This window comes from Triturus cristatus, chromosome 6 (genome assembly GCF_964204655.1).
Source record: "Triturus cristatus chromosome 6, aTriCri1.1, whole genome shotgun sequence".
Taxonomy (NCBI): domain Eukaryota; kingdom Metazoa; phylum Chordata; class Amphibia; order Caudata; family Salamandridae; genus Triturus; species Triturus cristatus.
The window spans coordinates 1,920,235,670-1,920,307,758 of NC_140589.1; the positions used below are offsets into that span (position 1 = coordinate 1,920,235,670).

The 72,089-nt window shown below is 49.7% G+C and overlaps 1 protein-coding gene across 1 annotated transcript; it reads right to left on the reverse strand.

Annotated features, from left to right (window-relative positions):
• Positions 1 to 7,074: 7,074 nt before the first annotated feature.
• On the reverse strand, positions 7,075 to 39,840 carry LOC146822468 (uncharacterized). The gene is made up of 2 exons (XM_085613584.1): positions 39,631 to 39,840; positions 7,075 to 9,581 (listed from the first exon to the last, which is right to left on the reverse strand). The coding sequence occupies exon 2, from the start codon at positions 9,146 to 9,148 to the stop codon at positions 7,691 to 7,693; it is 1,458 nt and encodes a 485-aa protein (XP_085469710.1). The 5' UTR covers positions 9,149 to 9,581; positions 39,631 to 39,840; the 3' UTR covers positions 7,075 to 7,690.
• Between the last annotated feature and the right edge of the window lie 32,249 nt (positions 39,841 to 72,089).

Genomic DNA, 72,089 nt, shown 5'->3' on the forward strand with positions numbered 1-72,089 from the left:
ATCATTGCTGGAAGAAACTCTAGAGGGTTTAAATCTCATGCAATGGGTGACCGCCCCTACGCATATGGTGGGCCATATGCTTGACCTTATTTTTTCCAACAATCCTAACCTTAAAGTGGAGGCGCCGGTACGCCTGACCCAGACAGACCATTTTCTGGTATCATTCAGTTCCTGGTTTGAATCCAATTGGTCTAACTCCTGGTCGATTTCTGACAGGAGGAGAAACTGGAGGAAGGTCACCCCAGAAGTTATAGGATCGGCACTCCAAGATGCTCTCCCCCAGCTAATGGGTGACCCCGACAGTGATGTATCCAGCTTCAATCGCTGGGTCACCTCTGCCTTAGACAGTGTCGCCCCACTTAGGTTGGTGACGTCTTCAAGACCCTCAGCCCCCTGGTTCTCGATGGAATTACGAACAGAGAAAAGTTTCTGCAAACAATTAGAACGTTCCTGGAGAAAATACTATGATCCAGTGGTATATGCCTCTACAAAGAGGCATTGAAAAAATTCCATAGGCTTAAGCACAGTACTATGAGAGAATATTTCTCTAACCAAATCAAACAATCTGACAAAGAATTTTTTTAAATTGTCCAAAGTTTTATTAATTCCACTCCTCTGGACAGTACAGTAACGCCATCTTCTACCTTCTGTGCTGACCTGTCAGACTACTTTAAGGAAAAGATTCAAATTATCTACTTTGCCTTTCCTCTGTCAATGTCCTCCCATGTGCAAAGTCTAACCCCAGACCCTCCCGGCACCTGGTTTGAATTCCGCCAGTTGCCACCCGAGGTGTCACACAGGGAGTTGCACAGGTGTAAGTCTGGCTCTCCGGGAGAGATCTTTGCCCGGCTCAGTTCTTCAAACTACTGGCCCCTTGGCTCAATCCGCTTCTGAACCAGATCTGGAACTCCTCACTGACAACTGGCATTTACCCAGCTGCCTGGAAAAAAGCATTCTTGCTGCCTCTACTTAAGAAACCAGATGTGGGTCCAGCAGAACACAAGAATTTTAGGCCCATCTCCCTACTGCCAGCTCCAGTGAAAATCCTGGAGAAGGAAGTCCAGAAGCCACTGCCTGAATTCCTTGAACTGGACAACTGCTTTCATGATTCACAATCAGATTTTAGAACAGGGTACAGACCGGAGACCGCACTTCTTGAAGCCTCTGAAACTGCGTGCATCTGTGGGCAAGGGTACCTCAGCTATACTGGTGTTGCTGGACCTGTCTGCAGCTTTTGACACTGTGGCCCAGCCTATTCTATTGGAGAAACTGAGACAGGTGTGAGTGAGGGGTACTGCTCTGTCCTGGCTCCAGTCGTTCATGGAAAATCTCTCACAACAAGTATTCCTACGCCCTTACGTCTCCTCCCAGAAATCCCTTGTTTGCGGGGTACCCCAGTGTTCAGCACTGAGCCCGCTACTTTTCAATGTATACCTGGCCCCTCTAGCGACCCTGGTTGAGGCATGGGGTGTGAGAGTAGTATCGTACACTGATGACACTCAGCTGGTGTGCTCTTTCAAAGAACACTTGGAGCCTGCCTTTCTCAACTTTAGGCAATGCCTGAGAAACATCTCGGCCAGTATGATTTAGAATTGCTTAAAGCTTAATGCTGAGAAAACAGAGGTCTTATTCTTCACTCAGGCAGCACCACCACCATTTGTGGTGGCCCTTAGAGCTGAACCCACCACTTAACCCGGTGGATTAGGACAGAAATCTGGAGTTTAAATTTGACAACTTCCTCTCTTTCAGACCCATGTAAGCCGTGTCTCCTCTAGATGCTTGTGGAAGTTAAGAGCTTTGAGAAAATTCTTACACTTACTGCCAGAGGACTGCAGGAAGACTACAGTCCATGCACTGGTGACTTCCCAGCTGGACTATTCGAACAGTCTTTATCTAGGGTTGCCAACTTATCTGGTCCTCAGGCTGCAGGTAATTCAAAACGCCGTGGCCAGACTAATTAGGAACGTGCCGCTTCGCCATAACATTTCCCCGCATTTGTGGCGCCACCATTGGCTTCCTGTTAATAGGAGGATTGAGTTCAAGGCGCTCACTTTGCCCTACAGAGACCCACCAGAGATCAGGGCCTGGGTTAACTGAGGCAGAGATTGCAAATATACCAGGAAGACCGGGCCCTAAAACCAAACCACCTGTGACTGCTCAGGGTTTTTTGCTTCTTCAAGGCCAGGATAGGTGGCAGAGCGTTCACAGTGAAAACTGCGAAACTCTAGAACGAAATGCCCCTTCACCTCTGCAAGATGGAGTCAGAACAGGTCTTTAGGAAGGCACTAAAAACCTGGGTCTTTAACCTGCCTTAGATTGACCCACTTGTTACCCTCATCGCAAATCTGCAATCTAGTACCGGGACACCTCTGTTGAAGTAGCCGTGGGCTCTACAAACTACATTTATTATTATAATTCTGGAATTCCGAATGGCCCTTGTTAGAAATAGGGTTTTCTAGTTGGCAGAGGTAGGTACATTTGACCCAAATAGGGACCCTTGCTTCTAGTCAGGGTAAGTGGATATACACTTCAGATAACCCCTGGTCACCCCCTTGGTAGCTTGGCATGAGCATGCTGGGAGATTCTGCCCGCACCACGGCATTGCATTGGAAAAACTGTTGGAAAAAGAGCGATGTGTCAACCTCCAGAGGCCCAAGACAGTCACAGGCACCTCTTGGCAGGTCAGAGCTCCCAGCAAGGAAGTTCAGGGGAGCTGGGGATGAAGTCTTTGTGTTCCTAAGACTTCAAAACAGGAGGCACGCTCTACTCAAGCCCTTGGAGACTTTCCTCAAGCAGGGGACACAGCGCACAGCAAAGTCCTTCTTCTTTCCTTGGCAGAAAACAGCAGCGGCAAGCCAACCCCAGACACAAAGCAAGGGCAGTACTTCCCCCTCAGTTTCTCCAGCTCTTCTCCTTGGCAAAGGTTCCTCTTGATTTCAGAAGTAGTCGAAAGTTCAGGGGTTTTAGGTCTAATACTTATATCCCAAAATGTCTTTGTTCACTTTGTGCAAGTGTCTCCGAGCCCAGTCCAAACCAGTTCTGTCCTCTCTGGTGCAGCTGCCCAGCAGGAGGTGGAGACAGCATTGTGCAAGGCAGACAGGCCCTATTCAGGTGCAAGGGAAGTCTTCTCCCACCACTCTAAATGCAGACCGGGCCTACTCAGGTGCTAGTGAGAACTCCTCCCCCTACTCTGAATGCAGCCCAGGTCTATTCAGCCCAGCCCTGACTCATTCAGTAAAGGCAGCACACACATCAACCCCCCCCCCCTCCCGGTGGATGTCTCAGAGAATGCACCTCCCCAGCCCCTGTCACTCCAAAAAAGACAGTCACTACACAAACAGGCAGAGGCAAACAGAATGGTTAAACAAGAAAATGCCTACTTTATAAAAGTTCCATTTTCAAACACACAATTTAAAAACCATCTTTAGTAAAAAAAAAAAAAATGATGTGTTCTTAAATTCTGAGTTCAGAGAGCCTAAACTTTATTTTTTCATCTTATCCCTATGGGAAGATATGCTTGTAAAATGTTACAAAGCATCCCCCATTCTGTCCTATGGGGCAAGATAGCCTTTCACTAGTGAAAAACAAAATTGGCAGTATTTCACTATCAGGACATGTTACAGACATCAGTACATGTCCTACCTTTCCCATACACTACACCTTGCCCATGGGGGTACCTTGAGCCTACCATAAGAGTGTCCTATATGTAATAAAAGGGAAGGTTAGGGCCTGGCAAGTGTGTGCACTTGCCAAGGTGACAGGGCAGTTAGCAAACTGCGCACAGACACTGCAGTGGCAGGCATGAGATAATTTTAGGGCTACTCATGTCGGTGGCACAATCAGTGCTGCAGGCCCATTAGTAGTATTTTATTTGATTTACCAGCCCCGGCCCACCCAGTGCACTTTACTAGGGACTGACAAGTAAATCAAAATATACCAATCAGGGAGAACCAAACATAATAGCAATTTACACAGAGAGCATATGCACTTTTGCACTGATTACCAGTGGTAAAGTGCCCAGAATCCTAAACCAACAACAACAGGTCAGGAAAAAATAGGAGGAAGAAGCAACAAGTTTGGAGATAACCCTGCAAAAATGGCCAAGTCCAATAGCCCTGTTCGAATAAGCCTACAGGACCTGCAAGTGCCTGGATGACCTATTGGGCGATTGAAGCCTTGATCACTGTGGAATTAACAGTTAGCCTTTCATAAACAAGTAAAGCAAAGCAACCAGTTTTTTTATAGCCTCTATCCAAGTATCGATGTCTTCAGGATGGTGAAACACTGACCTATTACGGACTGAGGATTTATCTTCGTATTCTTCCCGCTGCGGTTCTTCGGTCACCAAGTGGGCCCATACAGTTCAGTAGTATTATGTTTTTTTATCAATGTTACTTGGTGGGAGCCCTGCTCCTCATGGGAACAGTCCCGCTCGAACTGCAAAGCCAGGTCCTCCCTGGACCAGAAACAAGCATCCTGGGATGGATTTTGGGGTATCACCCCTCATGAGTCAGCTTGAATCCAGTGCGCAGTGAGCTCGAGACCCACCTCTGGGCATACACTTGGCCCTTTATATGGGTCCTCCCCAAGGTGGGCTTTCCAATAGTTCATTGGCTGTGCGGTGCCCTTCTAATAAATGTCATGTCACTTTCTTTACATTCATATGGTTACTTCATTAAGAACACTGTCACATTCTCAAGGAACTCACCCAGAGTTTTGCAAAGCCATCCCTTACTTCATCACCCAACTTGCCATTGCCTCCGAACACTATATACTCTTAGCAGATCTCAACTCCCACATGGAAAACCATAGCGATGCCAGCACTGACAACCTAATAGAAAGCATGAGCAACATTAGCCTAATCTAACAAATCATCAACCCAAGACACATCGTAGGGCACATGCTTGACTCCACCTTCATCTCCAAAGTGCCACTATGTCACAGCACTCACCTGGACCAACCACTCCATTGACCAGTTCACCATCACAGGGCACAATGCTACAGAAATCAAAGCCAAACCATCCAGCACACCTCAGCGTAACTTGAAAACTGTCTCAGACGAGAACTGGAACGACGTTCTCTATGTCAACTGACCGGACACAGCTCCAGACCTTAAACAGGCCATCAAGAACTTTACAGACTGGATCACCGACTATGTCACTCCAGCTGACCTGAACAAGATCAGAGAATCCGCAAAGTGTGTCAACTTGTTTACCCCAGAAATTCAGACATCTCAACGAGACTGTTGTTGGCTAGAAAGAAGATGTTGTACCAGTAAGGATGGGATCTGTGTGAAATGATTGCTGACTACTTGTATTAAAAGATCGCCGTCATCTACAGGGCCTTTAAATCTCAGCTCTCCGCCAGTGACAGCCTCGACCTCCTCACATCCACTGACTAACTCCGACCTCAGGCCGCTTCCTGGGACCTCCGCATCACACAAGACACCACCTCTATAATGAAGTCGATGCGCTTAGGGGTACCCACTAATCCATGCCCCCACCTTATCTTTAACCTCAGGAGCAAGTCGATCAGCACAGACAAAACCACTGAACAGATCCATCGCCATGGCCTCCTTCCTGGAAGAGTGGTGACACGCAGAAGTGAAATCCCTCCTGAAAAAACCTTCAACAGACCTAGAGCAGCTGAAGAATTCCCGACTGATACCTCTGCTCTCGTTCCTGGCCAAAGTCTTTGAGAGGTCGATCAAGAGGCAGCTGACCAGACACCTGGAGCACAACAACCTCCTGGACTCCTCCCAGTTCCAGCACAGACACCACCCTGATAGCAGCGATAGATGACTTCAGAGCCCTCCTGGCCCTCAGTGAGACTGCCTCCCTCATCTTCCTTGCCCTCTCAGCTGCCTTCAGCATGGTCTCCCCCCAGATCCTGATTGATAAGCTCCATCACATTGGAATCCAAGGAAATGCCCTCAAATGGATTGCCTCCTACCTCACCAGAAAAACTCAGACAATCATACTCCTGCCCTATTCCTGAATCCTGAACCCAAGGACCTCATCTGCGGCACCCCACAATCCGTTAGCCCCCCCCCCTCTTCTACACTTACATGACATCCCTAGCGAACATTGTCAGTTCTGTTAGCCCCCTTTCTTCTACACTTACATGACACCCCTAAGCCAACATTGTCAGATCGCACAGGCCTAAGGTCATCTTCTACACTGACTAGACCCAACTCACTACCTCTAGAGACAAATTACATAGGAGCACGGCCCACATCACCAACTAGATGAAGCACAACTGCCTAAAACTGGAACACGGACAAGACAGAAGTCCTCATCTTCAGTAACCACGTATCTCCTTGAAGCAACGCATGGTGGTCAGCACAACCTGGCTTCTTCCCCTCGCCTACCGACCACGAAAGTGACTCCAGCATTGTCCTGGACAACAAGCTCTCCATGAAGAAGCAAATCAACATGATCTCCGCCATCTTCTTCCTCACAATGCACGTGCACAGCAAGATCTTTAAATGGCTCCCCCCCAGACATCTGCATTCCGCCTCCCTCTTCCTTGCTTAAACTCCAAGAGTCTAAAGCATCCAGCATGGAGGCCGCTCTTACTCCCACCTGGCTGCAAAAACCTGGAATGAACTCCCCCTGCACCTGAGATCTGCCTCATCACTGAATCTGGAAAGGACTCAAGACCTAGCTGTTCAACTTATCAGCCCCTCCGGACAACAACTCCTCACCCAGCACCTTCAGAACCTCACTGATGATTTGCCGCACTTAATACCCATTGATTGATTGAGTCTGTACACTCTCATAGATTTTTCTCAGTGGGGACTTTGTGATGCGGTTTAACTCTCCCTTGCCAATAAATGCCTTGCTAAATTCAATGCGCTCTTCAGGGTTGACTTTTGATGTCGAGTTAGCTCTCCATAGAGTTTCTCTCCTGATATATTACATTTTGTTTTGTAATCAATCCCTTGTCACATTCTATTCATTAATAGGGTTTCTCCCTAGTGTGGATTTGTTTATGCTGTAGTAGCTTATTCTTCCTGAGGAAGACTTTATTAAATTCTGTACATACATTGGATTTCTTGCCATGTAGATTTTCAGATGTCGCTTCAGTTTTCCATTTATTATGAATGCTTTGTGGTTTTCAGTACATACATATGTTTTCTCCCCTGTGGGAACTTCCTGATCTTGTATTACATTTTGCTTTGTAATAAATCCCTTCTCACATTCTGTAAATTCATGTGGTTTCTCCCCAGTGTGGACGCTAATATTGCTTTAACTCTCCATTTATAATAAATACCTTGTCACATGCAGTGCAGTTGAATGGTCACCTTCCATTTGGAATAAATGCTATGTCACATTTTGTACAATGATATGGTTTATTTCATTTGTGAACATTCTGATGTATTTTTAAACGTTGCTTTGTTATAACTGCTAAGTCACATTCAGTACAGCCATATCATTTCTCACCAGTGTGGAATTTCTGATGTAGTATTTATCTTTGCCTAGTAATAAAAGTCTTGTTGCATTATGTACATTCATAGGGTTTTCTCCTACATGGACTATCTGATGTGGCATAAGATGCGACTTTCTAATAAATGCCTTCTCACATTCAGTGTAGTTGAATGGTCTCTCTCCGGTGGGGATTTTCTAATGTTGCTTCAGCTCTCCATAGGTTTAAATGCCTTGTCACATTCAGTGCATTCATATGGTTTCTACCCAGTGTGAAATCTCTGATGTTGCTTTAGCGCACCCTTTCTCATAAATGCTTTGTCACATTCAGTACATTGATATGGTTTCTCCCCAGTGTGGATTTTCTGATGTTGTGTTAGCTCTCCCTTTGTTTTAAATGCTTTGCCACATTCAGTACATTGATATGGTTTCTCCCCAGCATGGATTTTCTGATGCTGTGTTAGCTCTCCCTTTGTTATAAATGCTTTGCCACATTCAGTACATTGATATGGTTTCTCCCCAGTGTGGATTTTCTGATGTCGCATTAGCGCTCCCTGTCTCATAAAAGCTTTGTCACATTCTGTACATTGATGTGGTTTCTCCCCAGTGTGGATTTTCTGATGTCGTGTTAGATATCCCTTTATTATAAATGCTTTGCCACATTCAGTACATTGATATGGTTTCTCCCCAGTGTGGATTTTCTGATGTTGCATTAGCGTTTCCTGTCTCATAAATGCTTGGTCACATTCTGTACATTGATGTGGTTTCTCCCCAGTGTGGATTCTCTGATGTCGTGTTAGCTCTCCCTTTGTTATAAATGCTTTGCCACATTCAGTACATTGATATGGTTTCTCCCCAGTGTGGATTTTCTGATGTCGTGTTAGCTCTCCCTTTGCTATAAATGCTTTGTCACATTCAGTACATTGATATGGTTTCTCCCCAGTGTGGAACTTTTGATGGTGCTTTAGGTTGCTACTTGTTATAAATGCTTTTTCACATTCTGTACATTGATGTGGTTTCTCCCCAGCGTGGATTTTCTGATGTTGGGTTAGCTCTCCCTTTGTTATAAATGCTTTGCCACATTCAGTACATTGATATGGTTTCTCCCCAGTGTGGATTTTCTGATGTCGTGTTAGCCATCGCTTTGTTATAAATGCTTTGTCACATTCTGTACATTGATATGGTTTCTCCCGGGAGTGACTATTTTGATGTAGCGTCAGTGCTCTATTTGTTTTAAATGCTTTGTCACATTCTGTACATTGATATGGTTTCTCCCCGGAGTGGCTATTTTGATGTTGCGTCAGTGCTCCATTTGTTTTAAATGCTTTGTCACATTCAGTACATTGATATGGTTTCTCCCCGGAGTGGCTATTTTGATGTTGCTTCAGTGCTCCATTTGTTTTAAATGCTTTGTCACATTCTGTACATGGATATGGTTTCTCCACGGAGTGGCTATTTTGATGTTGCTTCAATGTTCCATTTGTTTTAAATGCTTTGTCACATTCAGTACATTGATATGGTTTCTCCCCAGTGTGGACCTTTTGATGGTGCTTTAGGTTGCTGTTTGTTTTAAGTGCTTTGTCACATTCTGTACATTTAAATGGTTTCTCCCCAATTTGGACCTTTTGATGTCGCTTCAACTGTCGATTTGTTATAAATGCTTTGCCACATTCTGTGCATGTATATGGTTTCTCCTCTACGTGGACACTCTGATGCTGCATTAGGTCTTTAATTGCAATGAAAACTTTTCCACAGTCTGTCAATCAATATGGTTCTTCTCCAGTATTATTTTCTGATGTTGCACTTGCTCTTTCTCTCCCTAATAAATGTATTGTCACTTTCTAGATATTCATACGGTTTCTCTTCTCTGTGTTCTTTCTGATCCAGGTTAGCTCTTCCTTCGTAATGAGAAGAACCTTCTCAGACTTGCTTCAGTATGTCAGTGTGTTATTTCGTCAATGTATATCAGGTGATCCCTAAGAGCCAAGTACAGACCACATTGGGCAGTTTGGGTTTTCTGCTGTAGAAAAAGACTTTTGCGAGGCATTAGCCTTCAAGGAAAGAAATTTCGAGGTGTACTATTTTTACATCACTTCCTACACAAGTGATGTTTAATGCCTTCATCTTTTTTGTTCATTACTGCATTTATTTCACCTGTTGGAAGAAAAAAAAAACACTGGGTAAGCTTAAATGGTGGGTCCATCACGAAAATCTATTGGCATTTAATTGACCACATAGACAAGTGCGCTGAATAAATTCTAGATTACACTTTCAATATAAAGATGCAATAGGCAGAGCAAGGGCATACGATCCTTCCTTGACGCCCTGCTATCGCGGAGTGTGGACTCAAGGAGTTGCCAAGACTCTAGTTGAGTCTTTTGTGTAGCACCACAGTTCTTCTGACAGCGGTTCTGTGTAAAGCCATAAGTATCAGATTTGATAGGGCCAGAGACTCAGCACTTATGTCCAAATGTGCCTTTGATGTGAGCGAAACTTCAAAGAGTGGTTTGAAGTGGACCAGTATCTCTTCCAATCACAACACTCACTCCAGACTACCAAAGAGAAATATCATTCCTTTGTATGAGGTCAGTCTACTACCATGTGAAGGTTAAGTGTGGGCCTCTTCCTTCCATCTGCCCAGAAAGACCCATCGGGATGCAGATAAGTGCTAAATCACAACCAACCATTGCAGTGTCTGTAGCTCTATAGAAGGAATACACAAAGGGTCGCTCACCTAGCCCAGACATGTATTAGAGACAGGCTGTAAGGCACAACAAGCGGTACAAGCAGAGAAAGTTCCACTTTCTAAAAGTAGCTTTTCTAAAATAGTAATGTTAAATCAGACTTTATCAGTAAAGAAGATTTATCATTACCCTTGCAAAGATATGAAACATGAAAAGGCTACTCCTTTCCAATCAGAAATTACAGCTTAAAGGTATTCTAAGGAATTCCCAGTTCTAGCCAATGAGAGGAGTAGGCCTTACAGCAGTGAAAAAGTAATTTAGCTGTTTGTCACTACCAGAACATGTAAAACATAGAAGTATATGTTCTGCCTTTTACTCACATAGCGTCCTGCCCTTTGGGTTACCAAGGGCCTTCATTAGGGGCGACTTATATGTAATAAAAGGGGAGTTTTAGGCTTGGCAAGTAGCTTTAAATGCCAAGTCGATGTGGCAGTAAACTTCACACACAGTGCACTGCAGTGGCAGGCCTGAGAGATGGTTTCAGGCTGCATATGTGGGTTGCACGGTCAGTGCTGCAGCCCACTAGTAGCAAATAATTTGCAGGCCCTGGGCACATGTAGTGCACTTTACTAGGGACTTCTAAGCAAATTAAATATGCCAACCGAGTATGAGCCCATGTTACCATGTTTAGGGGAGAGAGCACAAACCATTCAGCACTAATTAGCAGTAGTAGCGGGAGCAGAGTCCTAAAGCCAGCCAAAACAAGCACAGAAAATGAAGGGAGGCAGCTAAAAAGTTGGGCAAAAACCACCCTAAGGCTGTCAGGTCTAACAAAGCCTTTTCCAGTGAATGGACCACACAACAAAGAGCACCACAATAACGGCGGGAAATATAATCAATTGTTGCAAGGGAGTCCTTTATACTATCAGAAAGCCCGTGATAAGACCCGGACAATAATCTGAGCATCTTTCACATAGTGTAACTCCAGAGATCAGAGGCTCTGGCCAGATCTACACAAGGAACAGGAGGTTTACAACCATAATAAACACACATTGGCAAAGTCAAGAAGTCTCACCTTTTAGACATATAGGCGTTCCCAATGCTTCACAACATCAAGAAAGAACAAGCATAGGTCTCAAATTTTTTAGAGTTGGAGCTATTAGTGTAAATATAAATATTTTTGACCTATGCGTTCAGTAGTGGATGAATGTGATGGCAATTGTGTGTTTTACAATTAATTTATATGCAAGGGCATCGATTGTGTTTCTGGTGTATGGGGATTACTGGGATACAGTTTAAAGCAATCCTGGATTTGTTTTAGCAAATGAATACTATGCAGTTATTAAGGACACATCGAGAATGCTTTATTACAAATAAGGGAAATGCAGAGTATGGACATATTGGACCCAAGAGAATAAGAGTCACCTGATTATTTTATTTGTGGATATTTAATAACGTTAAGCAGTATGATGCTGCAAATTTTTCCTGGTTTTTAACACCCTGTTGGGTGGCTGCTATGAATCTGGTGCGATTATACCTAGGGGACCACAACGAGCAGAATAAAGAGAAAATTCCAGGTTGTAACTAGTAGGTTTGTGAACAGACTAATAAAACATAGCAGGAGGTTGTAATGATAGGATGAGCATGGAGACAGACTGGGGAAGCACTGGCTGCATGGGGTGCAGAGACACGATGAGCAGGGCTACAGTGAGACAATGTGAACTGAAGCAGACACAGGAATTACAGGTTATGAAGGCAGCGATACATAAACCAAAGGGGGTGCATTTGGGGGGTAGACACACATTGGAGCACGGGGTATCAACCAGGCATAAGGTAAGAATAGGAGGATGAACACCTGTCAAGGTACAGAGACTGGGGGTGCATGCAATGGACACACAATGGAAGCTAAGATGACTGGTGAGAGCTAGCATATTGCAGAGAGGCAGGGATACAGTGAGCATATACAGCTGCGGAAAAACCGAAGTGATGTATCTCTGCGTGAACCCATTAGGAGGTAGAAAAGAAGTGTCCTGAATTTTTACTCTCATCGTCCTAAATTTACACCAATGGCAGTTGGTCACGATAGGGGTGCATAGAGCACCTTGATGGGCCTTGGAGAGGCGGCAAAGGCTAGTGCCTGAGAGGAGGGAAAGGCAAGCAAAGCAGAGTGCTTTAGGTGAAGGAGACAAAGAAAGTGCTCAGGGGAGAAGGGGCAGTGGGGATTGCTTCAAAGGAAGGACATTGTAAAAGAAAAACCCAGTGCTGGTGAATCGCATTCTCTATGACATGGAGTCATCATGTAAACCTACCTGGTCAGTAAAGCCTTTGAGGGTGGAGCCATGTCAGGTTTTCACAATATCCACCAGAATCTTATTTATATGCTGTAATGAAAATGGGAACCAGAATGGGTGTGTAGTCTGGCCCTCATCAAACTGCGTTGGGTGACCCTAATTTATAAACAATTAGAAAGCATTATCACTATGCTTCCACAAGAAGAGCAGGCATCTTTTTGATGCTAATATTCATATCCAAAATTAAACACACTTTTATTTTTTTTAAATGCTCTAGCTAGGAAGGCATGTGTTATTGATATGTATTGAATGACTAGACTATTGTCTTATTAATAATACCAGCATTTTGAGAAGGCAAGCTCCCTGCCAAGAGTGCTAGTTATTCCTTCCTCCTGAAGTGTCACACATGGCTCGCCACTAATAGAAAAGTACCCGACTCCTGGAACTGGAAGGGATTTGGCATATGACAACTCTACAGAGGGTTAAGTTTACAAATTTGAGTTTTTAACAAACCAGTGAGGAATAAGAGCCCACTTCAGAGAATGAAGCATACTACAGAGGTCAAAAGGTTCGAACGCCAGTGAGGCTGACTAAAACCCTCGTTTCAAAGGTCGTGCAAATTTGGTAGTGATACTACTGCACCAAAAGTAAAGTGATACTTCAGGGTGCAGTATTTATTGGATGTGATATTAGGATGTATGAATGGGATAACCTATAAATAGCACACGTTTACCACGATTCAGAATTAATCAGTCTCGGAGCGCAGGCAACGTGTCCATTCAAAGTCTAAAATAGGAATTCAACTGCTTGAGAATAACACTTATTTTACAAACCATAATTATATTCTATGCACATTATACTATATAGATATGTGAGTAAACTCAGCATCTGTTTTCTTTTAGCTAACCAAAATTCACATTAGCCAAATCCACAGAAGTCCGTGCCGTAAAATAAAGATTTCATGAGAATTGTTAGGCTTGTGGGAGATATTTTATTTTAATCTTTAGCACCAAAACGCAACTTTTTGGAAAGCACTGGGGTAGTTAAATGTAATTATTAAAAGGAGCATAAAAGCCCCACGATAGACTTATTTAGAGGGTGTGGGATGGAGGCAAATAGTTTGGACTGACGGTTTAAAGGGGGAGTTTAGGTATTTGTCGAGGAGTAGCAGTTTCAGTTTCTTCTTCAAGTGAAGGAATGATTGATTGTCCCGTAAATCTTAAGGTTGTAAGTTCCAAATACTTGGCGTGTTTCCGGAGAAACATTATGTGCAAGATTTCTCTATCTTAAATTTTGGTGGAATCAGGAGTAGACTGTTAGAGTTTTGGAAGGGTCTCTTTTGCTGATTTATGTGGGAGGTAGATTAGGTTTTCAGTGTCCAGCGCTTTGTGGGTTAGTGTAACAAGGGGAAGCCGACTGAGGAGAGTCCCATCAGGACACCAAAGGTGATCGACACCCTTTCCCCTCTTATCTTTCACCAGCAAACGGAGTGGAACCATTCGGGGGCACAGTTCCCCTTCACGGCTGAGGAAAACGGACGCCGTTCCTTTAAGTGGGAAGATCTATCGCAGAGCCCCGCCCCCAGCAGTGACGACGAGGAGGGTTGGACTGAAATACCAGGAAGGACGCTATCGAGGGTGTGTGCTTACACTGGAGGACGAGAGCGAGACGGAGGAGCGGAGGAAGCGGAAGCGGTACAGGAGGGAGGACCGAGAGAGGAAGGGAAGCGGACGGACGGAATCCCGAGGGGGAGCTGCCTACGAGCCACGAGACCAACGATATCGTGAGCCGTCCAGCCACGTTCCCGGATGAGCGTGGCTCTTGCAGGTACGCGAGCGTTTCACGGGCTGGGTGGGAAAGAGAGGGCGTCTATAGACGCATAAGGGAACGTCTGGGTATTTACTTTTGTTGCGCTGCTGATGTCCCGGTAACACCCCGCCCGAGCACCAAACCACACGGTTGTTGTTGTGTTGTGCACAAGAGTGGTCCCTCACACCCTTCCCTCACCATCTCACGTTAAAAATAGACAACTCATACCTGGATCCCTTTCTGTTTCTGTTCCCGGGCCCATCTGCACTACGCCGCCACCCGCGGACCGAGGCAAGCCGAACTGGACCGAAGACAAGGAAGAAGGAACACGGCGGGAAGAAGGGGCTCTCGAGAGACTACTTCAGAGACACCGTTACCCTATTACCGACCTACCCCCATATGTAAACGTGGACACCGAGCAATAAAAATACTTGAAACCCCAAGTCGCTCTCCAGTGTTACCTTCCAGCCCACAAGTGGTGAAGAATGCGGGCATACTAGACACCATCTGCATTCATACGATGGACTCGCTAATTCAACACCTGGTGAAGGGCCAGGATCAACTGGGTTGGGTGGTAGAACAGCAACTGACATCTGCTCAAGCCGATAGGGATACCTTCAAAAACACTGTGACCGCCCAATTGGAGGGACTGCATGAGATGTTAAGGACACAGGGGATCCCTACACCACAAGAACCACGATCCTCTACTCCGGGGCCTTCCGGAATCTCCCTCCAGAAATACACGGGAGGGGAAGTCCCTGATGCGTTTCTGCTCAATTTTGAGCGTGTGGCCCGGGCTTGTGGTTGGCCCATAGAGAAATGGCCGTTCTTTTTAGCCCCTTTGCTCACAGGGGAAGCCCAAGCGGTTTATCAGGTGGCCAATCCGGGCGGAACTACTCCCTATGTAGAGATCAAGACAGTGATCCTTGACCACCTCGGATTGGACGCCGAAGCATATAGGGTACGATTTCGTAAAGAACGAGGCACACCCGGAGAAAATCAGAAAACGCTGTTCTTCTGGCTGAAGATGGCCGTGGATAAATGGCTGACCCCGTCCAACAGTACTTAAGAAGAAATAATGTACAGGATATATTTAGAACAGTTTCTGGAGGCCTTACCCTACAACACCCAAAAATGGTTACGCCAACACCTCCGTCTCACCACCGAACAAGCCATGGATATGGCTGCCACCTATGCTCGTGCCCAGCCTAAACAACCGGCATGGGAACCAGAGAAGTCAAGCCGCCCCGTAGGGAACAGATACGACAGAAAAAGCCGGCTGGAACCCTCAAGGACGCCCTCCCCGAAACCAGTAGTGCCATCGTTCCGAGGTCCCCAGTGCTTCGAGTGCGGAGCCTGGGGGCACATCGCCCGACTGTGCCCCCAACGGAAAACTTCAGAAGAACCTATGGAGGTCGGTTACGTCCCCAAATCCATTCTTTACACAGCCGAGTTGGGGAGTGCATTCGATGTAAGTGTACGGGTGAATGGGAAAGACATAAAGGCCCTACTAGACTCAGGTTGCCGACAGTCCGTTATACAGGGGGATACGTAAGGCCTAACCAGATCCTCCCCGACACCACGGTGCACGTCAGATGTGTACACGGAGATGTCAAACCATATCCAGTTGCCATCATACCCCTGGGCCTGCCCGAAGGAGTACAGTGCTCCGTCAGGGTGGGAGTGTAGGATTCCCTACCAGAAGAAATTATACTGGGAACAGATAACCCCAAGTTTAGACCTGTTCACTAGTACTCTGCAACAACAGACGACATCAGGAAGCTTGGGACTAGCCCCAGGCTCCCCACTCCCTACCCTGACAACCCCCGAGCCCTGTGTAACATAACATAGGAACGCTACACAAGCGCCAGTAACATAACATGGGCACGCTACACAAGTGCCAGTAACATATCGTGGGCACACAAGCGCCAGTAACATATCATGGGCACGCTACACAAGCACCAGTAACAGGGGCACGCTACACAAGCGCCAGTAACCTAACATGGGCGCACTACACAAGCGCCAGTAACACTACACAAGCGCCAGTAACATAACATGGGAGCGCTACACAAGTTCCAGTAACATAACATGGGCACGCTACACAAGCGCTAGTAACGGACATGGGCACACTACACAAGCACCAGTAACATAACATGGGTACACTACACAAGCACCAGTAACATAACATGGGTACACTACACAAGCATCAGTAACATAACATGGGTACACTACGCAAGCGCTAGTAACGGGACATGGGCACACTACGCAAGCGCTAGTAACGGGACATGGGCACACTACGCAAGCGCCAGTAACGGGACAAGAGAACACTACACAAGCGCCAGTAACATAACATGGGCACGCTACACAAGTGCCTGTAACATAACATGGGCACGCCACACAAGCGCCAGTAACATAACATGGGCACACTACACAAGCGCCAGTAACATAAGTTACACTACACAAGCGCTAATAATATACCATGAGCATGCTACACAGGCGCCAGTAACATGGGCACACTACACAAGCGCCAGTAACATAACATGAACACGCTACACAAGCACCAGTAACATAACATGGGCACACTACACAAGCAACAGTAACATTACATAGGCACACTACACAAGCACCATTAACATGACATGGGCACACTACACAAGCACCAGTAACATGACATGGGTACACTACACAAGCACCAGTAACATAACATGGGCACACTACACCAGTAACATAACATGGGCACACTACACAAGCACCAGTAACATAACATGGGTACACTACACAAGCGCTAGTAACGGGACATGGGCACACTACACAAGCGCTAGTAACGGGACATGGGCACACTACACAAGCGCCAGTAACGGGACATGGGCACATTACACAAGCGCCAGTAACGGGACATGGGCACACTACACAAGCGCCAGTAACGGGACATGGGCACACTACACAAGCGCCAGTAACATAACATGGGTACACTACACAAGCGCTAGTAACGGGACAAGAGCACACTACACAAGTGCCAGTAACATAACATAGGCACGCCGCACAAGCGCCAGTAACGGGACATGGGCACACAAGCGCCAGTAACAACATGGGTACACTACACAAGCGCTAGTAACGGGACAAGAGCACACTACACAAGCGCCAGTAACGGGACAAGAGAACACTACACAAGCGCCAGTAACATAACATGGGCACACTACACAAGCGCTAGTAACGGGACAAGAGCACACTACACAAGCGCCAGTAACATAACATGGGCACGCTACACAAGCGCCAGTAACATAACATGGGCACGCTACACAAGCACCAGTAACATGGGCACGCTACACAAGCACCAGTAACCTAACATGGGCACGCTACACAAGCGCCAGTAACCTAACATGGGCGCACTACACAAGCGCCAGTAACCTAACATGGGCGCACTACACAAGCGCCAGTAACACTACACAAGCGCCAGTAACATAACATGGGAGCGCTACACAAGTTCCAGTAACATAACATGGGCACGCTACATAAGCGCTAGTAACGGACATGGGCACACTACACAAGCACCAGTAACATAACATGGGTACACTACACAAGCACCAGTAACATAACATGGGTACACTACGCAAGCGCTAGTAACGGGACATGGGCACACTACGCAAGCGCTAGTAACGGGACAAGAGAACACTACACAAGCGCCAGTAACATAACATGGGCACGCTACACAAGTGCCAGTAACATAACATGGACACGCTACACAAGTGCCAGTAACATAACATGGGCACGTCACACAAGCGCCAGTAACATAACATGGGCACACTACACAAGCGCCAGTAACATAACATGGGCGCGCTACACAAGCCGTAACATAACATGGGCACGCTACACAAGCACCAGTAACATGGGCACGCTACACAAGCACCAGTAACCTAACATGGGCACGCTACACAAGCGCCAGTAACCTAACATGGGCGCACTACACAAGCGCCAGTAACACTACACAAGCGCCAGTAACATAACATGGGAGCGCTACACAAGTTCCAGTAACATAACATGGGCACGCTACACAAGCGCTAGTAACGGACATGGGCACACTACACAAGCACCAGTAACATAACATGGGTACACTACACAAGCACCAGTAACATAACATGGGTACACTACACAAGCACCAGTAACATAACATGGGTACACTACACAAGCACCAGTAACATAACATGGGTACACTACGCAAGCGCTAGTAACGGGACATGGGCACACTACGCAAGCGCTAGTAACGGGACATGGGCACACTACGCAAGCGCCAGTAACGGGACAAGAGAACACTACACAAGCGCCAGTAACATAACATGGGCACGCTACACAAGTGCCAGTAACATAACATGGGCACGCCACACAAGCGCCAGTAACATAACATGGGCACACTACACAAGCGCCAGTAACATAACAGTTACACTACACAAGCGCTAATAATATACCATGAGCATGCTACACAGGCGCCAGTAACATGGGCACACTACACAAGCGCCAGTAACATAACATGAACACGCTACACAAGCACCAGTAACATAACATGGGCACACTACACAAGCACCAGTAACATCACATAGGCACACTACACAAGCACCATTAACATGACATGGGCGCGCTACACAAGCGCCAGTAACATAACATGGGCGCGCTACACAAGCGCCAGTAACATAACATGGACACGCTACACAAGTGCCAGTAACATAACATGGGCACGCCACACAAGCGCCAGTAACATAACATGGGCACACTACACAAGCGCCAGTAACATAACAGTTACACTACACAAGCGCTGATAATATACCATGAGCATGCTACACAGGCGCCAGTAACATGGGCACACTACACAAGCGCCAGTAACATAACATGAACACGCTACACAAGCACCAGTAACATAACATGGGCACACTACACAAGCACCAGTAACATCACATAGGCACACTACACAAGCACCATTAACATGACATGGGCACACTACACAAGCACCAGTAACATGACATGGGTACACTACACAAGCACCAGTAACATAACATGGGCACACTACACAAGCACCAGTAACATAACATGGGTACACTACACAAGCGCTAGTAACGGGACATGGGCACACTACACAAGCGCCAGTAACGGGACATGGGCACACTACACAAGCGCCAGTAACGGGACATGGGCACACTACACAAGCGCCAGTAACGGGACATGGGCACACTACACAAGCTCCAGTAACGGGACATGGGTACACTACACAAGCGCTAGTAACGGGACAAGAGCACACTACACAAGTGCCAGTAACATAACATAGGCACGCCGCACAAGCGCCAGTAACGGGACATGGGCACACAAGCGCCAGTAACATAACATGGGCACACTACACAAGCGCTAGTAACGGGACAAGAGCACACTACACAAGCACCAGTAGGAGGAGTGTGGCTCAATGGTTAGAGCGGCAGACCCTGAAGCAGAGTTCTGGCCCGGGACCAGGGTTCGATTCCTGCCTCGGAGGGGCTCGGGCTCAATTTCCTCGGACCTGTCTATTCTCGCCTCGGTGCCTATTCTAATCACGGGCCCCACGCTGCAACTCTGGGCAATAGCTTGCTTAGCCTCCACACCGGCCCCAACAGCGCTAAGGATGCCTGGCTTCACCCTGGGGGTGCCCAGGAGTGGACACTTCACAGGGAAAGCCAGGAGGGGTTCCACAGCGGTATGAGTATCAGCGCCAGGAAACCGTAAAGGCGACACCGCAAGGTGGCCGTCTGGTGACAGTGCGCTCTATAAGTACCTTGACATTTACATTTTACATTCACTACACAAGCACCAGTAACATAACATGGGCACACTACACAAGCACCAGTAACATAACATGGGCGCGCTACACAAGCGCCAGTAACATAACATGGGCACGCTACACAAGCGCCAGTAACATAACATGGGCACGCTACACAAGCGCCAGTAACATAACATGGGCGCGCTACACAAGCCGTAACATAACATGGGCACGCTACACAAGCGCCAGTAACATAACATGGGCACACTACACAAGCGCCAGTAACATAACATGGGCGCGCTACACAAGCGCCAGTAACATAACATGGGCACGCTACACAAGCGCCAATAACATAACATGGGCGCGCTACACAAGCCGTAACATAACATGGGCACGCTACACAAGCGCCAGTAACATGACATGGGCACACTACACAAGCGCCAGTAACATACCATGAGCACGCTACACAAGCGCCAGTAACATAACATGAGCACACTACACAAGCGCCAGCAACATAACATGGGCGCGCTACACAAGCCGTAACATAACATGGGCACGCCGCAGAAGCACCAGTAACATGGGCACACAAGCGCCAGTAACATAACATGGGCACGCCGCACAAGGGCCAGTAACATGAGACGGGCACGCTACACAAGCGCCATAACATAACATGGGCACAATACACAAGCACCAGTAACATGACATGAGCTTACTACACAAGCGCCATAACATAACATGGGTACGCCGCACAAGCACCAGTAACATAACATGGGCACGCCGCACCAGCACCAGTAACATAACATTGGCACGCCGCACAAGCACCAGTAACACAACATGGGCGCGCCGCACAAGCACCAGTAACATAACATGGGCGCGCCACACAAGCGCCAGTAACATAACATGGGCACGCTACACAAGCGCCAGTAACATAACATGGGCACGCTACACAAGCGCCAGTAACATCACATAGGCACACTACACAAGCACCAGTAACATGACATGGGCTTACTACACAAGCACCATAACATAACATGGGCACGCTACACAAGCGCCAGTAACATGACATGGGCACGCCGCACAAGCGCCAGTAACATGACATGAGCACGCTACACAAGCGCCAGTAACATAACATGGGCACGCCGCACAAGCACCAGTAACATAACATGGGCACGCCGCACAAACACCAGTAACATAACATGGGCACGCCGCACAAGCACCAGTAACATAACATGGGCACACTACACAAGCACCAGTAACATGACATGGGCTTACTACACAAGCACCATAACATAACATGGGCACACTACACAAGCACCAGTAACATAACATGGGTACACTACACAAGCACCAGTAACATAACATGGGTACACTACACAAGCGCTAGTAACGGGACATGGGCACACTACGCAAGCGCTAGTAACGGGACATGGGCACACTACACAAGCGCCAGTAATGGGACAAGAGAACACTACACAAGCGCCAGTAACATAACATAGGCACGCTACACAAGCGCCAGTAACATAACATGGGCACGCCACACAAGCGCCAGTAACATAACATAGGCACGCCACACAAGCGCCAGTAACATGACATGGGCACGCTACACAAGCGCCAGTAACATGACATGGGCACGCTACACAAGCGCCAGTAACATAACATGGGCACAGTACACAAGCGCCAGTAACACGACCTGGGCAGAGATGCACAATCTGCTTGAATCTCGCAATCTATGAAGTCTGGCAGCGAAGTTTGCAAAGATCAATCCACGAGGAAAGGAAGGGACCGGGTCGGTCAGGGGATGAGGTATCGGTTTATATTTTAGCTGCCATAGGAAATGTTGCTGAAAGAGCAATAGACCGCTAACGGGATAAACAGCAAACATGGCAATAAGGTAGAACTTTATTCAGAAAACTTGAAGGGGGGATAAAATATTCAGATGTTTATAACTTAAGCATAATTTCTTGAATTTGCATCACATGTGGCTGCAGTCAGCACGTGACCCCCTAGTGCCGGGATTTCAGGTTTTATGCAGATCCAACGTGTGTGTGTGTGTGGTGGGGGTGAGGGAAAGAGCCATAACTCACCTTTCAGCTGTGATATACGTGGGAACAAGCGGTAAAGGGGATTATTAGCCCTACACCAGATGCTCCCCAAGAAGATCAGCAGAACACTCATGTGCAGCGCTCACAGGACTGCCATGAAGTTTGATTTCTGATTGCCTGGACTCAGCTGCTGGTTTTATATTCAATGAATGTCTCTCTTCATTCAGGGGAGTCATTACAAGACAAAGGCAGAACTAGCCACACGTGTTTTGAGAACGTGTTTCCTGTATGCACCGAGCGGAATATGTTAGTTGCAGCCACTGATGAGCGGTGGGGAGGGTGGGGGGGGCATAATTTATGAGGAAAAGGGTCAAAGGGCGCAGGGATACCGCTCATCTCTCAACAATGGTCACAGGACACTCCATGTCCATCCGATTTAAAATGAGTTAAACCAGGATTTAAGAGGTTACAGTTGTTCAAGGTAAACCACAGGCACAATGAAGGTGCCCTGGGCTGGGGGGTGTTAGGGCATGGGAAGGTGCAGTTTGAACCAGTAAGCACTGTCTGCTGCCCTTGGGGGCAGTAAACTGGGTCCTGTACTGTGGTAATATGGGATGTGCCCTCTGTACTCCTGTAATGTGTGACTACATCAATGAGCGCAGCTGCTCCAAATAACGGTATAGAAAGACCCATTTTCTCTGCTATAGAAAATATATAGTACATGTTCACATACATACTTTGAGCTTGGATGATTTTATTGCACAGCAAAGTGGTATTTAAAAATAAACACTTCACAGGAACTCATGGGGCTTTCATCGCAATGACCGTTCCGCATAATTCTGGTGAGATTTCCTGTTTACTCAACACTCCGTTAATCAAAACCTTAAAACTCTAGTCTCAATCAGCACCACTTGCGGGAAACAGATTGAAGAATTTCTCTCTTCTAAATAAGGGGTGGGAACTTAACGAAGGAAACTTGGTCTAAAATTATTCGTTCTAGCAATAACATTTAGTATTTATTCTTTATTATAGATAAACAAGACAGACAGTCTATGATTTCACTTACAAATTTCAATGAACAAGTTGTCACTGGGGGTGGGGAGGGGAGCTTACTTAAAGTAAACATTCTCAAAATAAACTTGACTTAACTCAAAAGGTCACAAAGAGATGCCTCCAATATTAACAAACATTTGCAATGCAATAGGTCTCACATTTACGCGAGTTTGAGCTATTGGCATTGTCAATGAGAATGAGAGCACCGGAGGCCCCGGCACCAGAGCTCAGCAGTGAGAGCACCGTAGACCCGGGCACCAGAGCTCGGCAGTGAGAGGCACCAGAGCTCAGCAGTGAGAGCACCGGAGGCCCCGGCAGCAGAGCTCAGCAGTGAGAGCACCGGAGGCCCGGGCACCAGAGCTCAGCAGTGAGAGCACCAGAGGCCCCGGCACCAGAGCTCAGCAGTGAGAGCACCAGAGGCCCCGGCACCAGAGCTCAGCAGTGAGAGCACCGGAGGCCCGGGCACCAGAGTTCGGCAGTGAAAGGCACCAGAGCTCAGCAGTGAGAGCACCGGAGGCCCCGGCACCAGAGCTCAGCAGTGAGAGCACCGGAGGCCCCGGCACCAGAGCTCAGCAGTGAGAGCACCAGAGGCCCCGGCACCAGAGCTCAGCAGTGAGAGCACCAGAGGCCCCGGCACCAGAGCTCAGCAGTGAGAGCACCGGAGGCCCGGGCACCAGAGCTCAGCAGTGAGAGCACCGGAGGCCCGGGCACCAGAGTTCGGCAGTGAAAGGCACCAGAGCTCAGCAGTGAGAGCACCGGAGGCCCCGGCACCAGAGCTCAGCAGTGAGAGCACCGGAGGCCCCGGCACCAGAGCTCAGCAGTGAGAGGCACCGGAGGCCCGGGCACCAGAGCTCAGCAGTGAGAGCACCGGAGGCCCCGGCACCAGAGCTCAGCAGTGAGAGCACCGGAGGCCCCGGCACCAGAGCTCAGCAGTGAGAGCACCAGAGGCCCCGGCACCAGAGCTCAGCAGTGAGAGCACCGGAGGCCCCGGCACCAGAGCTCAGCAGTGAGAGCACCGGAGGCCCGGGCACCAGAGTTCGGCAGTGAAAGGCACCAGAGCTCAGCAGTGAGAGCACCGGAGGCCCCGGCACCAGAGCTCAGCAGTGAGAGGCACCAGAGCTCAGCAGTGAGAGCACCGGAGGCCCCGGCACCAGAGCTCAGCAGTGAGAGCACCGGAGGCCCGGGCACCAGAGTTCGGCAGTGAAAGGCACCAGAGCTCAGCAGTGAGAGCACCGGAGGCCCCGGCACCAGAGCTCAGCAGTGAGAGGCACCAGAGCTCAGCAGTGAGAGCACCGGAGGCCCCAGCACCAGAACTCAGCAGTGACAGCACCGGAGCCCCCCCCCCCCCAGAGCTCAGCAGTGAGAGCACCGGAGGCCCCGGCACCAGAGCTCAGCAGTGAGAGCACCAGAGCTCAGCAGTGAGAGCACCGGAGGCCCCGGCACCAGAGCTCAGCAGTGAGAGCACCGGAGGCCCGGGCACCAGAGTTCAGCAGTGAAAGGCACCAGAGCTCAGCAGTGAGAGCACCGGAGGCCCCGGCACCAGAGCTCAGCAGTGAGAGGCACCAGAGCTCAGCAGTGAGAGCACCGGAGGCCCCAGCACCAGAGCTCAGCAGTGACAGCACCGGAGCCCCCCCCCCCCCCAGAGCTCAGCAGTGAGAGGCACCAGAGCTCAGCAGTGAGAGGCACCGGAGGCCCCGGCACCAGAGCTCAGCAGTGAGAGCACCGGAGGCCCCGGCACCAGAGCTCAGCAGTGAGACGCACCAGAGCTCAGCAGTGAGCGCACCGGAGGCCCGGGCACCAGAGCTCAGCAGTGAGAGGCACCAGAGCTCAGCAGTGAGAGCACCGGAGGCCCCGGCACCAGAGATCAGCAGTGAGAGCACTGGAGGCCCCGGCACCAGAGATCAGCAGTGAGAGCACCGAAGCCCCCCCCAGAGCTCAGCAGTGAGAGGCACTAGAGCTCAGCAGTGAGAGCACCAGAGGCCCGGGCACCAGAGCTTGGCAGTGAGAGGCACCAGAGATCAGCAGTGAGAGCACCGGAGGCCCCGGCACCAGAGCTCAGCAGTGAGCACCGGAGGCCCCGACACCAGAGCTCAGCAGTGAAAGGCACCAGAGCTCAGCAGTGAGAGCACCGGAGGCCCCGGCACCAGAGCTCAGCAGTGAGAGCACCGGAGGCCCCGGCACCAGAGCTCAGCAGTGCGGCACCAGAGCTCGGCAGTGAGAGCACCGGAGGCCCCGGCACCAGAGCTCAGCATTGAGAGCACCGGAGGCCCGGGCACCAGAGCTCGGCAGTGAGAGGCACCAGAGCTCGGCAGTGAGAGCACTGGAGGCCCGTGCACCAGAGCTCGGCAGTGAGAGGCACCAGAGCTCGGCAGTGAGAGGCACCAGAGCTCGGCAGTGAGAGGCACCAGAGCTCGGCAGTGAGAGCACCGGAGGCCCCGGCACCAGAGCTCAGCAGTGAGAGCACCGGAGGCCCCGGCACCAGAGCTCAGCAGTGAGAGGCACCAGAGCTCGGCAGTGAGAGCATCGGAGGCCCCGGGCACCAGAGCTCAGCAGTGAGAGCACCGGAGGCCCGGGCACCAGAGCTCGGCAGTGAGAGGCACCAGAGCTCAGCAGTGAGAGCACCAGAGCTCAGCAGTGAGAGCACCAGAGCTCAGCAGTGAGAGCACCGGAGGCCCGGGCACCAGCGCTCGGCAGTGAGAGCACCAGAGCTCAGCAGTGGGAGGCACCAGAGCTCGGCAGTGAGAGGCACCAGAGGCCCGGGCACCAGCTCTCAGCAGTGAGAGGCACCAGAGCTCAGCAGTGAGAGGCACCAGAGCTCGGCAGTGAGAGGCACCTGAGCTCGGCAGTGAGAGGCACCAGAGCTCGGCAGTGAGAGGCACCAGAGCTCGGCAGTGAGAGGCACCAGAGCTCGGCAGTGAGAGGCACCAGAGCTCAGCGGTGAGAGCACTGGAGGCCCGGGCACCAGCGCTCGGCAGTAAGAGGCACCAGAGCTCGGCAGTAAGAGGCACCAGAGCTCGGCAGTGAGAGGCACCAGAGGCCCGGGCACCAGCGCTCGGCAGTGAGAGCACCAGAGCTCGGCAGTGAGAGGCACCAGAGGCCCGGGCACCAGCGCTCGGCAGTGAGGGCACCAGAGCTCGGCAGTGAGAGGCACCAGAGCTCAGCAGTGAGAGCACCGGAGGCCCGGGCACCAGAGCTCGGCAGTGAGAGGAAACAGAGCTCGGCAGTGAGAGGCACCAGAGCTCGGCAGTGAGAGGCACCAGAGCTCAGCAGTGAGAGGCACCAGAGCTCGGCAGTGAGAGGCACCAGAGCTCGGCAGTGAGAGGCACCAGAGCTCGGCAGTAAGAGGCACCAGAGCTCGGCAGTGAGAGGCACCAGAGCTCGGCAGTGAGAGGCACCAGAGGCCCGGGCACCAGAGCTCGGCAGTGAGAGGCACCAGAGCTCGGCAGTGAGAGGCACCAGAGCTCGGCAGTGAGAGGCACCAGAGCTCAGCAGTGAGAGGCACCATAGCTCAGCTGTGAGAGGCACCAGAGCTCGGCAGTGAGAGCACCGGAGGCCCGGGCACCAGAGCTCAGCAGTGAGAGGCACCAGAGCTCGGCAGTGAGAGCACAGGAGGCCCGGGCACCAGAGCTCAGCAGTGAGAGGCACCAGAGCTCAGCGGTGAGAGGCACCAGAGCTTGACAGTGAGAGGCACCAGAGCTCGGCAGTGAGAGGCACCAGAGCTCGGCAGTGAGAGGCACCAGAGCTCGGCAGTGAGAGGCACCAGAGCTCTGCAGTGAGAGCACTGGAGGCCTGGGCACCAGCGCTCGGCAGTGAGAGGCACCAGAGCTCGGCAAAGAGAGGCACCAGAGCTTGGCAAAGAGAGGCACCAGAGCTCGGCAAAGAGAGGCACCAGAGCTCGGCAGTGAGAGGCACCAGAACTCGGCAGTGAGAGCACCGGGCACCAGAGCTCGGCAGTGAGAGGCACCAGAGCTCGGCAGTGAGAGGCACCAGAGCTCGGCAGTGAGAGGCACCAGAGCTCGGCAGTGAGAGGCACCAGAGCTCTGCAGTGAGAGCACTGGAGGCCTGGGCACCAGCGCTCGGCAGTGAGAGGCACCAGAGCTCGGCAAAGAGAGGCACCAGAGCTCGGCAAAGAGAGGCACCAGAGCTCGGCAAAGAGAGGCACCAGAGCTCGGCAAAGAGAGGCACCAGAGCTCGGCAAAGAGAGGCACCAGAGCTCGGCAAAGAGAGGCACCAGAGCTCGGCAAAGAGAGGCACCAGAGCTCGGCAAAGAGAGGCACCAGAGCTCGGCAAAGAGAGGCACCAGAGCTCGGCAGTGAGAGGCACCAGAACTCGGCAGTGAGAGGCACCAGAACTCGGCAGTGAGAGGCACCAGAACTCGGCAGTGAGAGGCACCAGAACTCGGCAGTGGGAGGCACCAGAACTCGGCAGTGAGAGGCACCAGAGCTCGGCCGTGAGAGCACCGGGCACCAGAGCTCGGCAGTGAGAGGCACCAGAGCTCGGCAGTGAGAGGCACCAGAGCTCAGCAGTGAGAGGCACCAGAGCTCGGCAGTGAGAGGCACCAGAGCTCGGCAGTGAGAGGCACCAGAGCTCGGCAGTGAGAGGCACCAGAACTCGGCAGTGAGAGGCACCAGAACTCGGCAGTGAGAGGCACCAGAACTCGGCAGTGAGAGGCACCAGAGCTCAGCAGTGAGAGGCACCAGAGCTCGGCAGTGAGAGCACTGGAGGCCCGGGCACCAGCGCTCGGCAGTGAGAGGCACCAGAGCTCGGCAAAGAGGCACCAGAGCTCGGCAAAGAGAGGCACCAGAGCTCGGCAAAGAGAGGCACCAGAACTCGGCAGTGAGAGGCACCAGAACTCGGCAAAGAGGCACCAGAGCTCGGCAAAGAGGCACCAGAGCTCGGCAAAGAGAGGCACCAGAACTCGGCAGTGAGAGGCACCAGAACTCGGCAGTGAGAGGCACCAGAACTCGGCAGTGAGAGGCACCAGAACTCGGCAGTGAGAGGCACCAGAACTCGGCAGTGAGAGGCACCAGAACTCGGCAGTGAGAGGCACCAGAACTCGGCAGTGAGAGGCACCAGAGCTCGGCCGTGAGAGCACCGGGCACCAGAGCTCGGCAGTGAGAGGCACCAGAGCTTGGCAGTGAGAGGCACCAGAGCTCAGCAGTGAGAGGCACCAGAGCTCGGCAGTGAGAGGCACCAGAGCTCGGCAGTGAGAGGCACCAGAACTCGGCAGTGAGAGGCACCAGAACTCGGCAGTGAGAGGCACCAGAACTCGGCAGTGAGAGGCACCAGAACTCGGCAGTGAGAGGCACCAGAACTCGGCAGTGAGAGGCACCAGAGCTCAGCAGTGAGAGGCACCAGAGCTCGGCAGTGAGAGCACTGGAGGCCCGGGCACCAGCGCTCGGCAGTGAGAGGCACCAGAGCTCGGCAAAGAGGCACCAGAGCTCGGCAAAGAGAGGCACCAGAGCTCGGCAAAGAGAGGCACCAGAGCTCGGCAAAGAGAGGCACCAGAGCTTGGCAAAGAGAGGCACCAGAGCTCGGCAAAGAGAGGCACCAGAGCTCGGCAAAGAGAGGCACCAGAGCTCGGCAAAGAGAGGCACCAGAGCTCGGCAAAGAGAGGCACCAGAGCTCGGCAAAGAGAGGCACCAGAGCTCGGCAAAGAGAGGCACCAGAGCTCGGCAAAGAGAGGCACCAGAGCTCGGCAAAGAGAGGCACCAGAGGTCGGCAAAGAGAGGCACCAGAGCTCGGCAAAGAGAGGCACCAGAGCTCGGCAGAGAGAGGCACCAGAGCTCGGCAAAGAGAGGCACCAGAGCTCGGCAAAGAGAGGCACCAGAGCGCGGCAAAGAAAGGCACCAGAGCTCGGCAAAGAGAGGCACCAGAGCTTGGCAAAGAGAGGCACCAGAGCTCGGCAAAGAGAGGCACCAGAGCTCGGCAAAGAGAGGCACCAGATGCCCCGAACTCACGCGTGCGTCTGTCCGATATTTGAAAATATTTTTCTACGGTACCAAGCAGTTAATAAAATAACCATACTATTTGGAGATGTAAAACAATAGGTTGCGAATGGCGAAGCTAAGCAGTTCCTTTAGGCTCTGATGAGATTGAATAGTCCTGGAGCAGCAGACCCCGAGTCAGTGCTCATACGGCACATGTCTTGGGCGAGAGCAGACGTTAGAAGCCATGCAGCACAGTCTGGAGATGGCGTCGGCCGAAGGGCTGCACAGGACCCTGCCAGCCCCGGCCTGGGTTCTGCAGACCCTGGGCAGGGCAGGGTGACCTGTTAGCACCTCCACGCTTTCTACGGAGGTGTAAGAATGACATGGTCTTTGACTGCAGCAAATGTGATGAGTGAGCCACGACGGATGGACTCCCAGGGCCACTTTCTGACTCTCCTCATAGTCCCATTATGGCACCAGACGCCACCCTTACCACAACAGGGCATGCATGCATAAATAAATACACAACACAACTTTTGTTTGGGAAAAATATTGCTGCAGGTTTATTCCATACAAAAGTATGCAATATGGTGGGTTATCTTACGGGCGATCCAAGGGCAGGCAGCAGTATAAACCTATGCTGCCCAGCCCGCCTGATGAGCCACGCACTGTGGAGAAACCAATCAGCGCTACCCTTATGGGGGGTGATCCACTTACTGGATCACGCGTGATCCCCTTACTGGATCATGTGACACATTGGTCCCTTATTACTCACGCCCTTTTCAGGGCGGAGCGTAGCAAGGCAAACCCCCGGTTGTTCAGGCCCACAACCGCCCGAAGGACTAACGGGGCGCCGACGTAGTTGTTCCAGGACCCTCCACACGAGGTTCCTGTGATTTGGCTCTGGCACCCCTATTGTGCTCTTGCAGAGGTAAACTTTCTGTACCCATATGCTTCCAGATCGCCCTGTAACTCCGCCACAGCTCTGGAGGCGGCCACCGTCGCCTAAAGAGCCCCTCACCAAAACAGTTCCTTTCTCACTGCCACCTGCAACTTCCCGGGCCATATTCATGTCCTGTAGGAACAGATACAAGCCCACCTGTGCCAAGTGCACCCAAACTATGTCAAACTAAGCTTTGGGGTTCGCCCGGCATGGCTCATGCCTGATGAAGCCAAAGCCCCTTGCCCCGCGCAATTTGCGCATGGAGCGGTGCCTGCTTCCCTGGGAATGGACCAGTGCCTCGCATGCCCTGCAAGGATGTGATGGCCTCGCAGGACGCACATAAGAACATACCTTCGGCCATAAGAAACTTGGTTTGCTTTGGCAGGGAACCAATTGTTGCACCTGTCACGCTCTAAATAGTGGCAATGTGCAGTTCTGTTGCATTCTACCCTAAAGGGTGGAACTACATAACCCACGGGACCACAGAATCGTGTGTATATCACCAGAGATATTCTTAGAATCTAAGGTCCCCAGAGTCAAATGATGGAAGCCGAAAACCCCTGCTCTGCGAATTTGCGCATGGAGCGGTATATGGTTCTCTGTGAAGGACCAGTGCCTCGCATGCCCTGCAAGGATGTGATGGCCTCCCAGGAGGGGGCTCTACTCTAAAAACGCTGCTATCTTCCTTCAAGCTGAAGTGGCTCCCACCTCCTGAAACCTTGTAGTTGCAGCTCTCTAGCCTTATGTGCACCCTATCACCTGGTTCAATAGAACCGCAGCCCACTTGTTTATAGGACCGCTTCCACAACCAGCCTATATCCGTGGCTATGTGGACGGGGCATTCGGTGCATCACTGAAGCGACCCGTAGCCTGACCCGGGAGCAGGGTGCACCTCTTAGTTGAGGTTAACCGGACATGCGCACAGACCTTCTCTATAATAATCCCTAGCGAACAAGACTGCTTTCCGCCTAGCGCACACTATTGCAGTCAAAACAACAATTTTGAGACAACGTACGCCTACCACCAGACTTCCTTGACTAATGCTCTATCACAGATGCTAACGTCCCTGCTGACCAGCTGACATCCCTGATGCTCTATAGGTCTTGCCCTACTCTATTTATGCAGTTTCCTGCAATGTACCCTTCTGCCCTTGTCTGGACGGGAGAATACCTACGACATTGCAAAACTCACTGAACTCGTGTTCGCAGGCAGTTCGGTGGGGGAGATGGGTCCTCAGGATGTGCTCTGCTACCTTGCCTGGCCTCCCAGCCGGCAAGCACCCTCATCTGGCAACAGCCTATCTGCAGTGTTGCCCATGCAGTATCCGTAACCTGGCGCAAGACGTCCCGTTCTATACCTCTGCTAACAGCCTACCTTCAGTGAGGCAAGGGTGCACGGTTGTATGTTGTGCGCCTGGCCATAGGAACCTTGGATTGCTTTGGCAGGGATCAAATTGCTGCATCGGCCACCCCCACAATAGTGGCATGTGCAGTTCTATTGCCTTCTCCACTGCCGGGTGGGACCAACATACCCCACGAGACCACAGAATCTTGTGTGTCTTCCAATGATTATTAGGATCCGAGGTTCCCGGTGTCAGTTGGTGGCTATCCAACTGGTGTGGATGGGTTGTTAACCATGCCAGGCACTACGTACTACCGTAGACAAACATCTCCTGACCTGCATCTATGTCCTTCTTACACATATTTACTGGTTTATGCCACATGGCACCCTGCTAGTTGGTGATCCAGAACCACCTACCCAGCATAAGCTGAAAATCCTCATGGGGTCATGAGGATCTTAAGGAGCACACCATTATACCCCGGACGTACCTCTATGGGGACTGGCTACCCCAGCTGTAACGCCAGAAACACCTCTTAACATCTTTACTCGTTATGCCACTTGGCCCCCTTCTGGTTGCAGCTTTTTGTATTTGTAAAGTGCGCATGACCCCGGGCACGATTACGCCGACTAGCCAGTGTATGTTACCCACTTGCTGATACTTATCTATCCTAACTGCCCGTACTTGGATTGAAGGGTTGCAGGATGCTATCCCAGGCCTGAAGACTTAATGCTCAAACCCACTTTGACCCCAGAACCTGGGGGCAACCCCAGTGGTGACCATGCCATACATGGTACATCACCCCAGCGCTTGGCTATCAATGTGTTAGGGACCCCAGTCCCAAAGATGCCCCTTCTATTGTCTGGTTCTAGCCCGCAGCTGGATAAACCTGGGGGGAGGGGGCAGACAAGTCTGTGTAATCAGAGGGGAAAGAGTGTGCAAATACCTACCCTTTCCTGAATTATGGGATGCCAAAAGGTAGAAAATACCCTGTCGCCATTTGGCACCGACGCAGTGTTTGCCACACTTTTCACGCCACAGCACACTTGTTAGCTGGCAACTACCACCACCCACCTGCTGCCCTGGTTAAAGCACAGGTGGATATGTCATACTGAGGCTACCTGATATCGGCCCTGCAGGGAAATACCCACCCAGTGTACATGGTACCTTTTCCCTGCATAGTACATTGAAAATGCTTCCATTCTGAACTGGTGGCACTGTCACCCTAACTTGTTGCACATTCGTTAAATGTCTCCCTTTGATAAATAGCAAGCTCTATCGCGAATGGGACCATTACCAATCAACTTCTGCAACCACCAGGCAGGTCACCTGCACAAGGTCCCGGAAGCGGAAACCCTTTGGAAACGGAATAGTCGCGCACAGTCCCCGCGTTGTAGACAAAATTGACCTTGTTGTACTGCGAAAGAGGCGCATGCGGAGACAAATTAACTATTCCATGCCAAACAGAGCCCGTCCGTAACTTTTGTCTATATTGGGACATGGATGAACCATGATAATATCACTGATCTAGTCCGAGATATGTATACGCTACCGCTGGGATCTATCTCATGATTCGCCATATCTGTCTGACACCAATCACTCATCCTGTGCTTCGTGAGCAGATCCCTGTGAAGTATACTTGGCTTCTAGGCCGATAATGCACAAGTGTTAGGTGAAAGATGAAACCATACTTGCCGAGCCCCGGCCAAAACCGACAACCATTTACCATTTGTCATCAGTAGAACATACCTCCATAAGACATTGATAAGGGCCACCTGCATAACTCCTGGTGGCCAAAGGCCTTGTTGACCAAGCAGCGAAATCTTCGCTCAATGCAAAATACGAAAAAGACTTCTCGTGGCGCACGCCACCCAGGTGCCGGACAGGACACCGAGGATTACACCGAAAATCCCAGATCAAAAGTAAAGGCACCACAAACCTAACCCCCTGCGCTAGTCCCTCACCAAGACACTGCTGAAGGGTCCACCCCTGAACAATGCCTAACGTGTTAAACATTCCTTAAATGTCTCCCTTCGATGAATAACAAGCTCTACCGCAACTGGGGACAATTGCACTAATCAACTTCCGCAACAGCCTGACAGGTCACATGCACGTGACCCAGGTGGCGCAATGCGGAAAGCGGGGGCCCTTTGGAAACTAAACACGGCGCACCATCTCCGCGTTGGAGACAAAATTGACCTCACTGAACTTCGAACAAAGCCCATGCGGGTACAAAATAACTATTCTTTGCAAACAGAGCCTGCCCGTAACTTTTGTCCATGTTGGGACAAAGGATGAACTATGGGGACATTTAAGTACTAAGACTGACTCTTTATTGCGAGCAAACCAACAATGAAGATGAGGGTGACATATCGATATCCAGATACAAGCGTATAAGCAAGTCAACTCCTTCCGAGGAGAACATGTGAAATGCATGCTAGAGGCCGTGCATGAACATTCAGCTCATGGGATACCTTGGGGACAATAGCAGGATTTGAACCCTTGTCTTGTGGTAGCGTGCTCCACCAGAGGCACAAGGATTACCACTGAGCTTGCATAAAACAGTGCCCTAACGCGGTCCCAAAATCATCAGCCGACGAGACCTGCAAGCCAATCATCCTCCCCTTTGTACGTTAACACCCCAACTGGTTGGATTGAATACCAGTTACTTGGCTTTAAGCCATCCCGGATGAAGTTGGCTTCGTGTTTGCTAGAGACTTGCCTTCCCTGTAGAACAGCTCATGCTACTACTTTAATGTTAGCTCGGGAACAGTGAAGCAATGCCCTCAAGTGACCTGAACAGGCCCACTGGAGGCAGTGATCTGTCCAGTTCTCCTCCAAATTATCCGCTATCGGGGGCTCCAGGTAAGCTCAGGTGTGACAAAGGTCAAGCAATAGGAGCATGCGGCCTTAAGCAACGGGTGTCTTTGTGTACTGAAAGCATTAACTAGCCATGCAAAGAACCATGGACATCCCCTTAAATGTGAGTAATCAGATCAATGCAATCGTGTTGGATTTGAAACATAGGCGCCATCCAAAACTACTGATTACCATTAGCGAAAATAGTTCTATGAAAGAAAATAAGGACCTGGCCCATAAAAACGACACCAACAGAGCTGAGGGAGCCCTGAGCAAGCTTCAATGATTGTTTAAGAGAAAAAACTAATCTGCCGGGCTACCCAGCTTGCTCGGGCAAGGACTATGGCATTCAGACCGGCCACCGGCACACCACGCATTTACTAAGTATTCCGCTCCGTGGAAAGCCGGACCGATCCTCCATTCATAGCCTTAAGCTAACGCACATCCATGTTTTGGATTTTGGGTGATATCATCCCTTGTGGGTGGGCTCATATGAGGCCGTGAAAGTTGACTGGTAGGGACCACCCCGTTTTCTGGTTGTTCTATTATTAAGGGAGAGCTGTCAGTCATTAATTGGTTTGGAACAGCGTTTGTAGTGGGCACGTTTGTATTGAGGTCTTGGGTGTGTTCCATGAGCGAGACTATATGCTGCAGTGACTCCTGTAACGCGGGGGGTACTGCCCTTGGGGATTCATGGATGTTAAGAGCCTTACTTTGTTCAGGGAAAATTTGCTCACTTCCTACCTGGTTGGAAGTCTGCCCGTGGAATAGGCAGTTATCAGTGGCCTTATCTGCTAGTTGCAGTCAATCAACGAGGTCAAGAGTGCTAAACCTATTGTGGCATTGAATGGGGGAGCGTGGGTTGTAGTGAGGGGCTGCTCTGCTCCCAAGGTGATCCCAGCATCTTTCCCTGAAGGCCCCAGTTTGGTCGACAAGTCCTAATTCAGAATAGGATGTTTTAATAGGATAAAAATAAGAGAGGGGGAGAGATTGGATTCCATCCGAAGGGCTCACCCAGCCACCGTCCCCTAGAAACTTGGACACCCTTTTGTCCCTAAAGGTTACAAGGATGCAATCACCCCTTATGGTTTTCGTGCTCCTGCCCACCCACTCCACTCTACGGACCATCATAATTTCCCCGTCAAGGAAAGCTGGCAGGGGTCTATTGACACGTAACCAGTGCATGACTTTATTCTTCAGAGCCGAATATGGTTCAGTTTTTTCGTCATGGAGTTCAGGGACGCCAGATAGAACCACTACATACGAGCTACACTCGGGGGGAGATCAGGTCTTGGGAGTTTTATTTTGGCACCTAAATGTTGGAGGTTATTACTGTTAGTGATATGAGCTGCTTTATGTGTACGAGGGGAGTTCCCAGCCGTCCTGATATCAGAGGGGACCTGAGTAATTTGGGAAGGATGGGTGGGGACGACAGTACTCCCATTGGTTCTCAATTGGGCCCCATCAGATACTATTGTGGAGCTAGATTGTAATGGCTCTCTCTCGGGGGGGGGCCGACAAAGGGGCGTGTTGTGAGGGTATAGATTGGCAGAGGGCCTTCTTGGGCTGGGGAGCCGTGTCGCTGAGGTTAGAGTCTACAGCAGTAAGAAGCACCCTTAATTTTTCTTCAACAACAGCTAGTCTGATGGCTAAAGGTGATAGGCTCCCCGAGAATAGAAGCTCCATCTTTTCCCAATATGCGTCATCAATTACACATTTAGAACAATAAGGAGTCTCTTTAAGAATAAATTCAGGAGAGATAGGTGCTGTAGGTGCTATAATGTCCAATCCTGGTGTAGTAAGTGACCTTCCCTCCGTAGATGCATCGCTGTGGCCAGCGTTCAGACTGGGGAGGTTTTTAGGTTTCTTATTGTTATTAGATTTCATCGGACCTCCCTCGCGCTTCTTCCCCTTCGGAGCATTAGATCTTAGGTCTTTACTCCTCACGGACTGCTCCGATTTGGACCTGGTGGTGACAATGTTCGTGAAAATTGGAGTTGGCGGCAGAGTCTCATTCCTATGCGCGACTGACTCGTTTAGCCCTGGAACAGATAGCTTTAGTGACTCTGGGGGCCGATGCGGTGCTGCTGCAGCGGGAGATGTCACAGTGTGAAGGGCTCCAAGGGGTTCAGGCAACCTGTTAGCAGGGGAGCAAGCAGTGGTAATGTGGCCTAAGGAAGAGCGTTTCCCTGGCAGTGGCTCTAGCGATAATCGGCGTTCAGTGGCGGCTATTTCATATGCCAAGACATTTCTCGCGCGAGTTATAAAATTCCCCAGAGACTCAGCCACGCTAGCACCTTTGCTCATCGCCATGTATGAATCGATGCCTGGCAATCAGGTCCGGACCGTTGTGACGGATAGAGGGCTGTGGGGGGTACAATGGGCTTTAAATTTCTTACCGCAGTATAGTTCTTGCTCCCTTGGCTTACAGTTGGTGTCTCTGGAACAATGGAGGTGTAAGGGGGGGGGGGCCCAGCCCGGCCTCCACCGGTCTCGAACGGGCACAAACGGGCCCGCCCTTGGCCCGGGCTTCGCCCGGCGCGTCCCGCGAAGCGGGGCTCTCTCCGCTTTGTATACGCCTCCCGGCGCTGTTGCGTCGTCAGGGCAGCGCGCCGCCGCTTGGGCTGCCGGGGATTGTAGTCCCGGGGCGGCGACGCGAAGGGTGCAGTTTTCCTGGTGTTGGCGTTAAGGAGTGTGAACCCCCTGGTCTCTCGGTGATGGCGGGGAGATACAGGTCAGTGGCTAATACCCCCCGCTCCGCCGGGCTCTCTCCGCTTTGTATACGCCTCCCGGCGCTGTTGCGTCGTCAGGGCAGCGCGCCGCCCCTTGGGCTGCCGGGGATTGTAGTCCCGGGGCGGCGACGCGAAGGGTGCAGTTTTCCTGGTGTTGGCGTTAAGGAGTGTGAACCCCCTGGTCTCTCGGTGATGGCGGTGAGATACAGGTCAGTGGCTCATTTCCCCCGCTCCGCCGGGCTCTCTCCGCTTTGTATACGCCTCCCGGCGCTGTTGCGTCGTCAGGGCAGCGCGCCGCCGCTTGGGCTGCTGGGGATTGTAGTCCCGGGGCGGCGACGCGAAGGGTGCAGTTTTCCTGGTGTTGGCGTTAAGGAGTGTGAACCCCCTGGTCTCTCGGTGATGGCGGTGAGATACAGGTCAGTGGCTCATTCCACCCTCCGGTGGACTGCAGACAAGTCGGAAACCAAGCCAACCTTGATCACCCCCATGTCTCTCAGAGAAGCGCCAACTGGCTGTGGGGACCAAGGGGGTGTCGCGAGCAGCACGCCCTAAGCTACCGTGCCACTTCGCGGCGCGATCACAGAATGTTGAGCGTATCTGTCAAGACTCGAACCCGGTTTGCCTGCTCGGAGGTCGAACACCCTAGCCGTTAGGCCACATTCTCTCCCCCAACAGCTGAACACCTTGCCTGTCCAAAATGGCACTCTGTCTGTATGTATTCAAAGAGCACTGTCAAAGAAGAACTTATTGCAAATGAACACGTTTGCCTGAATCAACCGAATGTGCTCCAGAATGAGCCATATCTCTACATTTCCCTTCAAAGCAACAGTGCCTGCCGGTACAAAACACTGTGGGAAGCGCTTTACCAAAACAAACCATCCAGCGCATAGATAGAGAAATCAACCCGATCTAGATAGAGTGTGCGCGGAAGCCAGTGCCTGGCCTAGCTGAGGGTGGAAATGGGAAATCACTCAGAAAGCATCCCTAGAGGCTTCAGACCCTCTGTAGCCCCGTTGCATTCGCAGGGCACACCGGGTGTTGGCTTGCCCCCATACTCCGATCGCGATAAATATGCCGCCTCAGCACATTTGCTACCAGCCACTAGCAATTGTCGAACAAATTGTGTGTCAAGGACGCCTGAAGCAAGCAGCGAAGAAACCTCAATTATTTGGGAGCTAGTGAGGCAATGTGCCACATAATATACCATTGCCGGCCGAGTATGCCGCACTTTATGAGGCGTCGGTGTCTTTTTGACCATTAATCACTTACATGGGTGCAAGCCCAGGATTGCCGCCTCACTCGCATTAACAATGTGGCCGAAATATCTCGAGGCCCGTGTGTTCACGGCACCCGCCTCTGCTCCCTACCCATCTCCAAGCACCCGACATGCCAACCCTGCCGATCCCCGCACCGCATGTGGCCAAGGCTGCGGGAGGGGAGAAACCCGATGGCCGCCAACACCGCTTCAAAACTGCAAACATAACGGGGTGGAGGGGAGGGGGGGCGCAGGCTAGTCGATGCGGAGGCTGCACCCCGCGCCCCCATCGCTAGACTCTTGGCGCCGACTTGAGACCAATGCAACCCTCTTATCGCATATCTAAATGGCGCCTGCTCGACCCGAAATATCGGAGCGCCAAACCCGAGCACCGTATTTGCTTTACGAGACTCCGTGATTCCTGCCCCAGGACTATACTTCAAGCGGGAAGGGGGGGGGGGGGGGGCACAATTTGAGCCGAGGCTACCGCGGCAAGCCATTTTGTACATGCTCGCGCACCCCTCGCACCACCCGCCCGCTAGCCGCCACTCGCCTGCGTGGGTATGCACCCGAAGGCGCGGACCCCGGACCCTCTCCCGCAGTTGGCAACCCGACAGAACAACATTGCAAGTCAAGATCTAACTTTGTGCACATTTATATCGCGCGGACTCGACCCGAAGGTATTGGAGAGCTTACAAGACAAACATTCATTTTTGGTAGACCCGGGGAAATTAAGTGATTTGCCCAGAATGACAGGATGTTAAGCTAACACCACGGCTCGAACCTGGGTCCCCACCTCCAAAGTTGGCAACACTGGCCGTTAGGCCACATGCTCTCACCTGACTTGAGGCTGTGCTGTGCAATTCCTTTCACAATGTCCTTCGAGCCATATTGAAACGGCGACCTAAGGATATCAGCTTACCCACTACAGTCCTCCGCTCAACCAACTGAGCTATCGTGGGCTCGCCCCACCCTATTGCCTCTTAGTGCCCGCGAAAGAGGCTTTCGCCACCGACCCCAACTGTTACCCGCCTTCACGGACCTAAGCTGCCCCACAGGAAAACACCTTAACAATTCGAGCGCGACCCCCGTTCCATTAATGGGATATAGGGGCCTGGTCACGGCGCGGCCTCAGAACGTCCGCCCCCCCCCAAGCCAAGCAGCCTAATCCAGGGCCGCCCCGCCATGATGCACCAGCAGGGGTGACCAGGCATGAGGGGGGGGGGATGCAGGCGCGGCCTCAGAACGTCCGCTCCCCCCCCCCCACCCACCCCCAAGCCAAGCAGCCTAATCCAGGGCCGCCCCGCCATGATGCACCAGCAGGGGTGACCAGGCATGAGGGGGGGGGGGATGCAGGCGCGGCCTCAGAACGTCCGTCCGCCCCCCCCCCCCCCCCCCCCCCCAAGCCAAGCAGCCTAATCCAGGGCCGCCCCGCCATGATGCACCAGCAGGGGTGACCAGGCATGGGGGGGGGGGATGCAGGCACTCACCAAAGTTTTGTCAGAAGTGGGATGGAAACCTCGCCTCCAAGAGAGACCAGAACCCACGAGGCGCTGCGAAGCCGACGTGAAGCGCGGCGTGAAGGGCAGCAGGAGGGTCCACGGGCTGGACACACGACCACGACATGACAGACGGCGTGTCCGGCGCACAGAGGACGCCAAGATGGCCGGGGTCCTCTTTGTGCCGGAAGTGACGTGTCTGGCCAGGGGACTCCTCCTGTAGTCCCCCGTGTTAGTGGGGTTGGGGGAGTGCCGAAAGTGACTAAGGGTGGGGGGCCGCCCGCTTAGGATGGCCCCCTGCGGGGGCCGCGGGCAGCCGCAAGATGTCTGTAGCAGCTACAACCTAAAAAAAACCCTGACAACTGGACCCCCGGACCCTCCCCCTCCACGCCTGGATCCCACCCAGAGGGAAACATTACACTTACAGCACATTTGCTCATTGGGCGAGAGCACATGCATGCCCCCCCCCCCTCCCCGCCCCCACAATACCTCTGCCACATGGGCGAACTCACGACCGCAGACAAGCTAACAGCAGAGCAGGAAGATAACACAAATGATAAGTGTGTTAAACAAGCATCACATCAAACCCGATGTAAGATGACATCACACCTAATACCTCGTCATAACAGCTACCAATATGCACTTTACAAGGATGAGAGGCTGAGACAGCCCTGCTGGGCTCTAAGGCTGATCACCAGTGGACCCTTTTAAGTGCAACTGTCCGATAGGGACCGAAGTGTATGAAGTGCTAAAAGCCAAAGAGGGGACAAACAAGGGGGGGGGGGTGGAAGGAACAGAGACAGAGGAGGGAGAGGGAAGGGGAGAGAGAGGGCGGTGGAGGGAACGGGGAGAAAGAGGAAGCGAGTGGAAGACAGGGGGCAGAGGGAAGGGACGGGGTAGCAGAACAGCCCTCGCGTTTATTGCAATATAGCCCAGTTTCACCCCTCACATGCCTGAGATGCTCTGGGGGGCGGGGGTGTCCTGGACGGAGATAAAATTCCTGTTGTTGATGAATATTTTTGTTGTTATAGTTTTATATCTGGCGCGAAATTGACCCGAAGGTATCGGAGCGCTTTACACCAGTACCACTTACATTACACAAGTATACATTCATTCTTCTACAGGGAGGGTAGGCGATTTGCCCAGAATCACAGGAGATGGAACAGGCGCCGAAACTCCAACCTGGTCTCCCAGCTCCAGAGTCGGCAGGTCAGTCCCTTACGCCACAATTACATCGCAGACAGAAGGAAGGAACAACCCCCCTCCCCTCACCCAGTACCTTCCCCGACTTCGGCCTCCAACTCTCCCACGTCGACAACTCACCTGCAGCAGATCACACGGCGCGCTCACTTAACAGCACTTCGGGATGAAAGTAACTCGCCTGTCTGTGTCTGGCATCCAGGGGTTATGTGGTCCCACCACTGCCATTACCAGTGACGTCAGAAGTGCGGCATGGGGAGGGGTCGGGGGTCAGACGGCGGCAGCCTCAGCACACCTTCTTATCACCCCTAAGAGGTTTGAGGACCGAGGGATAAGGGGCGGACCCTACAAAAAAGTTTGTCTTTAAAAAACAATTCAAGAACAAACGTTAACAGGTCATTATAGATACATCCATTGTATACATCACGGCAGATCTTCTAACACACTCCCAGACTCCCTCACACACACACTGATTGACAGGAGTAAGTGAGCCCTGGTCATTTCTAAAAGAGAAACAGGGATATGTTCAGCGGCTGGGGAGGGGGAGGGGGGAAACAGAGACAAGAACAGCTGAAAACAGGCCCCAGAGAGCGCTCCCCGATGGCGGATATTTTACCCTCTCACAGCTGCAGCTCTGCCACGGACAGTCCAATACTCCTGGCTGTGAGACGGGCATACAAACAAGCATTGGCGCTGTGATTACAGACACTGTAAAACAGCTGGCAAGGGTTCAGATTGCTATGTTTGGCATTTTCATAATTTCAGTGTAATTGTGAGTGACATATCAATGACTATGAGTGACACTTTCTTGCGAGCAAAACCGAGCAATGAAGTCGATTGGAACATAGAAATATTAGAAATCAGACCCATCTGAGCACCAAGAAACTCTAATAAGCATTGGCATAGCCAATAGGTCTCGCTTTTGGGACCTTATAAGTATTTAGTTATGCAGCACAACATCCTTGGTGCAACAACATCAACCGTTGCGTGGCTGAACACTTATAAGGTCCCAAAGGCGAGACCTATTGGCTATGCCAATGCTTGTAATATTTATGCCATCCCTAAGGCAGACCTACTGAGTCCTATAGGCAGCGAGCATTATATTAAGAGGATGGACATGTGTTTTAGTAACTTAAATGTCCAGACAGTATAACCCCATACTGTCATTTTTACTATGGAATGGATAGTAGCCCCATTGGCAAGTACAGGGTTACACGGTGACAACTCAGCAGCGCCAACTTCTGATTGGGACGACCGAGTATGACACTTCAAGATACCGAAAGAATCATTGCACAAAACCCGACTGCCACGAAGGGGTGCAGCCTCCTCCTGGCAGTATGACCAGAGTGCGATTCAAAAGCTGAGCTTCAAAAGGAAGCAACAAATGGTCGTCACCAGAGGAGATGCTCTTTTCTTTTAGCAAACAGGCTGGCGTCTCAGACAGAGAGAGAGAAGCTGTTGCAAACCAGTTTTTCCGTGGGCTTGTAGGTGCCACGCATCCACATCCACATCTCTGGGATGGGCTCTGGAGCTCCACACACCAAGAGAAGGGTTGTGCCATGTTGGGAGTGGGCAGAATGGTGCGTTCTGCACTAGCCAGATGCCACATTTCAATGAAAGACATCACCAGGCAGGAGGACACCTGGCAGCCCATTGGCTAGTAGTCACCATAGCCCTGAGGGCAAGAAACCGGCATACAAGTGGCATACCTGCCATCCATGCCTGTACTGGAGAAAGGACTGAAGAAGGACTGTCCTGCTGATCTCTGGACCCAGCGAAGAAAGGACGTATCAAAGACAGGCCTGCACCTGCCACAACGTGGGCTCGCAAAGGAAGTGCTGTGCATGCGGGGTTCTGCTCAAGGCCCAGACAGGGATGGGGACTTCAAGAGTCTGTTGACGGACTCTCTGTTACAGCCACAGGCCCATAAAAGCGGAGAAGCCTGCTCCTCTGGCAGCCTAGTGCCAAGATGCCTGACCATCGCTGGACACCAGGGAGCGCCTGGGAGCCACAGTCCCAACCATCAAAAGTTGCAACTAAGTCTGCTGGACCCAGGAGAGTCGTTAGAGTGAAGTTTGGTCGTTAAGCAAGGAAGTTACTGCCAGTTAATCCTCAGCATCCTTGAGCATACTGCATCTCTTGCATCAGGACCACTCTAATGATTCCTGTGGGGGTTCACCTATTGACCCTGAAACAGGACCAGAGACGGCTTTAACTGCAAATTCTCTTGGGTTCCTTGTAAATTTGATTCGCTTCACTTTACTTAGACGTTCGATCAAGCCCACCAACATTCGTTGAAATGATCTCTACTGAAATACCCACGCAGAGCGTAATACTAGTCAATGAACTTAGAAAGGCATCTAACAGTATTTAAAAAACAGAATTATACCATTTGTTTTTTGGCTAATAACCTGTGCCCGAGGTAACATCTGGAAAATGACTATTCCTGCAAGTGTTTCTTAAGTCAAGTGAAATCCCCACACACATGACCTTCTCCACCCCAAATCTCATGTGCAGCACAGAGTTTCTTTTGAGTGGCGCTCTTAATGTTTGCGGTGCAACACACTGTGCGCTCACACGGTGTGATTTAGACATGTATGCATTTGTAAATATGACATGTCCTAATTCTTTTTTGTTATTTATTTCTCTTAGGTTTCTCTTATTTTCCATTTTGTATTTCTTTCATTTTCTCTGTTTGCCTGTTTTCTTAGGTTTCATACATTACAGCCATGAGAAAGCCCTAGGTCTGCACACGTTGGCTGAAGTTCAAGTAAATTGTTTAAATGTATAAAGAACTAATTAAAAGGAGGATTAACGCCTCAATGTACTGCATGAAATTGCATGTATGGTATTTTAAATACCTACAAAATCAGCATAATATGACGCAATTTACTGATTATCGCAGCTTTTGGTGCATGCATCCCCTCTTCAAAAATACTGTACATAATTAAGTTAAAGGGATTTTGCCTCAAATTGATGCACATCCTATAATACGATCCAACTGGCACATGCATCAAGCAAAATTCCCCTTGCAAAAATTGTGAATCGGTAAAATAGCCGGTAAGCGACCACAAAACAACACTTTCCAATGCATCAACCCCAATAGCGAAAATTCAAGATAATCGCAAAAAATGCCCCCGCAAATTTAGCGATAAGCAAAATAGCGATTCTATAATAGCGAAAACTAAAACTGCTCCTGCTAATAGCGAATAGCATCTCATGCATCAGGACCACTCTAATGATTCCTGTGGGGGTTCACCTATTGACCCTGAAACAGGACCAGAGACAGCTTTAACTGCAAATTCTCTTGGGTTCCTTATAAATTTTATTCGCTTCACTTTACTTAGACGTTTGATCAAGCCCACCAACATTCGTTGAAATGATCTCTACTGAAATACCCACGCAGAGCGTAATACTAGTCAATGAACTTAGAAAGGCATCTAACAGTATTTAAAAAACAGAATTATACCATTTGTTTTTTGGCTAATAACCTGTGCCCGAGGTAACATCTGGAAAATGACTATTCCTGCAAGTGTTTCTTAAGTCAAGTGAAATCCCCACACACATGACCTTCTCCACCCCAAATCTCATGTGCAGCACAGAGTTTCTTTTGAGTGGCGCTCTTAATGTTTGCAGTGCAACACACTGTGCGCTCACACGGTGTGATTTAGACATGTATGCATTTGTAAATATGACATGTCCTAATTCCTATTTGTTATTTATTTCTCTTAGGTTTCTCTTATTTTCCATTTTGTATTTCTTTCATTTTCATTCGCATGTTTTCTTAGGCTTCATACATTACAGCCATGAGAAAGCCCTAGGTCTGCACACGTTGGCTGAAGTTCAAGTAAATTGTTTAAGTGTATAAAGAACTGTGCTAATTAAAAAGAGGATTAACGCCTCAATGTACTGCATGAAATTGCATGTATGGTATTTTAAATACCTACAAAATCAGCATAATATGACGCAATTTACTGATTATCGCAGCTTTTGGTGCATGCATCCCCTCTTCAAAAATACTGTACATAATTAAGTTAAAGGGATTTTGCCTCAAATTGATGCACATCCTATAATACGATCCAACTGGCACATGCATCAAGCAAAATTCCCCTCGCAAAAATTGTGAATCGGTAAAATAGCCGGTAAGCGACCGCAAAACTACACTTTCCAATGCATCAACCCCAATAGCGAAAATTCAAGATAATCGCAAAAAATGCCCCCGCAAATTTAGCGATAAGCAAAATAGCGATTCTATAATAGCGAAAACTAAAACTGCTCCTGCTAATAGCGAATAGCTAATAATGAATCGCAAACCAATGCATCAAAACTCGCTAATAGCAATTTGGATCAAAATCGCTATTTAGCAAGAGCAGAATAAGGGGAACCTCAACCAGGAGGTAAAGTTGAGAAAACGCACCAAAAAAAAAATATCACAGGTGCAAAAAATCTGAAACCCTTTCAAAATGCCTCAGGAGACCCCGTAAGCCTTTCACAATGGCAGCCCTCTACGTGCTGGCAAGGGGGATGAGGATCAATGCAGCAGCCCAGCGCAGGCGGAGGATACAGGAGAGGGTATTCCGAGTGCGCATAACATTGCTGGGCCAAAATGATGAAGAAATATACGACAAGTACCGTTGCAGATTTGGAACCCCTACTGCAGCACCAGACCCGTAGGACCAATGCCATTCCTGCACACGTCCAGGTCCTATGTAGCCTCCACCTACTGGCATCAGGCAGTTTCCAGGGGGTCGTAGCGGTAGCCGGAGGTGTATCTCAAAGCGCACTCTCACGCTTCTTCCGGAAATTCCTTGACGCAATGATGACAAGGATCCATACCCACATCACCTTCCCCACAACCCCACAGGAGTTGAATCAGACCAAACTGGAGCACTACCAGGTGGCTCAATACCCACATGTCATTGGATGCATTGACTGCACGCATGTCCCCATCTGTTCCCCCTCAGTCAGCGAGTACATCTTCCGAAACAGGAAGTCTTACCACTCCATCAATGTCCATGTCGTGTGCAATGCTATGCATATAATAACGGACATCGTAGCCCAATTTCCCAGAAGCACACATGATTCGTATATATTCCGCCACAGTGGCATCCACAGGCGTCTGCTCGGCAGTGAATTTAGAGAGGGGCACCTACTTGGTACATAAATATACCTATTTGTGACATCATTATACCAAAGGTGATTGCATTACTGCGGCTAACCCTTTGCCTCCCACCCAGTAGGTGACAGCGCATACGCCTTGCGCAAATACATCCTGACCCCTTACCTTAACCTAGCTACACCACAGGAACAGCGCTACAATGCGGCACACATTAGCACAAGGAATGTGGTCAAAAGGACATTCGGGATATTAAAAAGTCGCTTCAGGATCCTTCATAAGACTGGTGGTGCGCTACAGTGCGACCCCGAGACCTGCTGCAGGATTGTGGCTGTATGTGCCATGCTGCACAACATTGCCACAAGAAGAGGCATACCAATCGAGATGGACGAGAATGACAATGATGGTGACACCCAACCACATGCACAACACCGACAGGCACATGTGGCAAACACAGCTGAAGGTCAGAGGAGACGTGCACACATCACACAACATCATTTTTGAGATAGGTAAGAATGAGCCATCACAAGATATCGTTGAATGTGAATGTTTTATTAACATGTGCACATGTCAAGCAAAAGGTTTATGTTTTGAAAATTGTGACGGTGATTGCATAGGTTGATTAAGTCAAGATAAACAAGTTAACAGCACTGGAGGGCAATCACAATGGTGAAATGGACCATGGTTACACCACCATGGCCAAAGAGGTGGATATGCATGGCTAGCGCCTCTTGCCACATCCCCCCAGCCTCCTGTCGCATGACTCTGCAACATCGGCCTGATGTGTGCCTGTGAATGTTGAGCTGCGCGAACTGCGCCTCCTGCTAGTGCTCACTGGCACAGACACGCTACTCAGGCTCGATGCCTCCTCACTACCCTCCTCCCCTTCCAAATTGCTGGCAATCAGTGTCCCAGACTGGAGGTGTTCCACAGCAGTGGTCACTTGACCTAAGGCCCTTGCAACGTCCCCACAGAAATGGCCCAGATCAATCTGCAAAGAAACACAGCACCGTGCCAATACTGCAGTGGTGTTGCTGAGCTTGGTTATGGCCCTTGTATTAGCTGACGTACGTAGCAAACTCTGGCGATGCCTCTGACGCTTAGAGCGTTGTCCTGCAAGAACGGCACGGGTGAGCTCCTGTAGGCTCTGGTTTGTCTGTCGATTTCCCTCCGCAACAACTGCAGTGAGGTCACGCCCACATTCTGACATAGTGCTTATGTTTTTGGCCAGCTTGGAGATCCGTATGTTGATTGTGCCCATGTGTCTTCCCTGCAGGCGCTGCACACGTAGCAGCAGCGACTCAACGCCGCCATATACATTTGGAGCCTGTTCAACATCGGCCGCAATACGGGTCCTGTGCCTGCGCCGTTGTCCTAGTTGGACCTGTGCTGGTGTTGGAGCTGGTGAAGGGACACGTGGTTGGCTGGGGACTGTTGTGGGTGCTGGAGTCGGCTCTGATTTCATTTCTGGCAAGTGCGGGTACATGTGCCCGGTGTTTTGGTGGAGGGGTGGTGTACATTCAGGCTTCACAGGGGTTTCTACATCCGTCTCTGCAGGTGTCTCAGAGATGATGAGCCGGTCACTGTCCTCGGAGTCCTCCTGAGCTGCATCTGTGTGTGAAACAGTGCAGTGTTAGTCTTGTTTGTTCCTAAATATGTTTCTCACATGGTCTACATCGTACATAATAAATCACTGATTTAAACAAACTGTCTGACATGAAGTGTTGTTATGTTTTATTAAGCATTGACGATTATCCATGCCCACTTGGCTCACATGACTACAACTCCCATGATGCTTCATGTGTATGAGGGAAAATGTGGAATGGACTTCTCCCTGCACACTGTGATTTGCCTAGGGGTATGTGCATGGATATACAGTACGCATAGTATTAGCGATTGCATGCATCTTACCTTGTTGTGTACTCGCTGCGCCGGATGTGAGCCAATTGGGTGACTCCCATGGCTGCCTTGGGCTCGATCGTCCCCTCAACAACGTCCTCCAGGGCTGTGTTGGCGGGTGCTGTCGATGGTCCCCCTCCTGTGCCACCTGTTTCCTTCACCCATTGGCACGTTTCCTGAGGTCTTACCACCTTTTCTTCAGATCTTCTATGCTGCGGTGGGTGACTCCCACAGCATTCACTCTCTCTTTGATGCGCTGCCATATTTTGTGCTTCTCCGCCTCTGGCACCTTCAGGGACAACTTGCCAAAGAGTTTGTCGTGGCTGCTGCTAAATCCCCTCTATCAGGTGTTCGAGTTCCCTGTCCGAGAACTTCATCTTTCTCTTCCTTTGTGTGGCACTGTTCCCTGCAGCATTTTTGTCCATCCTGGCTATGTGAACTGTAGCTGGATTGTGAATGTGATGTGTCTCTGCTCAGCTTCAGTACTCTGCCTCCTCCTCTGAGCTCCTCAGAGCACTGAATGAAGCATGGACTGAATGACTTCCTGGTTGTGATGTCATCAGCCTGCTTCTAACGTGACCCGCTTTTTGCGAAATCGTAAATACCGAAATCGCAAATACCAAAATCGCTATTTGCTAGTTTGTGGGTTAGTGACTCTCAATCTTGTATTCGGTATTTTTTTTGCGATTTTTAAGGGATCGCAAAAATGTACCGATTCGGTACATGCATCTCAGTTTGTGATTTTTTTAATTGCGATTCCATATTTTTCGCTAATAAGGAATCGTTTTAGCGATTTTTGATGCATGTGCACCCAAATGCTCATAAGCGAATAGATTGGGTATAAAAGGACGAATGAGGAATTTCATAGAGCCCTTTTCTTCTTTTTCGCAATCACAGAATGTCCACTGAACTTTTAGATCTCTCTCAAATATTCCTTCAGCCAAAAGTGGCTGTTGCTGAGCTCAGCTCTTCTTGCCCGAGCTGCACAAATGATGAGGGAATGGGCAGACAGCCCATCTCGTTCGCCAAAGTATTCTATGGTGGCCCACACGACAGTGCTTTGTGCATCTACTGCTTCTATCAGGCTACAGCGGAAGGTGAATGCAACACATATTCTCCTGCTCCATTGAAGATTATATGAATTTTGAACCAGACAAGTAACTGCAAGCTTACAACAACTGATGAGGGAAGAAGATAAAGGGTAAGGTGAAAGCATCATAGGAAACAAGCATTTACAATGCAATGGTCTCGGCATTGGTAAAGTTAGAGCTATTGGCATTGCTAATGACATTATTTTTGTTTATGTTTTTGTTTTTAAAACATTTAAAGAAACGGCATTGTCATGAGCAATGCCAATAGCTCTAACTTTAACAATGCCGAGACCGATGCATTGTAAATGCTTGTTGGAATGATGCAAGAGGTCCCCGTGTCTCTCAGTTGGATTAAGTACTTGCTTCCCATGTACACCACCCATAAATACATTGCACTCTTCTGATGCAATTTTAAACAAATTTAAATACATTAAAATAGCACTGCTCACAACAGGGGAATGTCACTGACTGCTACTTTTGCCGTGTATGCGCCATCACAGGCCCGTGCTTCGCACTATTGGAGTTAACGCTGGCCCGGGACCCGTGCACTGCACGGGAAAGCGTGACTGTCCGTGGCGAAGTGGTGCTCGCTGGGATCGGTGAACCGGGTGCCACTGCCCCAGAAGAGCTGGAAGTCATTTGATCTGTAGGACGGCATCGTACGGACATCCTCTGCTGAAGAGGGAAAAAAATAGTGGACTCATCAAAGATTGGATGAGAGTGCGAAGAAGGGTCAGGAAGGCTTGACTAGTTTGGGGCTCAGGGGTCCAATACGGACCTCGAGCTGAGCCCAAGGTCCAGGCTTCTCGGACGATCCTTCCAAGGGTCGCCCTCCTGGACGTGCAGGTGAGGTGATGCGCCATGGGTGGCGTGCACAGGTATGTCGCAGACGTAATTGCAGGGACAACTGGGTGTACAGGAGGTAACCGTACCCTGAGTGACTGGAGTGGAGACAACGGGGTCGTTAGGGGGGGTTGCATGGGCATGACCGGTGCCCAGTGCGCCATACGTGGGGGCTGGAACGATTGAGCTGTAGTGGCCCCCGTGGGACCAGCGAGTCAGGAGGATGACGAAGCTTCAAGTGACGTGCGCATAGGCGACTGGACCACGAGTGAGGTGCTTGGGGACTGCTGGGCCTCGAGTGACGTGAGGTTATTTCTGGACCATGAGTAGTTTACACGGGGGTGACGTTGTCTTGTACGAGTGAGCGCCGGGAGAGCTGGATCATGAGTGATGTGTTGGGACCACTGGACAGTGACTCGCCCGCAGCGATGACTTGATTGTGATGATGACGGGCATGGGTGAGGCCGTGACAAAAGTGGGGGTGTAATGTGACGTACGTGGGTGACGTCACTGTTTTAATGAAAATGTAGAATTGCAGGTACTCCCCATTTAAGGTACCTGTTTGCTCCTGAGAAGTGCCGGTACTCTCCTGTTAAACGTAGCGCAGCAGTGCTAAAAAGTGCAAGTACTTTTATACAAGGTGACATGTAAACGATAGCGCAAGGGGACTCGAGGGCGCGGCTTTGAACACACTTGCAATGTTAGTTTCGGCAGTAAGCCTGAGCGCTCTATAGCGCCGAACTGGTCGTTGCTCGGCCACAGATGAAAACAAGTAACAGTGCCACGGTGTGGCCTACCTAACAAGCAATCACGCTTTGTTGTGGGCACTGAAAGTAGGGCTGGAAAGGCGATACATGTAGCAGGACTGCAGAGAGCGTGGCACCCACAACTCGACCGCACTCGAAAGAAGTGGGGAAACTGCAATAAAGGCAACACCGCACGGCTTCATTAGCACCTTCAAACCGAGAGAGCAGGGGGAGAGGACAAGCACACCAGAAGTAGAACATGAGATCTTTATATTTGAAGTTTTAGAAAGTGTGAACACTATCCTTCGGGGTATCAGAGCGCTGCACAGAATAGGAAAATAAAGATGTAAATGGCGATGGTTGTACATGTGCGAAGATAAAAACAGTGTGTTAAAGTACGCCCGGCAGCATGGTGATGTAAAGTGGCCGAAAAGCAAAGTCGAATGGGAGACCCTGGTAGTAAGCAGTGTTAACAGGCCTATTGTTGCAGATTATTCAGGAGCAGCCGTTTTTCTTTACTTTTTGAATGAGGTGAAACGGTTGGATCGGATTTCAGGAGCGAGTTTCCTGGATGGCTGGAGGTTTACCGCATAGGACCCTAAACACATGGCATATGTACGTTTTATCGCGTTTTTGTGCTCGAGAGCCGGTCACAGAGGCTCTTAACCTCCCGTTGACAGCGCGCTCTTCCCCTGCAGGCAGGGAGAGGCGCTGCGCGCAGCCGCGGCTAGCCTTCGTGGCGCAGAGCTGAATCACGGCTCTAAGATGGAGTCCGGATCTCCATGCTGCAGTACCGTCGACGCCCGAAGGGGGCGCTCCGGGATTATCTGCAGCGCAGCTGCATGCCAAGATGGAGATTTCTACAATTGATTCGCGTTGCATCTGAGTGCCCCTTTGGATTAACTGTGTGCATGGTCTGCTGTATGGCGGCCAACGGTTGTGTGAATAAGACCGCTTTCCTATGCATCCCCCAGCATAATATAATTTAAAATTTCTCCCATGTCGATGTCCTTAAAATGAGTGAGCCCATGTTGAGCTAGTGTTTTTTGTACTCAAAGGGCAGTTTAGTCCTGAGTGGGGTATACGTGTTTTGACACGCTTGGCTTCCTTTCTCGTGAGGTTCTAGCACGCTCGTCCACTTGCGCATTGGTCACATACCGGATGTCTACTGCAACATCCTATCCACCAGACGAATTGACAAGTAGGTTATGAAGCCCTCCCACCTAATATAAACGAGGATCTGTGGAGTAATGTAAGCGCGTTTCGTAATTGTGTCGCGCATCTGAAGTAACGCCGTCCCAACACCTCCGATTATGGTCTCGGATCACTGGCCGCATTTCCCCCGCCAGCACAAAGAATTATTACATACTGAAGCACTGAAATCGCATGACCCGTCGTGAACAGTTGAACTGGTCGCATGTCGACAATAGTTAAATTTCGATCTGCATCTAGTCCTTAAAATCTCGTGCAGAGTCAAAATATGACTCATGAGGTCTTGGGCCATCCCACAATATCCGACACTGTTCATTCTCCTGGGCGTTCAGGGCCTGTGTTCGGGGGAAATGGGGTTTATCTTATTTCAGGACATTTCGGGATCTAGCGTGTCCAACTCCAAGCACTAGGTTCATTAGCACCTTCAAACCGAGAGAGCAGGGAGAGAGGACAAGCACACCACCGCCTTTCTCCGAGGCAGAGCAGAAATGCCTCGGAGAAACGCAGCGTCCTTTTCGGATTCGGGGGCGTGTTTTGCTGTTATCTCCTCCTTGAGACTTCTTGCAAAAAACACACCCCCCGATCCGAAAAGGACGGGGCGTAATCGGAGTGACTGACCTCTTCTCCAGTGGCTGGCCAGCATTCAAGAGGCCAGCCAATGGAGAACAGGGGAGAAGAGGGGCGGGTTCAAGCCCCTCTTCTCCAAGTCATTAAATCTCGCGAGCGAGACTGCGCAAGCGCAGCCTTCGCTAGCCGAGACCTAAAAAGAGACAACAAACTTTCTGGCCTTTCTATCAGTGCTTAATTTGAGCTGGTGGTTTCCGGTGCTTGGCACTGGCACTTAATTGTCAACACCGGCGCTTGTGACAGTCTGCCACAAGGCAGCGCTGTCTGGCTAAATTAGAGATGGTGACAATAACAGGTAATTATTAATTCAATATCCATTAAACATTACCGGCCACCCAAGCAATTCTTATATCTCTGGGGGCCTGAAATAGTCTGACTGTCACACTTGTAGGAGTGTGATGGTTAGTAGTTGTGTTGTCACTATCATTGGCAGCATTGCAGGTGCAATGTGTGGCACAAGCTGCAGTGGTCTCCTGATGAGAGCCCAGGCACTTTTTTTTTTATATACAAATTAAGCACTGCTTTCTATTTATCTGTCACACCAAACTGAGGCTACAAACAAGCAAGAAGATCCCAATACAAGAGTGTGCCACCCACCCTGTACACAAACACCCCTCCACACCTCTCGAAATCATGGTGCCACCCACCCTGTACACAAACACCCCACCACACCTCTCGAAATCATGGTGCCACCCACCCTGTACACAAACACCCCTCCACACCTCTCGAAATCATGGCGCCACCCACCCTGTACACAAACACCCCTCCACACCTCTCGAAATCATGGCGCCAACCACCCTGTACACAAACACCCCACCACACCTCTCGAAATCATGGCGCCACCCACCCTGTACACAAACACCCCTCCACACCTTTCGAAATCATGGCGCCACCCACCCTGTACACAAACACCCCTCCACACCTCTCGAAATCATGTCGCCACCCACCCTGTACACAAACACCCCTCCACACCTCTCGAAATCATGGCGCCACCCACCCTGTACACAAACACCCCTCCACACCTCTCGAAATCATGGCGCCACCCACCCTGTACACAAACAACCCTCCACACCTCTCGAAATCATGGCGCCACCCACCCTGTACACAAACACCCCTCCACACCTCTCGAAATCATGGCGCCACCCACCCTGTACACAAACACCCCTCCACACCTCTCGAAATCATGGCGCCACCCACCCTGTACACAAACACCCCTCCACACCTCTCGAAATCATGGCGCCACCCACCCTGTACACAAATACCCCTCCACACCTCTCGAAATCATGGTTCCACCCACCCTGTACACAAACACCCCTCCACACCTCTCATGGTGCACGAGAGGGCTCAGTCGTGACACTATATTGACTTTAGAAGGAACAGACAGTCCTGCACTTGATGTAAAAAGCAGCGCAGCCAATGATGTGATAGCCTCCCACTATCAGTCTTGTCATCCTTTGGTTCTGCTGGCCTCTGGTATTCACCTTGAAAGGGGCCCCACGCCCGGTGGCCCCTTTAGATCCAACAGAGTGTTGCTAAACAATAATATGTAGAGCATCTGCCAAGCCTTTGGTACTTCAGATCCCCTGAGCAGGGAACCATATGGGGGTTCAATGGGGAGTAAGGACACTTCAGACGGTCGCGTGCCATCCATGAAGGGCCTGGAGTAACCCTGGGCTTAGTTCGCGAAGTTGCACTACGCGAATCTACGCAAAGTGCACTACGCGAGCTACGCGTAGCACTTCGCGAACTGCGTAGTACCCTGTTCGCACTGTGCAAGATGTCGTTTTCAATGATTGCACAGTGCGGACAAGCATCCGGCACTGTGCAATCATTGAAAACAGCATCTTGCACAGTGCGAGGTGTAGTTTTCTGCTGCTCGAGTAGATTTTTACTCGAGCTGCAGATTTCTTAACGTGGACTGGTAGTTTCTCATCGCGAGCGGTCGCGAGCATACGCGACCACTCGCAATGAGAAACCTGACCTCCTCGCGTTGAGAATCTCGCCGGGATGTTCATTTTCCATGCTCGCGATCGGCAACTTGATGTTGCTGATCGCGAACAAGGAAAAAGTCTCGGCGGGATTTCATTTTGCTTGCTTGCGGTCGCCAACTTGATGTTGAGGACCGCGATCAAGCAAAGAATGACCGCTGCACTACGCAATGCTACGCTACGCATGTTTGCACTGTGCTACGTGCAATTTGCGTAGTGCGAAGTAGCGCAAACTTCGCAAACTACGCGAGCGTAGTGCTTTGCCCAGGCTTAGCCTGGAGCCCTCACTCCGAGTGGAATGTTCATGTTTGGGTGCAGCAGCCAATCAGATGCTTAGTATCAAGCCTGGATCCATGGATATCAAAAGGACCAACGATGACAAATGCCACCATCAGGGGTGAACATTTCTTAAAGGCCTAACAGTACTTTTTGGAAAATAAATATCTAAAGACTACTGAACATGCAGACTGCACACCAGGAAAGGGCCTATTCTGAATAAAGCCTTCCTTTCATGCCAAGTGTGGTGCAATCCCGTTCACTGAACATTCCTATGGCATGTACAACGGGCAGCACGTGTTTTTAAACTCCTCAAATAATGTTGTACCCCCCTGACCAATCAGCCCACGAGACATACAGAAGCTAAGTTTGGACGTGGAAAGTCTCTGCGACTTTTCATGCAACTTCGTCTAAAGTTTATTAGTAAATGTAACAAAAGCCATGCCCTATTGGAAACCGTAAAGAACATGTCATGAAATACTCATGTATTGATTACTATAGTGCACAGGTCCGATTTTACCTTTAACCATAGTACAGCTTAACTAACGGGTGAAATGGTTTCACCAGCCTAACAGACTCCAAATGAATACAGCTTTATTGCCCTTACTTACAAAGCAGGTTTAATCAGATTTACCTCTTTAGTTCTGATCCTGCACCTTTGTTTACAACATCTACACATAAAAAGGCAGCTTGACGTCACCATACAACACATAGTAGGCGTACTTGCCATCAACTCAATAATGCTCAAATGATGGGGCACGGAAGGATGAAGGGCTGAGTGGACCCATCGTGATTCACACTTGGAACCATGAGGTCAAACACAGATCGCCGGAGTAGATGCACTAGTCTCCGGAGCCACAGCCAAGGTGAGAATATGTGCTTTCTTGCTATTGTTGAGGTAGGTGAGGAGCGTCACGGTCACTTGTGACCCCCACCTCTGATAGACACTCAAACATCTATATATACATGCATACATACCACGCTAGTAATGGCATGCGCCAATCGGTTTGCAAGCATGAGCATTACACACTGACAATACAGACCACTCAAGTATTAAGTAAATATTCTAGCGCCTCGCGAAGCTAGTGCTGTTTATACTTTAAGCAGCAGGGCGCATTTACTCAACGACGGTCACTTCAAATCCCATCTGTAGATGTTCCATAAGAACAACCCGATGAAAAGTGAACTTACCCAAAAGGCTGAACCGCAGCATTCATCGAGAACCGCAGACATACCTGCGCAGCAGCTTCTCCGCCACGAGCTGGGCCGACTCCGAGGCGCGCGCTCAGAATGCGCACTAACCTATTTATTTATTGCACACCTGATATCTCTTCATGATTCAGAGGCTCAAAGTCATCCCTCGGCCAGGGCCACTCCGCTGCTCGCCTAGGGCCGAGCTCACCCAGTGTTTGTGGTGTTTGTTAATCTTTAACGGATCCAATATTTCTTTCATAACTCCACGGGGCTTGTTTGTGAAAAGCTCGCGGCTGACTCATGCTCACGGGGGTCGAGAGGTTCTGTCATGGCGCTCTCTTCGGGCCAAGCCACTGCCAATGACTGCCACTTTCATTAATTGGTGTAAATAAACTTCTCAATTAAGCTTGGCGCGGCCCTCAAAAGGCAAACAGGTCACTAATAGCCACACGTGCTGTGTTGTTTGTATGCAGGGCACAAGTCCTAAAGAAGAAAGCGCGCCTCGCGCAGCAGCAGGGGGAGGAGGGGGCCTGCGCAGGTTTCCCTTGCGGGAGCGAGCAGCAAGGTGCGATAATTACTAACATATGGCGCCGCTGCTCGCTCCCGCATCAGAATCACCAAACGTGCACGCGTTGCCATTGGAAGCAATGCAACACGTGCATGTTTTTGCCTGCAAAAGTGTAGCGATGGCTAAAGGTCTTTTTCCAATTCAGGGCATGCGCGCTGCGCAGGCGAGACCTAAAAATATCGTAAAATTGCTGCTATACTCCAGAAATGGAAGGACGCTAACCAACATGACACATAGAGAGCCCTGACTCCAAACAGGACATTTGTTACTGGTAGGAAGTCTTAGCTTCCATCTGGTAACAATACCAGAGTACACATTAGTGGTATTAAAAACCTTAACTGAAAGTACAGAGAAACGCCAGAAAGAACAGGGCACTCTGCAGCCAGCCAGCACTTGACTGTAACTCCTGTAACACTACACAACATTCGGAATAACATTTATTTTTATTTATTTATCACCCTTGACCAATCAGAAAGAGTTCTTATCAAGGACAATCAGGTCTGCCTCCAGCTAAAAAACAATGCGCATTGGTCCGACTTCGAGCTAATGTCAGAAAACAAGGTCTTCAGTATAATTGCAAGCCTAAAACCTTCTTCCCACACTATGGACCCCCTCCCAACCACAATTATAAAAGAACTCAACCACACCATTTCCCCTTTCTGTACAAAAATCATCACCTCCTCTGTCATTTCAGGCTGTGTCCCAGACTCCCTTCAATTAGGACAAATCACACCCATCCTCAAACAAGCAATGGCATAGCCAATACGTCTCGCGTTTGGGACCTTATAAGTGTTTAGCCATGCAACAGTTGCATAACTAAATACTTATAAGGTCCCAAAAGCGAGACCTATTGGCTAAGCAAAGCGGCACCACCAAGTGAAAGTAATCGCGGTGGAGCGGCGCACGCGCCCACGCACATGCACTGTAGCTCTAGGCTGGCCTGGTAGCACTTTTTGGAGCCCTCTCAATAAGTCTCGCCAGTCCAGCGCATGCGCTGGGTCAGGTCGGACCTAAAAACCAGGGTCCGACCTTAATGATCTCAACAACCTCAGACCGATCTCCAACCTCCCATTCCTTGCAGAAGCATTGGAGAAATGCGTTCTCCACCAACTCAACAAACACATTGATGAGTTCAACCTCCTCGACACCTTTCAATCAGGATTCAGGAAGGGCTGTAGCACGGAAATAGCTATGCTCAACGTCTCTGACGATATTCACAAGGCTTTAGATGAAGGTGATGCCTGCCTACTCATCCTTATTGACCTATCTGCGGCATTCGACACAGTAAATCATCCAGCGCTTCTGGAGACCTTGAGAAAGCGCTCTGGCATTAATGACACAGTACTAACCCGTTGTTGTTTTTCATACAGTACTAAAATGATTCACCTCCTTCCTTCAGCACCGCTCGCAACAAATTAAAATCAACTCCTGTCTCTCGAAGCCAACAAAAGTCACACTTGTGGTCCTTCTTCAATCTCTTCATGGAGCCTCTCACAATCATCTTGAAAAAAGCAGGAGTGAATTACCACCTTTACGCAGATGACATCCAAATCTATTTCAAAATCAAATCACCCAGCGACATCTGACACCTCAATGTCACTCTAACCGAGATCCAAACTTGGTTCAACGCTAATCACTTAAAGATCAACCCAGATAAAACAGAATTAATTCTATTCTCTCCAAAAAGTAACCACCGTCCAATCCAAGAGTGGCTCAAGAATCTGGATGCCCTAAACTGCCCCCTCGTCCTATCCGGCTCAGTTAAGTCTCTAGGCATTTTCCCTTGACAAGAACTTATCATTGAAGGACCACATCAAAAACTCAGCAAAAGGTGCTCTTTTCTCTCTAAATCACCTCAAGAAATTGAAACCTTTTCTTTCCCATCATGACCTCAAGACAATAGTTCAATCCCTAGTTCTCTCTAAAATCGACTACGGGATCACCATCCTAACAGAGACTCCAAAAGCTCACCAAGCCCTACTAAGGGCAGTGCTGAACATGGCCGCTAGACTCATATCTGGGGTAAAAAGATTTGAACACATCACTCCAGCTCTCAACTCCCTCAACTGGCTTCCCATGGAAGGGAGGTGTATCTACAAGCTGGCCTGCATCACACATAAAACCCTTCACTCTCTGTCCCTCAACCACCTAAGCAACAAACTGGTAAGAGCAGGAAAATCCAGAACTCTGAGAAGATCCAACTCACTCCTTCTTATCCCTCCGGAACTGAAAAAGAAAACCACTCAGTACCGATCGTTTTATGGCAACACTCCCAGGATGTGGAACGCTCTCCCTAGAGTCCTCAGATGCAAACCCTTCTCCTGTTTCAAAAGGGACCTGAAACTCCATCTCCTCAACAAATACTTTCCCGTCCAACGTCAACGAACCTAGACTTCAATATCCGAGTTGACTCCTCTCTCTCTTGACATTCAAGGATAGTTGATGACCGGACTGGGTTAGCCACCTTCGTTTGTTTTCTCTCCCTCCCCTGCACTGTTTACCTATTTTTCATGTTGTATTTTTTATCTCTGTTTTGCTTCCTTACCGCCTTCCTACTATGTAATGCAATTTTTTTCTGTCTTTACTGTGTGTATGTTAAGCGCTCTGATACCCACAGGTCAAGCTAGCGCTATATAAAACTTTTTAAATAAGATAAAACAAAATAAATAAATCAGGGAAAGCAACAGCAAAAGCAGCCACCGGACCATGAAATGCCACAAACAGCCACTAACCAGCCGAACACTGCATATTCAGCATTCCGTCCATCATTTGTTTGCTGTAACATTTTTCGCCCTAAGTGGGACGGGTATGCCCAGACGTGGGCCCCTTGCTCACTACACCACTGGATTCAAGCAGGCCTGGCTGATGAGGGCTGAAAACCTAAAACTGGTCCCAGGATGCTTGTTTCCGGTCCACGGAGGACATGGCCTGGCAGTTCGGTCTGGACTGTTCCCATGAGGCACAGGGTGAAGACTGATTTGCATATGGCTGGGTCCAAACTGGGGTGGCGTAGTGGGCAAAAGAATGATGGATTTAACCCAGATCTCTTGACTGGGGGGGGAATGTATGATTTATTCAGCATTCCGTCCAGCATTTGTTTGCTTAGAACACTGCCCTGTGGGCCCAGCACTTCTGGCACCGCCGGATTGCCCTGCAGGCCAGTCCGACTCCGCCACCCCCACAGCAGAAAGCACTCACATCCGAGGGATTATTAACTATTAAACTGCTGGCCAGGAACACTTTCAGCTTCACTTGTTTAGCTTGAACGGGCCTTTCCCCCCAAAGAGGAGTACATGGTGGAGCCTTTTATCTGTTTGATAAATCCAAAATGCTTCCTGGGGACTTGTGTCAGAAGTTGGCCGGGCATATGCTGGTCACTAGTTATAGTGGCCACCTTGCACCAGTCCAATTCGACTCTTGGTAGATAGGTTAAAGACAACCTTTTTAAAGAAAGCTATCCTAGTCGTAGCTGTGGAGAGCAGCCTTCAGGCTAAGTCTCTGAGGAATGTAAAGCAGCTTGTTTTACCTTATAATCTCTTGAATTACCAAATGAAAAGACATCACACAGGTATATATATCAAATATATATGTATTTATTTTTAAATATACTCTACTAATCTCTTTATGAGATTAGAGCCAGGTAAACATTCAAAGGATCAACAGTTCTCAATAAATTAAGCACATATATGGCTGTAGCCCTAGGGGCGTACCAGACCATATACTAAAAAAATGGAATAACAATCTCGACTTGTAAAATGAAGAGGCCTAGGGCCTTGGGAATCGCTGGGGCTTCACTGCTGCAGTGTTAGCAGGTAAGTAATCAGCCCACGGGAGACGCATGCAGTGTCTAAACACACACGTGGGTTTCCTATACGTTTCAATGGCACAAGTCGCGGTTTGTAATTTACAGTTTTAGGGCACTTCGCAAAAGTCAACAAGCAAGCCACTTACAGGGTAAGTATTTCGAGGGCCAACACACACTTGAGCACCGGAGTGCACGAGTTACCTCACCCAGGGAAGCCGGGTGCAGGGGTCCTTTGGTGTCGGGTCGCGATGCTGTTTTCAATGGAGATCACTGAAGACTTGCTGCTTGTGACGACTGGAGAGGTGTCCGCTGGAATCCGAAGATGTATTGGAGTTGCTGAAGACCTAGAAATTGAGGGGACAGAGTTCAAAGTCACTTGCCAGTGACCGGTGGCCAGCAAGATGGATGACCACAGCTGTTGCGTCTCTTCAGGTCGATGATGGTGTTTTGTCTCTTCGCTAACGAGGTCCAGGAGAGATCAACGATGACCAGCAGCTGGATTCGGAGGGTCCCATGACGTTTGCAGCTGATGGCGGTGTCGGCAACCAGATTGGAGCTAACAAGCCTTGGCAACCGCAAGTCTCGTGTGGAGCGAAGATTGTCAATGGTGCAGACCAGCAAGATCTGATGGACTTACCCAGCAAGGGTAAGTGAGGGCAGGCCCAGAGCAACCAGGCGAGCCCTTGAAGGTGATGTGGAAGTCTTCAGGTGAGTTACTAGCCAACGGGCAAGCAACTGCAAAGACGCCTTTGCAAGAAAAGATTCACAGGAGCCCACGGTCACTCGGGACGGGGTAGGCCGCTGAATTTTAGTACTAGACCTGCTAGGGACTTGTACTACAAATGGTCCAAAGCACAAGTTTGTAGAACGTCGATTAGGGCTTGCACTTGAAATCAGTGCACGGTTCCCTGGTATTGCTGTTCCTCGTCACTCGCGGGGTCCAAATGCCACAGGATCGCTAGGGACTCAAAATGGCCATCGAGAGGTCAGGAAATCCACTTCAGGGGACGCAGGGACGCAGGGACTTCGGACTCCGGCAGGAGCGGTGAAGTTTGCAACCGTAGTTGAAGAGTTTTGGTGCCTGCCAAGCAGGGGAGTCACTCCTTGACTCCAAGGGAGATTCTTCAGTCTTCCAGCGATAGTGGAACGTCGAAGGGCCAGGATTCTTATTTGTAGAGCGTCGTCCAGGGGTAATCTGGATTGCATTGGCAATGCTTGGTATCTTATAGTGAAAAGATGGGAGGGACTAGCTCTATGACCACTCCTCTAGGAGGGTCAGGGTAGTGGGTGGTTACACCCACTTCCCTTTGTCCAGTTTCGCGCCAGAGCAGGGGCAGGTCGCCCCTGAACCGGTTTGAGCTGGCATATGCACAGAGGAGCCTACTGCTCCCCCAGTGCAGGACTTCAAAGCACTCTAAGAGTGCACACACCCAGCTCCAATACACTAAATCCTGTCTGGGAGGTGGTGACACCTCCCTGTGACAGGAAACCTTTTGTTGGGCTTCCTCCACTGCGAGTTTCGGTCAACAGCAGGAGGGCAGCCCGGTGTCTGTGCTGGTGGCATCCATTTTGTGATGCCAGGGCTCTAGAAGATTTCTACCGTTTAGTACAGTGGGTACATGTCATCCCCTCTAGAAGGGTGGGATCATATTCCCACACCAGTTACTGGTGTGGGGGTATGATTCCAAGATGTTTGACACCAAACACGACATGTTTTGATGCAGTCATTCCAAAGTTAGCATTTACCGCGAGGTTATAATGCACTTAAGAGTATATGGTTTAACCGCATCCACAAACAGCAGCAGAGAATAGACTCTGCCAGCTGCAGAGGGGTCCTGCTCAGGCAGAAGCACCCCCTCACATAGTAAACCAAGCACCCTGCCCTTGGGATTGATATGGCCTACCATAGGGGTGACTGATAGGTTTATATGTGTGTGTATGGTGAGATATAGGAACCTATACCTCAGTGAGGAGTGCTAACACTCACACAGGCTGCAGTAGCAGGCCTGTGGTGTCAGATTGTGAATGCTTCCCAGGGGTGGCATAATACATGCTGCAGCACCTGGTAGGCCTGTGAAGTACCAATGCCCTAGGTACCTAAGGTACCATATACTAGGGGCTCATAAGGTACCACAGTATCCAATCACTAGTGCATCTAATATGCACACCAAGTTGTTTAGAGAGATCAGTTAGACTGGGGCCCTGATTAGCAGGGACCCAGCCAGACTATAGCCAGAAACCAGTGTATACATCAGAAAAAAAAGTGGGGGCAACACAAGTGCAGATCCTACTCTCCTACACCTTGTGCTGGAATAAAGTGATTGAAAGGCCGGACTGCAGCAGCCCGAAGGCTCAGTACGCACCTTGCCCGAGGGACGAGGCTGAGGATTGTGTTAAGGGTGGTGCGGGGGGAGTATGACAGCACCCCCCCTCTGCCCTGCAGTCCGAGAGGTGCAACCAGGTTAGGGGGTGATAGCATGAGGGGGGGTACTTCACACCCCTACAGGAGGCTGCACCATGTTGTGTGGGGGGCATTTATTGTGTAACCAGGGAAACAAAAGGTTAGGCTCCGCTCATTATCCCTCCGTCCCACAACCTCTCACCATCCCTTCGGGTCGGGGTGATTGGGCGGGGTTTCTGGGGCTGACCCCCTGCTGACCACCCTCACTGAATGCAGCTTTTCTGACATCACTGGTCAAGGCGGGCCGGCCACATAAGACCTGGATGCCAGATACAGACAGGCGAGTTACTTTCACCCCGAAGTGCTGTGTGAAGTGAGCGCACCTTGTGATCTGCTGCAGGTGAGTTGGCAATGTGGGAGGCCAGAGTCGGGGAAGGTACTGAGGGGCAGATTTACAAGCCCTTTGCAACATATTTACGCCGCCGTTGCGTCACTTCTGTGATGCAGCATCGGCATAAACCATGCGCCACATTGCGACTTATTTACAACGTGTCGCATCTAGGGAGACTGAGCCACATTAAACCTGCGTCAGGTTTAATGTATGCAGGGTGGACGTTCCATTGGAAGGAAGCCCCGTAAAAGTGACGCAGTGAAATCTCCCATAAAAGTGACGCAGTGAAATCTACAAGATTTCACTGGGTCACTTTTACGTCCATGCTGCGTCAAAACCCTGCGCCTGCTTGAAGCAGACGTAAGGAGTGAGGCAGCATGTTAGGCATATGGCGCCCCTGAGCATTGCTGGAGTTGCGTCGCGCCCGCGACACGACTCCAGCAATGCGCCTCCCTTACGCCATCAGATGCGACACGCATCTACCTATCCCTGCGCCATGGTCCGCCGCATTGTAAATGCGACGCATCCGTGGTGTCGCAAGGGTAGTATTGCATGTCGGATCTTTACTGATGCATCCCTGCTGATATGCAGGGATGCGCCAGTCCTTGTAAATCTGCCCCCGAGAGAGAGGGTTTTTGTTCCCTCCTTCTGTTTGCGGTGTAATTGTGGCATAAGGGCTTAACCTGCTGACTCTGGAGCTGGCAAACCAGGTTGGAGACTCGGCGTCTGTTCCATCTCCTGTGATTCTGGGCAAATCACTTACTCGCCCCTACCTGTCACAAAACAAGCATTGGCATAGCCAATAGGTCTCGCTTTTGGGACCTTGTAAGTGATTAGCAATGCAACAATTGATGTTGTTTAATTGAAGGAAATTGTGCTGGATAACTAAACACTTATAATGTCCCATAGGCGAGACCTATTGGCTATGCATAGGGGGCCTTTTAAGTGTTTATGTAGAGCTATTGTCTTTGCCAATGTTTCTAAGCTGTGTTGTAGAGAAGTGTGGCTGCTGTGCAGCATGCTGAGAAGTTGTAAATAAAATGTGTAAGAAGCACTGAGTGATGCTGTGGCGTCGTTGAGTGATGCTGTGCTGGCCTTGAGTTATGCAGCGGTGGTGTTGAGTGATGCTGTGGTGGTCCTGAGTGATGCTGTGGTGGTTCTGACTGATGCTGTGGTGAGGCTGATTGATGCTGTGGTGCTGCGAGTGATGCTGTGGTAGCGCATAGTGATGCTGTGGTGGTACTAAGTGATGCTGTGGTGTTCTTGAGTGATGCTGTGGTGGTGCTCAGTGATGCTGTGGTGAAGGTGAGTGATCCTGCTGTGGCCCTGAGTGATGCTGTGGTGGTGCTGACTGATGCTGTGGTGGTCCTGACTGATGCTGTGGTGGTCCTGAGTGATGCTGTGGTGGTCCTGAGTGAGGCTGTGGTAGTGCTGAGTGACGCTGTGGTGGTAATGACTGATGCTGTTGTGATGCTGTGATGCTGCTGAGTGATGCTGTGGTGGTACAGAGTGATGCTGTGGTGTTCCTAAGTGATGTTGTGGTGGTGCTGAGTGATGTTGTGGTGGTGCTGAGTGATGTTGTGGTGAAGGTGAGTGATGCTGTGGTGGCCTTGAGTGATGCTGTGGTGGTGCTGAGTGATGATGTGGTGGTGCTGACTGATGCTGTGGTGGTGCTGAATGATGCTCTGCTGGCTCTGAGTGATACTGCGGTGATGCTATGTGATGCTGTGGTGGTGCTGACTGATGCTGTGGTGGCGCTGACTGATGCTGTGGTCTCCCTGAGTAATGCTGTGGTGGTGCTGAGTGATGCTGTGGTGTTGCTGAGTGATCCTGTGGTGTTGTTGAGTGATGCATTGTTGGCCCTGAGTGATGATGTGTGTCGCTGAGTGATGCTGTGGTGGTGCTGAGTGATGCTGTGGTGGTGCTGAGTGTTGCTGTGGTTGTGTAGAGCGATGCTGTGGTGGCGCTGAGTGATGCTATTGTGGCCCTGAGCGATATTGTTGTGTGCTGAGTAATGCTGAGGTAGTGCTGAGTGATGCTGTTGTGGTGCTGAGTGATGCTGTTGTGGCGCTGAGTGATGCTGTGGTTGTGCTGAGTAATGCTGTTGTTGCGCTGAGTGATGCTGTGGTGGCGTTGAGTGATGATATGGTGGTGTTGAGTGATGCTGTGGTGGCACTGAGTGATGCTGTGGTTCTGCTGAGTGATCCTGTGGTGGTCCTGATTGATGCTGTGGTGGTGCTGAGTGACGCTGTGGTGGTGCTCAGTGACGCTGTGGTGGTGCTGACTGATGTTGTGGTGACGTTAAGTGATCCTGTGCTGGCCGCGAGTGATGCTGTGGTGGCCCTGAGTGATGCTGTGGTGAAGCTGATTGCTGCTGTGGTGATGCTGATTGATGCTGTGGCGCTGCAGAGTGATGTTGTGGTGGTACTGAGTGATGCTATGGTACTACTGAGTGATGCTGTGGTGGTGCTGAGTGATGCTGGGGTGGTGCTGAGTGTTGCTGGCATACGCAAATAATCAATTACAGCAGGGGCTTCCACAATGGCAAGCTACACACAGATCCCAGCAGTGCAATCCCCTTTCATTAATATGGAAAAAACATAAAATGAGCCGAGTAGTGCCAACTTCCCACAAATAACGGCCCAGACAACAACATGCTGTATAGCGAGAAACACACCTAGGATTTGAAGAGTGCAAACAGACCGAGATCAGAAAACAACTGATTTAAAGTAGTTTGCTCATATGACCCTAGGCCCTGCTCAATTGTACTACAGCTAGCTCATGTCCTGTGTTCACCAGTATACGCCACCTCGTGATACACCGGGATAAACTAGTTCAAAGGCTGCAATTAACGTAACTATGGGAGTGGAGTTTTAATGACTAGTTAAAAATCCAGGTTAAGACGAAGCTTGACCGGTATTTTTGAGAGAACACACACACTCAGGCGAGCTAACGGTGACGCATGAGATAGCTGCCAATAGTAAAAGAAACAACTGAGCCGCTGCCAACTGTCTCCAACCTGCAGGGCCACCCTCATTCAAAGAGTAGAGCCCTCTCCCCCGCCGCGCTGACTGCAGACAAGTGCGCCGCGGCTTCCAGGGGCGGGCAGCCTGCCAAGCATGCAGCTCTCAGCCGTTCCCATCAGCGAGAGGGATAAATAGCTTCCTCGGGGGCAAGTGGTCACGTGGTGCCAGCTTTCGGAGGATGCCAGCACAGATCTGCTGCGCAGCTAAGCACTCACGGCTCACTCTGCATCGGCAGTGGAGGATGGGAGGAGATAGCGCAGGTACCGGAGGCGGGAGTACCGATGATAAAAGCAGTCTCGGGGAGAGGTGGCGCTCGGTAGCCACATTCATAGACACTAATCCCTCTTGACCACTATCTCGTTTAGGGATTACGATCCCCTGCGCCAAAGTGCACTCAAACAATGCCACACCGTGATTGAAGAGACAAAGATAAAGTAACAAAGGAGGGAAGGCACTTGTTGAAAACAAATTACAAGCGACCCCTTTTCCTTAAATCACATGAAGTTCAAAATTAGCAGTCTTCTCAATAAAAATATACAAAAAAAAGCAAACCGAGCAGTCAACCAACCTGAGTTTCATGATACAGTCACCTTCTCAAGGACAATAAGTGCATGTAATGTTCAAAATAGCATTTAAACCCAGTATGACGAAATTTGTTAAACTGGACTATCAGTGATGGGATGTTCATAACAAATCCCCCAATTCAATGCGTACACAACTGTGGTAAATATTTAAATTACCTGTACTATTTTTATGCGGTAAAGTCTAGTAAGAATAACTCAGTAAAATAAGAGGCAGAATCCGTGGTATTAGAGGTTCTGAAAGGCTTTATTCCTTACAAGGAATTATGGTTCGAACCATGGCATCTTATTCCATCACCACGAAGGTTCAGGAAGGGATAGGCAATACATTATTGACAAGTAATAACATATATAAGAAAACCATTACATTGAGAGAGATGCAGGAGGCGTAACAGCTGATAATACAGATAAGAATACACATACGTAATGAAAAAGGGCGTAATGATAGGCGTATACTAGAAACGTCATTTAAAGTGATGTCACAAGTGGGTGGATCCATGGGAGAATCCTGCAATGTCAGCAGAAATACTTGGCAGAGATGCGCGCGCAGCCGCATGACGTGTGATTGACGTACAACTAGAGGGTGCAGGGGACTTGACATTTAGCTCTACATGTGGAGACAGAAGTCTGGGGGGTCAGGTCAACCCAATCCCAAATCATATCTAATATCTTATGTTGAAGGAACTGTATTATCCAAAAGGAAAGGTCTCTCGGACGGAGTCTATTCTATACTGACTGTTAGTGCGTGTACAAGCGTCTAAGTGTCTACATGAGATGCGAGGGGGCATGGTAGCAGGGCTATGAATTACTTGTATGAAGACAGTGAAGCCGGGCCCTTTGCTCGGTAGCTGGAAGGATGTTTACCTAAACTACTAGACAGGAATGCATTGGACGAGGAGCGGAGCAGATAACTTGAAGGCTGAATACAGTTTTTGGCAGGCAACAGGCCGTGTCAGGCACCGTTAGCCGCGCAGGGAGTAGGACAAAGTTCATGGATACAGATGCAAGCTCAGGCTGGAGCTTTCAGAGGCAGAAGGCAGGAAAAGGCTTGATGGCAGAATTCAGGGCCTACTCGCCTGAACTGTAAAACGTGGAAAGTGAACCACATAAAGTCGGTGGCCTTTCATACTTAGGAACGGAATATCCGACCCATTCATGGCGGAACTGAAAGAGGACATGTTGACGTTGGACGTACATGTATTTGCGTCTTCATAGCTGGAACTGGAGGGAACATACATGTACTTGTAGCATGTACATGGAGTCGTTGGGGTCTAAGATAGGGGACATAACTGATCATAAAATTCATATTTCCTCATTCCCTCCTTGTCCCCTACGGACCCATCATGAGATATCGATCTTCAGTAATCCATCAATCTGTTCATATAACATCATTTGTTCTTCTTTCTTCTTCCGGGATCTTGAATGAAAACTTGAAGGTGGGATACACGATGTGGCACACAGACCACAAATCGCTGGCCCACATTGTAGACATAAGCAACAACTGAATAGTATGAGAAAGCCAATACCTAGGAAGGATAGGATCCTCCATCCCCAGGCTGACAACACGCTCCAGAACCAACCGGACCAAGTCCAGGTGCCTGGATTCTGGTGTATCTGGCTTACAATCTTATGAAGGCGAGTTATGGCTTTATATACTGACGGCGAGTTTTCTGGTATGAAAACACAGCAACTTGATCCGATGACCCTACAAGCTCCGCCCCTATCGGCCAGGATGACGTCAAGGACAAGACTATTTTGAAGAACAACAATCCGCATCGCAGACTGCTCCTCTGTTAAGTTGCCTAGGGCGGAAGTAGTTTCATTCACTACTGCTTCAAGTGTTCTAGTTAATCAACGTATCAGCTTACTATTAGTGACTGTACCTATATAGGGAAAGAAACCTTTATTGAAATCTGTGTATTGTTCCCATGCCGTTTCAGTGTAGTCGACAATTGGGAGATCTCTCTGCTGTCTATTGTGTACTAAATGGGTATTTCTGTGATAATCAGGAGGGGCTAGAAAAACTGGTGGCAGAAGGAATGCAATGTAACAGGTACCATCCCAATCTAGAGGTAAACGTATGTATGCGGTCTGGTCACATATGAAGTAGGAATGACGAGAAGCTCTAAATGTAGACTTGCCTTGATCACTGAATTCTATTACAGTGGTACATTTACTATGGCCCATGTGTATTGAACCATTCTTTCTTACACATAATTCACCTTTAACTGGAAATACTGACATAGCGGGCAAGATTGGTACAGTTTCGGATTCAACATTCAGAATCATGAGGTTAAGTGTAAAGTTACCTAATCCATATACTTCATTTTCTAGATCAGTTCCTGTTCTTTTGGGAAGTCCCTCCTTGTTAGGGTAGCAGACTTTAAGTAAAACTAGGTTCAGGTTTCCCCATACCCAGTTGTCTTGATAAACTACTGAATTGGAATCTAAGGAGTTAATCAAACTAAACCATGCTCCACAGGAGCCATTGTGTGTGAATGGATACGGAAAGAGAGGCAGAACTCCCTTGTAGTTCTGATAGGGAGGGAGTCGGCCACATATCCAACAATTGGTAGCATTGCTGGTCTGATGGGAATGATGTAGCATACTAATGAATGTGTTGTTGCGCAGCGCAAATCTATAAGACAACTCATGCGGGGGTAATTCGCTAAAAGAATGTTCGGCAGTAGCATTGAAAGCACGCTTGGAAATAGGGTAATACATGTGTAACAGTATACTTGCAGCGATTATCAGAAGACTTAGAAAAAACATAATTAATAATGTCACTATGCAGTGACTACGAAGTGATTTACAATACGCATTTTTCTTGAGCTGTTTCTGTCTATTTCTCTCTCTATTTCAGTCTAGAGGATACATGTCAGAGACAAATTCAACCGATTCACCTTGGAGAGGACTTAAACAATCAAATTGTCTGACTTGTTAGACCTTAGTTTCAGTTTATAAATTTCACTCTCTGTCTTTTCAACCAAGGGGAGTTTTGAATCAGTCTGTGAGGGAATGCAGGGCTGAGGGTTCACATCTGACGGTAGTCCATAAAGATTTTTGATATGGCTCGAGTGCAACCACCCTTTCCGGCCCTCAATCTTCACGGCTGTCCTTGTGGTCAGTAAAACGAGCTTGGGCGACTGCCACCTAGGCTCCAGCTGGCTCTTCCTGTCGAAGTTCCTCACCAGCACGAGATCTCCGGGAACCACTTCATGCGGCTTCACCTCAGTGTTATCGGGAAAAGCTGCAGCTACCTGTGAACGACAAGATTGTAGTGCAGACATCAAGGAAGCCAGGTAATCTGTCAGCATATTACAATCAACATCAGTGATTTTACGAGGTATAGGCGTCCCCCACATATTTGGTGGTCTACCGAAGATCACCTCATACGGGGATAGCCCTGTTCGAGAGTGTGCTACCATTCTCATGTAAAAGAGCGCAACTGGTAAGGCTACTATCCAGTAGACACCTTTTTCTCTACATACTTTGGATAGTCTAATTTTCAGAGTCTGATTATGGCGTTCCACGAGACCTGCTGCCTCGGGATGTCGGACACAGTGGAATTTCCATTCGTAGCCTAACAGAAGTGAAATGTGTTTCATGAGCTCGGATGAGAATGGCTGACCGTTATCTGAGTACACGACACGGGGCAAACCGTACCGTGGGAAGAATTCTCGAACTAACTGTTTGGCAGTAGTCGGGGCAGTGTAATCTGAAACCGGGTAGGCTTCTGTCCAACGGGAAAGAGCACACACAACTACGAGAACATATTTGAATCCTCGACATCGTTCCATCTGGATATAATCCATCTGGAGGACTTCAAAAGGGTAATCGGGAGGTTGAAATCCACCTTGCTCTACGGGAATGCTTTTACCTGGATTGAACTGACAACATATCATACAGGTACGTACTTTTTGTTTAGCTGCTGCTCGCAAGTGTTTGTTGAACCAAATGTGTTGAATGCTGTCTAGCATAGCTTTCTCTCCTAGATATGCTGGACTATGTATTGTGTTAATGATGACTTGAACCATGGAGTCGGGGAGAAACCATATAGATTTTCCCTTCGTCATCCATCCTTGATCCGTTTGGATCCCTCCTAATTCAGTCCATTTCTTTATTTCTTCTGGTGTAGCATGTGACTGTATGTCAATTACATCAAGGGCGGGATCCTTAACTGTCATGCAATGTGTTGATGTCGGAACTATGGTCTTTGTCATGTCAGTTGTATGAGTCTGATTCTGAGCAGTTTGTTTAGCTGTTCGGTAAGCTAGGTCGTTACCCTGGGAAATGATATCGATAACTTTTGTATGGGCTTTGCATTTCATAATAGATATTGCAGTAGGCAAATGTATTGCATCTAGTAGGGCTTGAATGAGGGGTCCGTGTTGGATGTGGGCGCCGTGAGAAGTTAAATAACCTCTCTCTCGCCAGAGGACGCCGAAGTCATGGACGACTCCGAATGCATAACGTGAATCTGTGTATATGTTAACTTTCTTATTTGTGGCTTGAATACAGGCTTGTGTCAGAGCGATGAGCTCTGCTGCTTGAGCTGACAAAATGTTAATACAATTTGTTTCAATGATTTCAGTGTCTGTTGTGACTGCATAAGCGGCCACTAATCCTCCTGTTCTTGTTCTCATGCATGAACCGTCTACATACAATGTCAGGTCTGGATCTGATAATGGAATGTTTGTCAGGTCTTGTCTGGGTTTCGTCGTAATAGTAATGACTTCAATACAATCATGTGCCAATGGGTCTGTTCCCCTTACTGGCAAAAGTGTGGCAGGATTTAATGTACTACAACGTCTGATTTCTATGTGTGGCTGGAACAATGTCAATTCATAACCGGTAAGTCTTGCTATAGTCAAGTGTTGTGTTTGTGTTCGGTTCAAGAGAACCTCTACTGCGTGTGGTACTTGTACTGTCAATTGATGTCCTAACACTATGGCATCGCTTTGTCTGATCGCTAAAGCTGTTGCTGCCACTGATTTCAGGCACGCAGGGAGAGCCTGAGCTACGGGATCTAATGTACTGGAAAAATAAGCACATGGCTTGTGTGATCCTGCTTGTTCCTGAGTGAGTACTGACAAGGCAGTACCTTCGCGTTCTGTAACAAATAGTGTAAAAGGCTTACTGTAACATGGTGTTGCTAAAACAGGTGCTTGGCATAAGGCTTTCTTTAAGCTTTCAAAAGCTTGTGTATGTTCTTGAGTCCAAGGGAGGACAGTCGATGTCGCTGCCTCCTGTGTTGTCAACTGGATGAGTGGTTTTGCTAGAAATGCATATTGAGGGATCCACTGCCTACAGTACGAAGTGAGGCCTATGAAAGCCCGCACCTCCTTTTGTGTCTTGGGTTGCGGCATGTTAACAATTAACTGGATGCGGTCAGGTGTAAGCTGTCTTCCCCCCTTGGACAGCAAGTGCCCAAGGTACACAACTTGCTGGACACAGAATTGCAGCTTAGAAGGGGACACCTTGTG

What these genes read in the sequence shown, in the direction of transcription:
- LOC146822468 (XM_085613584.1), bottom strand. Translation starts at nt 9,148, where the DNA reads ATGCAGCATCAGAGTGTCCACGTAGAGGAGAAACCATATACATGCACA.